The 72,089-nt window shown below is 39.8% G+C and overlaps 1 protein-coding gene and 1 pseudogene across 2 annotated transcripts; both read right to left on the reverse strand.

Moving 5' to 3' along the window:
- Window positions 1-251: 251 nt before the first annotated feature.
- Window positions 252-52,565, reverse strand: FAM81B (family with sequence similarity 81 member B; the record flags this gene model as incomplete). Its single annotated transcript, XM_080804488.1, has 10 exons — window positions 52,526-52,565; window positions 51,983-52,080; window positions 49,081-49,145; window positions 37,429-37,672; window positions 32,444-32,562; window positions 22,646-22,775; window positions 12,598-12,704; window positions 3,898-4,033; window positions 2,095-2,290; window positions 252-385 (listed from the first exon to the last, which is right to left on the reverse strand). Exons 1-10 carry the CDS (start codon window positions 52,533-52,535, stop codon window positions 252-254), a joined length of 1,239 nt encoding a protein of 412 aa, XP_080660614.1. The 5' UTR covers window positions 52,536-52,565.
- Window positions 52,566-66,040: 13,475 nt separating this feature from the next.
- LOC308343288 lies at window positions 66,041-69,263 on the reverse strand (annotated as a pseudogene). The gene is made up of 2 exons: window positions 69,073-69,263; window positions 66,041-66,398 (listed from the first exon to the last, which is right to left on the reverse strand). The product of its transcript is annotated as an uncharacterized misc_RNA (transcript).
- Window positions 69,264-72,089: the final 2,826 nt, after the last annotated feature.

Raw genomic sequence — 72,089 nt, forward strand, 5'->3', positions numbered from 1 at the left:
TTTTATTTGTAGACAAATAAAAATACAAGAAGCCATGTAAAAAAAATTCCTTAACTTTTTCATGAACAAATTAATGGAGACATCATAAATTTCTTTGTTTTATTGGATTTTTCTGGCACATTAACCTCCTTAAAAAGGTGGTAAGAAATACAGAGATATAAGAAGCAGTAAATACCCCGAGATACTAACTTCTTTCCAACTTTTACCAGCAAGCCACTATATTAGCTGGTGAAAAAGATGACTGAAAAGTTTTATACCTCCTGGAGTTCCACTATCTTGCGCTGTAATTTCTTTAGGTCTTTCTGTACTTTATATTTCTCTAAATCCATCTTTGTTTTTTGTATTTGTTGGAGGGAGCTGAGAGAGTCATGAATTGATTGAAATCCTGGAAGAGGATATGAGAATAGGTATACTTAAACAGTGCATTGGAACTTTTTTTTTTTTAAAACAAAAGTTGCTGATCAGCAGTTCTGCCATAACTGATCATTTAATTAAAACCACATTAATTTCCATAAAGACCAGTCTAAAAATGTACAATGATCCATTTCTTATATGTCATGAAGATGCATTATTGGTAGTGTTTCAGCTCGTGTCTGGCTTCATTGTGAAAATTCAGTTCAGTTCTTCTCCTCTTTGCCCAAATATATTGCATAACAAAATAGTTCTATATTTCAAGAAAGAAATTTAAAATATTTTCTTCTCTCTGTGTATTTTGATAAGAAATTTTGATGCTCTTTTTTTTTTTTAAATTCTTGTTACCAAATTGAAGATAACACAGGTGAGATTTTTAAACTTCTCAGAAAGTATCCTGTTGAGGGACCTAAGTAGTGGCCACCAGCTGTTCCTCCTGGACCTCCACTCTCAGGGCTTTGTCCCTCTCTTATGCAAGTCTAGTCACTCATGACTCAAGCTACCTACCAGAGCCCCCCAGACCTACCAGACCTCGGGCTTCTTAGGGTACAGCCCATTTCTTACTCATTGGACCTTTCACATAGTCATTTCTCAACACATTTTTATTAAAGGCATAAAGGAGCACACCATTCATTTGGAATTCCCCTTTGCTAGAACTCCAGGTTAGTAAAATTAAGAAACAGATATTGCAAGTTCCTCTTTAGCTCATTTTGGGGATGTACTAATGGAATGAATATAATTAAATCTCTGGTGCTATGGTAGAAAACAGTGCCCTAAAAGAAGGGTCACTTAAGTTTGAGATACGATTCCTGGCCAGATAATTCATTCTATTGATTTGGTGGTGGGAGATGGGGGCTAAGGGCAGTGTGGGTCAGATTTCCAGGCAGTAAATTTTACTTATATGCTAGGAACAGCTGGCAGAATGAGACCATAATATCTTCCCAAGACACCTTCAAGGCATCTCTGTACCAAAATTTGGGAGCATTTGCATGAATTTTTGGATTGGCTAACTAGAACACAGAAAATGAGATAGGTCTTTCTTTCATAAAGGAACCTCTGGTTCCTGGTAATTCCCTCAGGACTGTGACTCGAGGCAGATGGTGGCTCCACAGCACCTATCCCGTGTCCTTCCCTTTGACAAATTAGATGAGCCTTTCAAATTAATCCTCTTTGATGTTAGCTCAGCTTGACACTGCTGCCATTAGCCTCCTTAAGAAGAAAAGCAGTCATTATACTGGACTCTGTTAATTCATCTCTCTCTGTCACTTCTAAAGGTCAGGTCTCCAGTCTGACATCTGTCCAGGCTCATTACCTGCAGTTCAATGAGGGACATTTGATTTCAAGTCCTAATTTCATGATCTACCACAAATCAGACCTTGATCTCAAGGACTTTGCAAGTCTAACAATTCTATGATTCTATGATCTTCGTTTAAAAAAAAACAAAAACAAACTCACAGTCTTGGCAAGTTCGTGACGCTGCCAAGTCTGAATGAAGGAAGTGAGCTTGTTTACCTACCTTCCAATGGTATGCTGACATTCTGTAGGATATTTAGAAAAATCCAATTAAATACAAAAGGATATCCATAATGACAAGACTGATCCATGGCCATGAGCTCAAAGTAGACAGCTCTGAGGAATTGGATAAGCAAGGACTAGTGTTTTTAACCAAAGGTGTCTGCTCACCTGATTGATATTCACTCTGCATTTTCTCTAATTCACCCCAGATGTGCTTTTCCAGTTGGTTCATCTTTTTGGACAGTTTATTTTCTATATGCTTTACTTTGCTTAGTCCTCCTTCCTGTTTCTCTGTGTTAATGAGGTTCTCTAATTTGCTTGAAAGCTTCAGTAATTTTTCTTCCATTTTATTTTCAGACTTTTCCTATAAAAGATATGCGATAAAACACTGCAGAAAAGAAAACTTACATGGATTTGTATTTCCACTTAGAGAGGTTTTTAACAAGTTCACTTTTCCACGTTAAACATGAAAAATCTCACCAAGTTCCCTCTTATCTAGAACGGTGTTCACAGTTGTGAGTTCATCCCTTTGTTTGGCCTTGTTTGTAGTTTCTAGAATTCTGCATGTGATGGGAGAAAGAAAAGAAAGGGCTGTGTGGTCTTGCTAAAACGCCCTGAGCACTTGGAATTATAGTCTAGTATTTAAAGAAGTGTGGCCAAGGAAGGCATTGCAGACGCTGCTTGACCTAAGGTCCTTGGACACGTTCCTGTTAGGTGTCCATATTCTCTCAAGCTTAGTATCTCCACGTGGACAGAGTTCAGCTAGAATAGTGATTCTTGACCCCTGTTGTCCATTCATATCACCTGGACCATCACACCACCCCCCGAAACTCTGATTTAATTGGTCCACAGTGGAGCTCAGGAACGTATCTAGTTTAAAAACTCTCCAAGTGATTCTAATTGCAGCGAGATGAGGACTCCTGGGCAGCCCAAGCTTCATTAGCTGCTCTGCTCCTTCTCACCCCGCACAGGGAATTTGCAAGCAGCTGCCGGGAAAGACTGACTTGGAGCCCCTTTGGTTCTCCTGTCTTTGGCCCTGCCTGCTTGAGGGAGGCGGACTTCAGCCTGTCTCTTACTTGTGGTGGGAAGCTTCTGCCTGCAGGTGACCCTGTGGTCACCTAGTGCTGCCTAGAACTGGTGGATGAGTCTGTCTAACTCCAGGAGAACTAGCAGGCCCTCTTGGCTGCACATCACATCACACAGACTTCAGTAGCCTTATCAGTGATAAAGCTGTCACGGTTATTTCCATCCCCTGCACTCCTGCCTCTGTCAGCTGCCCAAAGACCCTCTACCGAAGTTCCAGAAACATCTTATCTGAATCATCAGCAAGGCTGGCAGTCCCTGGGGACACAGCTGGCCCTGTGCTGCTTTTCTACGGGGGTTAGCAGCTGGCTGGCTGAGTGGGCTGGAGTGGAAAGGAACCTGCAATGAACAGATTTCCCCTCCATCTTCGTAGTCTTGCCTCAGAGCTGGGGATTCTCTACAAGGTTGGATCTGGAAAAGGAGTTTTGAAAACCTTTGGTCTACTAATGGATCTTCGGAGAGGTAAACTGACTTGTCTATGGCAGAAATTTTTAGGCTTTATTGTGTCCAAGCATCAGCCAGGGAGCTTGCCTGGAAGCACAGATCCCCAGAGGAGGACCCTGGGGGTCTGATGCTACTCTGGGTTGGGACCAGGAATCTGTATTAAAAAAACAAAAAACAAAAAACAAAAAAGCCCAGCACCTCTCCTTAGGTTATTCTGTCATAGGTAGAGCAGACTCAGAAGTATAGGTTCATGGAGCTGGAGAGTAGCACACAGGACCAAGAGGCAGGGCCCTCGATTCTTATCCCGGTGCAGGAAAGGTAAGTTACTGACACAGTGGCTGTGACTGTGAATGTCACAATGAAACTTTCCAGACCTTGGCTCACTGCTAACATCCAGACCATGACTCTACAGCTGTTTACTTCAGGAATAACAGAACTCCTTACCAGTTTCTCCTGTAGGAGCTTCAGACATTGATTTATATGCCCAAGGTGGTCTTTTTCATAGGCGATGAACCGGCTTTCTGTCCATTTTTGATGGTTCTCCACTTCCTCATATAGATTATTTGAAAGTGAATTAAATCTAAGGGGGAAAATATTTCTATTTTAATAGGTAAATTTAAACATAAAACCAAAATTTAATATTGAAAAACACAGTTTTTTTTTTTTTCAGATGTTAAGGCTCAGGATGTCTAGTGGGTGCTTACAGTTTGATGTGGCAGGTGGGGGGAGAGGGAGCACAATCCAGGTCCCTGCCCCGAGCTTGCATTCAACCCAGCTGCTGACAACACCCCTCCTCATACCTTGAATTACACATATGCACAGTGACAGACACACAGACACACGGAACACACGCATCATCCATGCAGATTTCCTCTTAGGGCCCGGGGTGCATTGTATGTGTGGAAGAAACACTGATTAGTCACTTGGGATGGGGACAGCACTCTGTGGCAGGGATCAGCAAACTTTCTATAAAGGCTCGGGTAGTAAATATTTTGGACTTTGTGGGCCACTTGGTCTCCACGGCAACCACTCAGTTCTAGAAGGACTCGGTGCTGCCGTTGCCGTGAGAAAGCAGCCACATACGACATAAATAAGCATGGCTTACTTATAAACAAAGAATGAACATGTTTGTGGTCTGATCTAACTTGACAGACGCTGAAATCTAGATAGCCTATCATCACATGTCTTCAAATACATATTTTTGTTAAAATTAGCAGAAAGTGTGCAAATCATCCTTAGTAGTGAGCAGATTTGGCTAAGGGTGGTAGTTTGGGGAATCCCTGTTCTACAAGTGTCACTGCCCGGCTGGGGGAGGAGCCCTCCCCCCCACCCCTCAGAAGAGTCACAGATGAGGAGTGGGAAAGGGAGCTCAAGAGGACTTGGGGGGAGCAGAATGTCCATGGGAGAGGGTCCTGGCTTATCTTTTCTGTCTCCATTGCTTCCTGTGGGTCTTTGTGGATTCTTTGAGGGGTGGGGGGCAGGAAGGGCCGAAAGAGGTACTGAGTTATTCATGTGGAACAGAAACAGTCCTCATAGGCTAAGGGGCTGGAAGCGACTGCTGCCAGCGAGATGATACACCGCGGGAACATGAAATGGAGAATGAAGGGTTTTTAAAAATGGGAGTGGCTGTTATTACAGAGAGTAAAGGTTTGAAATCATACATCATCAATTTGAAAAGTCGCTGTAGAGTGGTTGAGGGTGTGAGTGGCAAGGAGAATCCACAGCTGGCACCGCTGAGAGCTACGGGTCTGAGAATCGCCTTTTGGAATAGGCAGTATGTTAGAAAGGCGCAGTGCCTGGTGTTTGTTCCTGAAAATATTCAGACTGCCCGACAAGCGGGTGGCTTGAAATAATCATTGCTGGGATGTTTTTAGGGCCTATTATATGCAGATAATTTTGTTTGTTTGTGGTGTTTCTCACTGGAAACTGCTTAAGACGTGCTGGACATCCATTGCATGTCTGTGCCTCTTTAACTTCCCTGAAAAACGGTTCGAACTGGTATTTGGAAAAGACTGGTTACATTTTTATTTAGACCAGTGGGCTTCTAACAATGTACAGAGATGTTTTTGGTTGTCACAACTTGGAGGTGTTACTGATATGCAGAGGGTAGAGGCCAGAAATACTGCTAAGCATTCTACAGAGCACGGGACAGCCTCACAATAAAGAATTATCCAGCCCGATTGCCAATAGTGCCCACGTTGGGAAACCAGGATTTAGATGATGAAGTCGGGGAATGGGAAAAGTTAATTTTCCAATAGTTATATTAGTTGTAGTATAATAGCCGAATTCTGATCTTCATCTCTGTGAATTATCACATTTTTTGATACGGAGAGAGAGATTTTTCACATAGAAAGCATACCTTGATTCAGGGGAGTACTTCAACAATGAGGAAGATAGCTTTGGCCATGCTTCCTGTTCTTAATCCAATCATGATTTCCAAACACCTATGCTGCAGGCTAACAGCTGAAGCAGCTCAGACAAATACGTTCCCAACTGATATATGGACAACCTCATTTTAGTCAACTGTTTCCTATGTCTAGAACAGTCTTTCTTAGAACGTACAGTGGCTCTTGCCCTCATTTTATTCAGATTTCTATTCAGGCACCACTTACTACCTTAGCATAGGACTTTTTTTTTAAATTTTTAAATTTCTTTATAAACATATAATGTATTATTAGCCCCAGGCGTACAGGTCTGTGAATCACCAGGTTTACACACTTCACAGCACTCACCATAGCACATACCCTCCCCAGTGTCCATAACCCAACCATCTTCTCCCTACCCACCTCCCCCTGCAACCCTCAGTTTGTTTTGTGAGAAGAAGAGTCTCTTATGGTTTGTCTCCCTCCCGATCCCATATTGTTTCATTTATTCCTTTCCTACCCCCCAAACCCCCCATGTTGCATCTCCACTTCCTCATATCAGGGAGATCATAGGATAGTTGTCTTTCTCTGATTGACTTATTTCGCTAAGTCAATCTAGTTCCATCCATGTCGAGCATAGGACATTTTTTAAACCGCACTTAAAAAAAAACAAAAGCTTTCATTTTCCCCATCTGACTCTCCCTATTCCTTTACCATACTTCAGTTTTCTCCAAAATGCTTATCACCACGTGTGATATGTATATGTATGTGTGTGTGTGTGTGTATATGTGTGTGTGTGTGTATATATATATATATATATATGTAATTTTTGTGCTGTCTGCTTCACTAGAACCTAAGCTCCACGAAAGCATTTTGCTTTGTTCACGGCCGTGAACAATGGCTGGAATGTAGGTGCTCGATGAATAGTTGAATAAATGGGTAAATGATTCATTCCTTCTCATTTGATACCTTTTACTAGGGCTGTTCACAAATAATAATTCATACACCTGCCAAGGTATTTCGAGATCTGATCTTCAGTTTTCATCTTCCCTTTCCTATCTCTGGTGGAAATACTAATTAATGGTGATGGTTAGAAGGACAGTAAATCCCCAGAAAATCAAGAGGTAGCTTTGCAGTTGGGAATCCAGGCTTCATCCTTCAGCTGTACTGTGTATATGGATGTGAGCATTTACTCTCATTACTGATACAGTATTAACATCCCTCTGAACACCAGGGAACCATTAAACGTGCCCAAGTAATATCTTTAGAAGTGCATATCAGTAATTAGAATTCTGAAATTAAAGTCATAAAGAATGATTTACTACTTATGTTCATTTTACTCCAAGGTTTTGCCTATAGTTAGAGACTCACTTTCCTGGTAAGCATCAAAAGTCAGACTCTGGGTAGTTTATGAAAATGTGAAAGAATTTTTTAAAAAGCATTCTCTTTGAAAGAGAAAAAGGATTAACTAAAATAAAGGTTTATATAAATCTCTTTCTTTCCTTAGTCTTTCCCCTAACACAATGGACATAATTTTCCAGGAAAGAATTACTTTTCTATGAATTACAGAATTTACAGTTAAAATTTCAACGGGACAAATTTATCTTGGATGACATTCGCATTTTAGTTCCCAGATCCTGTACTCCAATAGTTATGGTTGTATTTCTATCAGATACAGGTAGGCAAAGATAGGAAGATAGGGAGGGAGGAAAGTAGATGCATGGATGGATAGATAGCTTTTTTTTCCTTTTTCAAAAAACACAAAAGTCAGACTTAAATTATGGCCTGAGACCTGGCTAGGATAATGTGAGATACAGGTTTTACAAGATTTTTATATTGGTGGAATCAAGTTAATATACATACTAAGGACAATAGTAAGGGAGAAAGTTACAAAAGGGTAAAATAAAATTTAATAGGGATCTATAGACATAGCAGATAGCTGTGCTGGATATGAATGGTGAGGGAGAGTGTAGGTCTTGCAACAATCATCCTAGTGATCACTGTGGTTATGGTAGACATACGTGAATGAGGACATAGCCCTATTCTGGGCCTTTTTTTTTTTTTTTTAAACCATTTCACTTATGTCTCAAATTCATTGTCTTGCATTCAATAAGTGATTGAACTTTTCTGGAAGACATGAAAAGTTTAAATTCTTGGACGCTCTTGCCATGAACAGACTCTCAAGAATTCAGATAATGGCTTTAACAAAGTCAGTCTTTGGAGACTGAATCTAAGATTTTGAGTTTCACGTTTAGAAGAAAGAAATTAATTCCAAGAAACTTTTTTTTCCTTGCTAAATTTTTACGTATCTACTTAAACTGATTTCTTCTTTAGGTCCTGTGGTTCCTAATTAGGGACACTAATAAAGAGCAACTCGAACTCCATGCTGATAGGAAGACTTCTGATTATCATTCCATGTTGTACTAGAGCTTAAATCCCAATACTTTCCTAGCCTCATACCTTCATAGTTTCAAGCAGATGTGATCTTTCCATTCCCTAAATTTCTGTAGCACAATTAGTTTAATACTGGTTGAAATTGGGAGATGGAGGAGTCACAGATCGGCAAAATGACCTGAGATTTGGAGTCAGACACTTTCTAAGTATGTGACTTTGGGTAAATTTTTTAATTTCTGTGATTGTGTTTCCCCATCACTAAAACGGGAATAAGAGCTGGATGTACCTGGCTGTGTTGATAACTTAGTGATTGTTAGATATTTATAAATAACATTAGTGTATTTATTATTTCTGCCTACTAATACACCTCATTTAACATTGTCTTAACTTTTACTTTACCTATGTTAAGATTTTCACCTATTTATGGACTTCCCCCCAACTATATGTGGCTATGATTTTTGTCCTTGAGTATTCCAAAACACAACTCACATGTTACCGGTCCTCAAAATATTCATTCATTCATTCACTGGCTTCCATTTGTGTCTGAATGTGCTGTGTGCTGAGAATACAGAGATGGAGGAGACATACCCTGGACTTTTGAATAGTTTGTAATTTAATACTGTGGTAGCATTTTTCAAAGCTGTGTGGGAAGATTTGAGTCCATGCATTTGCTTCATTGATCGAATAATTTTTCTTTTCTTATAAATCACTGTCAATTAAACATTGTCAGCACCAAGAACTATCTAGGGAGTGAATGGCATGTACTTTCCCTGCCAAACCCTTGCTAAAAAACAGCTGTGTTTTATGATGACTCAGACTCTCTCTCTATAAGCACTAAATTGTTGACTGAGGACATGACTTAACTGACCATCTGACTAAGACTCTTCTGGAAAAAGGAGGCTCAGTGCAGGGGTTCAGATGAAAGAGCCAGTACGTCTCCTTTGTCAGTTCTAGTGATCATTGCCAAAGGGCCAGGAAATCATTAAAAAACCACAGACAGTATTGGGGCTTTAATATTCTGTATAAGGTATATGTTTAATTGACCGTTAAACTTGTTAAAGTTTCTAACTGGTAAAGTTGTTCAATTAAACATACTTTTGAATGTCATTAAAATGCTTTTAATTCCTTTATTCAGAGACAGTTGTTTCTTAAAAAAAAAAAAAAAAAAGCAAATACTCTACCTCATTCACTTTAATTTGAGATATTCTCTGAGTGGAAAAGAAAAAAAAAGAAAGCCCTACCCACCTTACTTTCCCTTTGAGGAAAATATATTTGCAATACATATCTCAGTCAAAGGGTTAATACCCCTAACTTGACGGAATCCTACAAATGATAAGAAAATGATGAAAATCACAATACAAACTGACAAATGATAAAATGGACAATTCACAGAAAAGGAAATTCAAATGATGCAAGGAATGCAAAGGAAAACAAGAGATGCAATCTTCATCCTTTAATTGGCAAGTATTAACAAAAAAATCCAGTATTGGTAAGAATGTAGAGAAAGGTTTTTTAATATATTGCTGGTAGAAGTGTGAATGATACATTAAAAAAAGAAATTTATAAACATTAATAAATAAGCTCTTTGACCTAAGAATCTTGCTTGAAGAAATAAAAACATCTACACTTAAGAATATTTAAGGATATATATATATTATTACATATTTTATAGATATATATATTTAAAGATATATATATGTAAATTTGGTATAGACATATATATGTATATCTATACAAAAAATTTTTGGTTTGTGGTATCTGGAAACTGGAAAGAATCTATTCATCAATAGGATAAATGATTGAATTAATTATAGGATATCTATAAGTTTAAATATTATTCAACTATTAAAAATAGTTTTAAAATAATATTCACTGATCTGGAGAGATAACCAAGATCTACTGTAAAAAGCAAATTATTGAGGAATGTGACTAGGATGTATTTTTAAAAGCCATTTTCTATGTATACATATATGATGTGTATAATATATATAAACATCCTTTTTCTGTTATATCTATATATCAACAAGGAGGAAAGTAAGGAAGGACACTCCTTGGTGTTAGCATTGGTTACGTTAGGAAGCTGAGATAAAAACCTTTTTTTCCCATCTTTGTTTAATTTTGTTACTTTTAGTTTTAAAAAATTGATGAAGATTTAACTAGAATTGAGTCAGTTGTGTATTTAAATGAGTTATTAGAGCTCACAGGTATTTGTGGAAAATTTTGGTTTATAAATTCAGCATTACCTACTGTAATACTAACAAAATTTTTAGACTTCATTATTTCAAGTGAGAAAATGATTCAAGTTTTTATTATTACAAAAATGTCCAGATTCATATTTAATCGTTTAGATGACTCATCTATAAGCCAATTTTTCACAGGACTGAAGACGGAAAAGCACACCACACCATCAATAAGGCATTAACCCTGATTCTCAAGACTTTCCTTTTCCTTGATTTGCTGTTTGTTAATACATTTCATTCCTTTAAGCCAGTATTCCATTCCAGATTACAAATCCCCTTTCTCTCCAAGTAAAATCAGTTCTTAAGGTGTACTCCTAGAAACAGTTTACTTTTCTACTTCTCCTTTGGACACTTTATTTAATTTTATTTAATTGTAAGCTAACGGGATTAGATCAAGCACCACACAGATTTTAACTGAGCATCTTCACTGCACTGGAATTTAAGCACTTAGACATGCTTTTTTAGACTGGTATTTTCTTTTTACCCAAGACATTGACTTCTTTGAATTTTAGGGATAACTGGTTTTTTTTTTTATATTTTATTTATTTATTAGAGAGAGAGAGAGAGAGCGAGCACAGGCAGACAGAGTGGCAGGCAGAGGCAGAGGGCGAAGCAGGCTCCCTGCCAAGCAAGAAGCCCGATGTGGGACTCGATCCCAGGATTCTGGGATCATGACCTGAGCCGAAGGCAGCTGCTCAACCAATTGAGCCACCCAGGCGTCCCTAGGGATAACTAGTTTTTCATCAATTTCTAGGACACACCTATTTCCCAATTTAACATCTCTGAAATCGGAAGGTGTCTTGAAAATGATGGTGTGCTATGGTTTAATTGTTAGCATCACATTTTAGAGGAAAAAAAATAATCATATGTCTTATAATTTGTGGCACTTAGATTTAATAAAGTACTATAAAGACGGGTGAAAATGGAGCAAGCAGAGTATATTCAGAGTCCTGCATTTGACCAAGTCATTAAACCCAGGGGCTGTGGGACAGAGAGGGAAAAGAAAGCGGCGAGAAGGAGCAGTAAGATGGTATTGTCCAAGTGACTAGAATTTTCCTCTGCCTGCACCAGGACTACAGGAAATGGTGGTCACTTAAACAAGAAAGGAGGGTTTGGGAATACGGAGGCCGGTAATTGGAATGTTTGTGGAGTCTTGCCTTCTTTACCGTCTTCTCTATTGTGTAGGGGAAAAACTCAGTGAAGAAGGGACAGAGACCAGTCTTAAAAGAGGGAGAACGTGGGGCGCCTGGGTGGCTCAGAGGGTTAAAGCCTCTGCCTTCGGCTCAGGTCATGATCCCAGTGTCCTACGATCGAGCCCCACATCGGGCTCTCTGCTCTGCGGGGAGCCTGCTTCCTCCTCTCTTTCTGCCTGCCTCTCTGCCTAGTTGTGATTTCTGTCTGTCAAATAAATAAAATATTAAAAAAAAAAAGAGGGAGAACGTAAAGGAGCGAGTAGAGAATCTCAGAAGAAATTTTAGAAGGGAAGCTTGTAAATCAGTTATTTTATAAGTTATTGGGTAGTTTGTGGAATAGATATATATTCAGTGAAGTGTATTACATTGAGGCATTTTAATATATAACTGATGATAAGTTAAAATTCTATAGGAAAGGTCATGCTGTATATCAATTCAGTTGTAATATACAAAGAGAATGACAAAATTAATATTCATATTTCCTTTCGTTAGCTTTTTATTTAAATTCCAGTTAGTTAATATACAGTGTAATATTAGTTTCGGGTGTACGACATAGACACAGTGATTCCACTCTTCCTTACAATACCTGGTGTTCACCCAGTGCCCCCCTTGATCCCTATCACCTGTTTCATCCATGCCCCACCCACCTCCCTTCATATCTCCTTTATTATGAATACTGTATAAGTTGCTTTAGTGTAGCGTATTCTTGCTATCAGTTTGTTGCTTTATGTCTTGGCTAGTTTCAAATTCCTGGGATGGGTTCTCATTTTTTTTTATAATTTTTTAATAAACATATAATGTATTTTTAGCCCCAGGGGTACAGGTCTGTGAATCGCCAGGTTTACACACTTCATAGCACTCACCATAGTGGGTTCTCATTTAATGCCAATACTTTCATTAGGCAAAACATTTTGGAATGTACTGAACAGAATTAAAAATCTCCTATTCACTTACTTGAACTCCAGAAGGTTCATTTCATGGCGATGATCTCCTTGGACCATCTTTAAATTTGAGATTTGCTCAGAACTGGAAGCCTCGATCTTTCCTAACAGCTGCATTACCTAATGAAAGTACAAAAAGGAGTTTTTGTGTGTGTGTGTGAACAAAATCACTAGCACTTATATTAATTATATTTTATTCCTAAAAGAGCCAAGAAATGGACTTGAGCCTAAAGCATATTTGCATCTGAAAATGATTTTTTCTAAAGGAATGATTCAATAGTTATAGAACTATCATCAGGGGAAGAATTATAGGGAAGCATTACATTTTGTTGTCTCTAATATTCTTCTTAATAGGCTACCTAATGATATAACAAAAACATAGAATTGATATTAGTTTATCATTTTGTTAATTTTAATTATTTCTTTTCTTTTTCCCCAATTATAGTGTAAGTCAGTATATATCCTCTATCACCATTTTAGCCTTAGTGCCCATTAGGTGGACAATGGTAAATATTCACCAAAGGCTTATTGAATAAGTATTTAAACGCACCATTAATTAGACTCTGAGGGAAATGCACAAGTGGCCAAAGACTAGGCTTCAGGAATTCCCAGGGAGCAGTCTGACATGACGGCAAGCGAATTCCATGAAAAATGACTTTAGGGCATATAAAGAGAGGAGAAAACAAGTTCCATTTCTGGAAGTTAAGACAAGAGTGCCTTCCACACAGCAGAAACATTGAGGAAGTTCCTTTAGGTGAAAGGACTGGATTGGAAAATAGAACAGAATTGCCGCACGTAATCACTCCTACAGTAATCACTGTCCAGGGGAATGAAACGATACAATGGGCTTTGGCCAAACAGAATTCAACTCTGACACAGACAGTCACGTGGAGGAGAGTGGGCAGTTAACAAAATCTATGTTCCCAAAGAGGTGAATAACAGAAGAGTTTGAACAGATAAATGTGGGGTGGGCATCCAGTGCCCATGAATGGCTATTTATAGGAGATACACTTAAAACGGGCTATTTAGAGGAGGTATACTTCAAGGCCAAATTGTTAACAATAAAATATTAGGCAAATATATCCCCGGCAAAAGCAAAGGAAAAGAAAGCTGGCAGAACAATATTGTTAGACAAAGTATTATTCAAGGCAAAATGTGTTAAATGGGACAAAGGTGGGCATTTTTGCAGATGAAGACTAGAATCCCCAGTGAAAAGAGTTTTGAACCTTTATTTATGTTATATTTTGAATTACAAAGATAAACTGAGATGATATATTAATGATTTTAAATGACTTCTCTTTGACCCATAGAAGTCAAGTAAGTAAAATAGAAAGAGAGATATGGGAAGACATGAAAAATATGGTTTATTTAGTAGATTTATATACCAAGCAATCTAACTTGCAAAGACCAAGAAACGCTCATTCTTTCCCAGTGCCCAGTGAGCATTTGTAACAACTAAGCACACATGTGACTATAAAGAACTCAAAGTAGGGGCATCTGGGTGGCTCCGTCAGTTAAGCGTCAGACTCTTGATTTCAGCTCAGGTCATGATCTCAGGGTCATGAGATCAGGCCTCAAGAGCTCTCTTTCTCTCTCTGCCTCCCACCCCCAAAAAACAAACAAAAAAACCCCTCAAATTATTCCACAAAGCAGGAAAAGCACTTCACGAAAACTAGAAATTAACCGGAAAAGTGTAAAGAAACAAAAACCCAACCATTTGAATGAAGTAACCTCTTTTAATTCTGTTGTTTAATTCCAGTGTTTTACATGGAAATGTGCCTCTCGGATCTACTCAGAGGAATATAACTGGCCAAGGGCCCTGACGGCTGTGTTTAAAATGCATAACCATGTGTGGATACTGTGCTTCCCATTGGCTGCTCCCAGCCAATGTCTTAATAGTTTTACTTTGATGAGTGACTTTGGTTCAAAGAACTGGATGAAACTAATAGAATGTCTGTCTCAGACCTTCCTTTTCTTTTTCACAGGAGTCAGACCTATTTGTAACCTGACAGCTCTCTGTATCTTTTCTAGGAACCTCCTCATTTTCCTTCAAAAATTTTCCCCCTCAATTAATCTCTTCTCTCTCTCTCTCTTTTTTAAGATTTTTAAAAATTTATTTTAGAGAGAGAGAGTGTGCACAAGTTGCGGGGGGGTGGGGTGGGCAGAAAGAGACTCTTCATGCAGCCTCCCCACTGAGTGCAGAGCCCACTGTGGGGCTCTATCTCATGACTCATGAGATCATGACCTAAGCAGAAACCAAGAGTTGAACACTTAACTGTCTGTGCCACCCAGGCACCCCCCTCCCTCCCAGTTAATCTCTTGCATATCAGTTCCTTTACGGAATTTGCTTCTCAAAGGCCTAACCCTAGTGTCGAAGAATAACTCTACTCAGCAATTACAATTTACTTAGGAAAGGATAATAACATTGTATATCGACAGGACACAGCCACATCTATGATCAGAGGTAAATTTGTGGCATTAAATGTTTCCATAATTATATAAGACAGAATAAAGCTATATAAACTAATCATTCATTTCACAAGGTTAAAAAGAATAACAAAACTAACCAAGGGAAAGCAGAATGAAGAAACTGACAAATTGTAATAGATGGGATGGCTCCTTTAAGATGTCCACGCCCTAATCCCGGGAACCTGTGAATATGATATGTTAGATGGCCAAAGGGATTTGCAACTATAATTAAGGTTACAGACCTTGAAATAGGGAGATTATTCTGTTTTATCCAAGTGGGCCCAATTCAATCACATGAGCCTCTAAAAGCAGAGAACTTTCTCTAGCTAGAGTCAGAGAGACTTGAAGCCTGACATGGACTTAGCCTGTTCCTGGAGAAAGGCCACATGGAAAACATGAGAAAGAAGGCTGGCAACTGGGGGAATGTGAGTCTCAAAATGACAGCAGCAAGAACCCCTGTAGCACGACTGCAAGAAACTGAATTTGGCCAAAAGCTTGAATGAGTCTGGAAGAGGACTAATTCCCAGCATCACCTCAAAGGAACACAGCTGTCCTAATATCCTGATTTCTGTCTTGTGGAACCTTAAGTAGGGAGTCTACTCCAGCCTTGACCTGCAGAAACTATGAGATATTTTATATATATATATATATATATATATATATATATATATATATACACATATATATATATAATGAGATCTCTCTCTCTCTCTCTCTCTCTCTCTATATATATATATATGTAGCTATAAACCACTAAGTGTGTGGTAATTTGTTACGAAGGCAATAGAGAACTAATACACAGATATTAAAAATCCATGAGCAAGAAAAAATATAGGTTTGATATGTGAATCCAAGAGTTGCTTCTTTGAAAAGGTAAGAGGCAAAGTTTTTCTCAGTCTAAATGTAAAGAAAACACATAGACACTCAAATTAGGAATAAGAAAAGATAGAGTAGTTATAAGTATGAACCCAATAATGTAGTGAATATATTCTCAAAGCTGAAATTATAGATAAAGTGGAAGGCAAATAATTATAGACTTTAATTCATCGCTCACAATCCAAGACAGAAGAAAAGACCAAGAAAATAAGTAGGAATACAAAGACGAATCAAAAGGTTTGAGTTTGTTGATTTAAGCAATTTTTTAGATACTGACTGTATGTTTTCCTTAAAAATGCAGGACATATTCTTTTTAGAACATGTGCAAAATTTTACTATCCAGCCACCAAATAAAGCCCGTAAGATATTCCAAAAATAGAGGTGCCTGGGCCGCTCAGTGGGTTAAGCCTCTGCCTTCGGCTCGGGTCATGATCTCAGGGTCCTGGGATCCAGCCTGGCGTGGGGCTCTCTGCTCAGCGGGGACCCTGCTTCTCTCTGTGTCTCTGCCTGCCTCTCTCTCTCTCTCTCTGTCAAATAGATAAAATTCTAAACAATACTATAAAAAAAGATATTCCAAAAATAGAAACTGGTATATACACTAAAAATTTCAATTACGATGAGATAAAACTTAAAATGAATACCAGGACAACAGAAAATCCTTAACTCAGTGATGCCAACAACCCCTCTTAAGCTGTTCAGTCAAAGGAAGAATTCAATATACAACTGCAGAATTTCTAGGAAACAATAATGAGAACACAATATCAACCCTACAGAATACAGGGGAGTAGACGAATGCTCAGCGAAAATTCATAGTCAAAGTGCTTACGTCAGTAAAACAAAGACTACAAATATATGTGGTTCAAAAAGTTAGAAAATGAGCAGCAAAAGAAATCACAAGAAAGGGAAAAAGATAAAGTCAAAAGCTTAAATTATTGAGAATATATGAAAAACAAAAGAGAAGCAGAACTTAAAAATACATAAAAATACTGGCTCGTTGGAGAGCAATCAATAGCGTTAAGACACCACTAACCTAACTAATCAAAGTGGGGGAGAAAAAGCACAAATAAAATGGCAAAGAGGAAAAAAATACAAAAGTAGGAAGAATTAAAACAATCCTACAAGTATTTTGCATAATTTTATGGAAATTAATTTCAAAATCTGAATGAAAAGCATACTTTTCCCCAAGATCCTTGAAGAGAGGGCACCTTTAAACAGACCACTTTCCGCAGAAAAAACTGAGCAAAGCTATCAAAGGTCTTTCCTTCCCACTAAATCAGTAGACCCATATGAATTCAGAGGCAAAACTACCAAATCTTTAAAGAATAGATCATTGCAATGCTCTTTAAACTATTTCAGAGCATAGAAAAAGAACGGAAACTTCCAAATTATTTGTATGAAGTAAGCGAAACATCGATTCTAAAATCTGAAAGCGTTTGCACAAAAAGACTAATCTTGTTTATAAACATTGATGAGAACTTCTCAAATAAAATATCAGCAAATGGTATCCAGCAGCACAACTTAACAAAAAAACAACATAATCAAGTGCAATTTATTTTTTAGAACAAGAATTGTTTAATAAGAAATAGGTTAATCCAAATAATTATGCTAGTATAGTTTAAGAGAAAACTCACATGATTATCTCCACAAATGCTGAAAAGGCGTTTGCCAAATTCATAATCACTCTTAATTAAAAACAAAAACTCAATAAAATAGGAATAGTTGTGCATCAAACATGTTTATTGAGGAAACATATCTCTCACCATGAGGGAAGCGGGGGATATTTCTGTTAACGTCAGGAACAAGAGCAGGATGACCATTGTCCCCATGCTACTATTTAATATCACACTGGAGTTATTAAAACAGTTAGAACATGGAGAGAAATTATGTGTGTGAAAAATGGGAAAAGACGGGTAAACTTATTACTGAAAAATCATACGACTGTGTGCCTGGAAAACAGCAACAGCAACAAACCGAAAAATTTCTACAGTCAAGACAAGAATTCGCTAAATTAGTAAAATTTAAAATAATATCACCTTCGTTATGTACAACTAACAACTAGTCAGAAGATATAATGAAACTTCATTACAATAAAGTAAGAAGAAAAAAGATAACAAAATCCCCAAATACACTGAAGATGATGCATGCTTGAGGAAAATCTGAAACCACTCCTGAAGGATGTAAAAGCAAACTTGCACAAATAGGAAGCACGCTGTGTTCTTGGATAAAACACTAAGCATTATCACTCTTTCAATTCTAAAGATTTTATTTATTTAAGAGAGAGAAAGGGCACAAGCCACAGGAGTGGCAGAGGCAGAGGGAGAAGCAGGCTCCCTGGAGAGCAGGGAGTCCGAGGTGGGGCTCAATCCCAGGACCCTGGGATCATGACCTGAGCCCAAAGCAGATGCTTAACTGGCTGAGCCACCCAGATGCCCCTACTTTGTCAATTCTAAACTGATAAATTTAACATGATTTTAATAAAAATTAAAATTGAGTTTGTTGATTTATTTGCTGGGACTAGACAGACTGATTTTAAATTCCTATGTGAAAAGAAACAATTATCACCAGGACAAAGGAGAAAAGAAAGCAATGAAAGGGACTCACTGTACCAGGTACTGGGGCACCTGGGTGGTTCTGTTGGGTTAACATCAGATTTTTGGTTTCTACTCAGATCATGATCTCATGAGTCCTGAGACAGAGCCCTGCATCAGACTCTGTTCTCAGCGCAGAGACTGCTCCAGATTGTCTCCTTCTGCCCTCCCCACCCCCCTCACACAAACCCTCTCTCTCTCCCCTTCTCTCTCTGAAATGAAGAAATAAATTTTAAAAAATTAAAGTACTACAAGGCCTCAATGATTAAAATAATAATTAAGACACATTATTAGAAAAAAACTCCAAATGGATCAAGAATTTAAATATAAATAGTAAAGCCATGAAAGTGCCAGAAGAAAGTATGAGTAATTCAGGCCTTTGTATGGGGATTTTCTTTCTACATGTTACTTAAAAGGAGCCACAAAAGAAAAGACTGATACATTTAGCTACAAATAGAGAACATAAGCGTGCCAAAACTCAAAAGACAGATGACAACCTGGGAAGATATATTCGCAGATCGTATCATAGAGAAGGGCTCATCTCCTTAATATATAAAGAACTCCTAGAAATTGAGAAGAAAAAGAAAAACAGACCAATAAGGAAATGGATAAAAGAAATGAATGGATAGCTCACCGAATAAGAGATACAAATAACTCTTCAAGATATGAGCCTCATTCACAATAAGAAAGACTAAATGAAACACAGAGACCATGGCAATCTTTTTCCTATAAGAACAGTCAATTTCAAAAGTCAACACCACTGGGGAGGCAATGGGGACCTTTTACATATTTTTACATATTTTTGGCGGCTGTGCAGTATGGTCAAAGTGCCACAGAGAGCAAGATCTTTCAAAATAGCAACCATGTACTTTGACCCAGCAATCACACTTTTGGGTGTTGATCCTACAAACATATGTACACACACACAATGACATTAAGTGCAAGGTTATACATTGCAGCATTGATTTGAAAGAGAGAAATATTAAAAATAGCCCAAATGTCCATCTGTGAGAGATTGGTTAAATGAGCCACTATAAAGCCACTATAAAGACAGGAAGAGTACAAGGTTGTAAAAAGGAATTAGGAAGCTCTCCATGTACTAATATGGCTGATCTCCAGGATGTATTTGCTTAGTTAGAAAAAGTAGGATGAAAGGCTTAAACATGAGACAGAATCCATCTAAATCCTCAGGGAGAAAATAGGCAGAAACCTCTTCAACCTCGACTGTAGCAACTTCTTACTAGACATGTTGCCAGAAGCAAGAAACAAAAGGCAAAAATGAACTACTGGGACTTCATCAAAATAAGAAACTTCTGCACAGTGAAGAAAACAACCAATAAAACTACAAGGCAGCCTACAGAATAGAAGAAGATATTTGTAAACGACATATCGGACAAAGGGTTAGTATCCAAAATCTGTAAAGAACTTATCAAATCAGTGCCCCCCAAACCAAATAATCCAGTTAAGAAATGGGCAGAAGACATGAATAGATGCTTTTCCAAAGAAGACATCAGATGGCCAACAGACACATGAGAAGATGCTCCACATCACTCATCATCAGGGAAATATAAATCAAAACCATGATGAGATGCCACTTCACACCTATCAGAATGGCTAACATAAACAACTCAAGAAACAACAGGTGTTGGCAAGGATGCAGGGTAAGGGAACCCTCTTGCACTGTTGGTGGGAATGCAAACTGGTGCGGCCACTCTGGAGAACAATATGGAGGTTTCTCAGAAAGTTTAAAATAGAACTACCTACCCTATGACCCAGCAATTGCACTATCAGGCACTTACCCAAAAGATACAAAAATACAGATTCAAAGGGGTGCATGCACCCTGGTGTTTATAGCAGCATTACCAACAATAGCTAAACTGTGGAGAGAGCCCAAATGTCCATCAATTGATGAGTAGATAAAGAAGATGTGGGACACACACACACACACACACACACACACACACACACAATGGAATATTACTCGGCCATAAAAAGAATGATATCTTGCCATTTGCAATGATGTGGCTGCAGCTAGAGTGTGTTATGCTAAGTGAAATAAGTCAGTCAGAGAAAGTCAAATACCATATGATCTCACTCATATGTGGCATTTAAGAAAGAAAACAGAAGAACATATGGGAATGGAGGGGAGGGAGAGAGGGAAGTGAACCATAAGAGAGTCATAACGATAGAGAACAAATTGAGGGTTGATGGAGGGAGGTGGTGGGGGGAGTGGGATAGATGACTGAAGGGTATTAAGGAGGGTACTTTTTGTGATGATCCCTTGGTGTTGTATGTAAGTGATGAATCACTGAACTCTATTCCAGAAACCAATATTGCACTGTATGTTAACTGAGTAAAATTTTGCATTTAAAAAAAAAGATAAAATAGGTGCATAGTAATACATATAATATGCTATTTTGTAAAGAGGGGGAAATAAGAATATATTTGCATTTGCTTCTATCTGCATAAAGGCATACTGAAAGTCTCCCCGACAGCATAATAAAAATGGTTTCAGTGAGGAAATGAAGAATGTGAGAATTGGTGACAGAAGTGGCATGAAAATTCTCAGTGTATACTTTTTCTTTTTAAAGATTTATTTATCTATTTGAGAGAGAGAGTGCCCCAGGGTGGGCGGAGGGGTTGTTGCAAAGGGAGAGGGAGCAGAAGAGAGAGAATCTCAAGCAGACTCATCTCAAGCAGACTCCTTGCGGAGCGTGGAGCTCAATGCAGGGCTCATTCTCATGACCCTGAGATCATGACCTGAGCTGAAATCAAAACTTGGATGCCTAACTGACTGAGTCACCCAGGCGCCCCTGTATTTTCTTATATAGTTTTGATCTGTGAATGATACATATCGTATGTATCACCCTAAAAAAACAAAGGATGAACTATAGTCAATGTCACTTTTGAACTTAGATGCAAAGTCAGATGCTGAGTGATTATACAAGACTGTATAGCGGAAAATGCTACAATGTTTCAGTTTGGGGAAATGTATTGACAAAGCACATTAGAAGTCCAAAGAGGTAAACAAGTGAACAAATAAAAACCCAAACCAGAAAACAACCAATATGATGATTTAGGCATTTGTTCATGTCTACAAGGCAACTTGTACAGTTAAATATTCAGTCCTAATAAAAACTAATGCAAGTAAGTAGGAATTGATGGATACTACCTTAATGTGCTTTAACATGTATCAAACCAACAGCCAACAGCAAACAGCAAAGACATCTCCAGTATAAACAGAAACCAGAGAAGCTGCCTTCTTAATTTTGGCTCAGGTCATGATCTCAGAGTCCTAAGATTGAGCCCCATATTGGGGTCCACACTGAGCGTGAAGCTTGCTTAAGATTCTCTCTCTCCCTCTCCCTCTGCCCCTACCCTTGTCCTCTGCTTGCAGGCTCTCTCTTGAAGGAAGGAAGGAAGGAAGGAAGAGGGGTGGGAGGGGGAAGGAATGGGACAAAGTAGGACACAGAAGATTTTGCATTAGCTCCTTTAGTTAAGCCATTGACTGGGAAGATGAGAAAGGAGAGGCATTTCAGGCAGAAAAGAACACAGATCATATGGGCCATACAATATCTTGGAATGAGTGGGGACCTACCTGCTCGTTGTTCAGTATCACTGGGTGTGAGGGGTGATCCAGGAAACATGGGGGGAGCTGCAGAGCTAAGCAGGGGCCAGTGTGGAGGTGGCCTTTAAAACCAGGTCAATGAGGGATTTGTATATTACTTTGTGAGAGACATAGCCTACTGTAGAGATGTAACATAATCAACTCATGTTTAGCTCCTATCTTTAATAATGATAGCTTCCATGAGAAATTGCTTTGCTTATAATCTTTGGTTCTACAATCTTTGAGGAAAACCCAGAGAGTAAGGCAATAAGAGCAACAGGAGAATCAAGTACCATGGGCTTGCAGTGGGCAGCTGTGTTGGAACAAAGGCAGTGCTCATTAAATATTTCTTAATTCAATGGACAGTGCTCATGGGGTCTATGCACGAGCTGTCATATTTAAACTCTTTGGAAGAAAAGGGTTCTTTTGAAATATTACCACTTGACTAGGCATTTTGATAAGCTATAATGATCTTCTGGCAGTAACACGTAACGTAAGAGTTCCAAATATTTTCAGTTTACCTTCACATCCAAGTTCTTAGAAACAGTTTCTAGGGCAGACATAAAATCTTGAATTGTTTTTTCAGTTTTCCGGTGCTCGTGTCTGATGAAGTGAATGTCTCCAGAAAGCTTCACAATGCTGGAGTCACATCTAGCAGCAAGATGAAAATGGGTTGTGAGATCAATGGGCTCAAACATTTTTTTAATACTACAGTAGGGTGTGTGCATTGACCTGATGGCAGAAATTCTAAAGTTCTTTGAATAATGAGTTAGTAGATAGAGGAGCAAATGCAGAAATCTTCCTTTTTCTCTTTTTTCCCTGATGGGAGAAGAACCACTTTGGATAATGATAACATTGATTGAAATCAAAGAACTGCGTGGAAGTAGATGAAGACGTTGGGAGAAAATGGTGAGAATTTTAGATTTTCAGTCTGATATATTAATTTGGTCATAGGAGTTCCAACAGATTTTAATGTTTTGGGAGTACTCCCTGCTGCCTATGGTGAGGCAAAATTGGAAATTTTTCCTGTTCTGTGTTGCCTTCTGAGTCACACTTTCCTCCATTTAGTCTCTTTTGTTGACTCCAAGATTGTTAATTCTTTTCCGGCTACAGAGTCCCAGGTCGCCATCATCTTCCAACCCATCTTTAGAAAGCAGTTTCCAGGGGTGCCTGGGTGGTTCAGTGGGTTAAAGCCTCTGCCTTTGGCTCGGGTCATGATCTCAGGGTTCTGGGATCGAGCCTGGCATCAGGCTCTCTGTTCTGCGGGGAGCCTGCTTCCTCCTCTCTCTCTGCCTGCCTCTCTGCCTACTTGTGATCTCTGTCTGTCAAACAAATAAATAAAATCTTTTAAAAAAAATTAAAACTGGTGGCATCATGTTACCTGATTTCAAGCTTTACTACAAAGCTGTGATCACCAAGACAGCATGGTACTGGCATAAAAACAGACACATAGACCAGTGGAACAGAGTAGAGAGCCCAGATATGAACCCTCAACTCTATGGCCAAATAATCTTTGACAAAGCAGGAAAAAATATACAGTGGAAAAAAGACAGTCTTTTCAATAAATGGTGCTGGGAAAATTGGACAGCTATATGTAGAAGAATGAAACTCGACCATTCTCTTACACCGTACACAAAGATAAACTTGAAATGGATAAAAGACCTCAACATGAGACAGGAATCCACCAGAATCCTAGAGGAGAACAGAGGCAGTAACCTCTTCGATATCAGCCACAGCAGCTTCTTTCAAGATATGTCTCCAAAGGCAAAGGAAACAAAAGCGAAAATGAACTTTTGGGACTTCATCAAGATCAAAAGCTTCTGCACAGCAAAGGAAACAGTAACAAAACAAAGAGGCAACCCACAGAATGGGAGAAGATATTTGCAAATGACAGTACTGACAAAAGGTTGATATTCAGGATCCATAAAGAACTTCTCAAACTCAACACACACAAAACAGATAATCATATCAAAAAATGGGCAGAAGATATGAACAGACACTTCTCCAAAGAAGACATACAAATGGCTATCAGACACATGAAAAAATGTTCATCGTCACTAGCCATCAGGGAGATTCAAATTAAAACCACATTGAGATACCACCTTACACCAGTTAGAATGGCCAAAATTAGCAAGACAGGAAACAACATGTGTTGGAGAGGATGCATTCCACTGTTGGTGGAATGCAAACTGGTGCAGCCACTTTGGAGAACAGTGTGCAGATTCCTCAAGAAATTAAAAGTAGAGCTTCCCAACGACCCTGCAATTGCACTACTGGGTATTTACCCCAAAGATACAGATGTAGTGAAAAGAAGGGCCATCTGTGCCCCAATGTTTATAGCAGCAATGGCCACGGTCGTCAAACTGTGGAAAGAACCAAGATGCCCTTCAACGGACGAATGGATAAGGAAGATGTGGTTCATATACACTATGTAGTGTTATGCCTCCATCAGAAAGGATGAATGAATACCCAACTTTTGTAGCAACATGGACGGGACTGGAAGAGATTACGCTGAGTGAAATAAGTCAAGCAGAGAGAATCAATTATCATATAGTTTCACTTATTTGTGGAGCATAACAAATAACATGGAGGACATGGGGAGATGGAGAGGAGAAGGGAGTTGAGGGAAATTGGAAGGGGAGGTGAACCATGAGAGACTATGGACTCTGAAAAACAACCTGAGTGTTTTGAAGGGGCGGGGGGCGGGGGGTGGGAGGTTGGGGGAGCCAGGTGGTGGGTATTAGGGAGGGCACGTATTGCATGGAGCACTGGGTGTGGTGCAAAAACAATGACTTCTGTTATGCTGAAAAGAAATTAAAAAAAAAAAAGGAGGAGCTCTAAGGAAAATAAAAAAAATAAATAAATAAAAAATAAAAATAAAAAACCATTTGCCTTCTCTCAGTGCCAATCAAAACTCTTGTCCCTCGAGGGGTCTCAGTCAATTGTTGTCTTACATTAGGACAAAAACAGTTCACACTAACATGGGAATAAAGTTTTAGTCCCCCCAATTGCACTGGTATCTTGAGGAAGGAACTCCAGGGAAGTGGGGTTGGAGTTGAAGACGAACCATCTTCCCAGCGTGTCAGGGAACCCCACTGCATTATCAGCACTCAAGGCTTCTCCTGGGAGAGGACGGGTTACATATTGTATTATCCTTTCAATCCACACATATATGCACGAAAGATAGGATTTAGAACGCTGAGAGACAGTGCCTTTTATACGAAGTTATCAGAGATCACTTTGAGGTTTGTGATTTTATAAAATAACTCTCCCGACTGTCCTCAAATAATATTTATTAGGAAGCACATTTTCATGTTGTCATGCTAAGTGCTATAAATACTGTTTGTTTTATAGCTGTCAATATTTTTTAGGATCTGGAGATGGTTTTGTTTTTCTTAAGATTTTTGGTGCCAAAGCTGAGACAGAAGTGAGTAAGATGATAATTTTGCCTGAGAAATCCCTTCAAGAGATACCAGGGGACTGTCGTGGTGGGGGCGGGAGGGGGTGGCGGGGAGAGAATGCTGGGAACAAAAATTAGGAATTAAATCTGATCAAAAATTGGAACTTGGCTCGTAACACACCAGTCATAGGCAAAAGCCGTTTGGTAAGTAGAAACCATTGTTGTCAAAACAAGTTCTCTGGGCGGCTAGTTAGGATAATCTTATGTGAATCCACATTAAGATCCCCAAAGATTACACAGAAACAGTGGCTGCTGTCACGGCTCCCTGCCACTCCTCACCCAATGCCCTCCTTGTCCGCCATCAGAGACAGCTGGTCTGTGCCTTGTAGCCTAATGGTTAAGAAGTGGTCTCTGGTGTCACAATGAATGACCTGGCATTGAATCTGCTACTTTCTAGCTTGATACGTTATTCAAGGATGAAAGGAGGAACAAATAGACAGGATTTAGCCAGAACCTGGCACTGAGGAAGCTCCTCTACCCGATCAACAGCTTTATTTATTCTTTCCTGCCTTCCCACGCAGACACACACACCGCCAACCTGATGCCACACGCTGATTTGTTTTGTCTACCTGGTTGTCTAATGATTCTTTATTCCTGATGTCCAGTCACTTCGACCAGGATATCTTGACTGAATTGTTCTTATAGCAATGTTTCTGGGATTACAGTCTTGATCTACAGGTTCAAATCTCTGTTTTACTTTCTCTCTTACACCCATGAACAGTTTTTTCCTGAGGGATCCATTCTTTCTTCTTGAGGAAGTTCCTGTAGGGTCTACGTTGAATGAGTTTTACCTGTCTGCTGCATATATCAATTTTTGACAGCCATTTTTATATTGACAAACTCTTTTCTTTTCCTTTTTTATGGTTTGCTCGTGTTTGCTTTTTAAAAAATAAATTAGTATTACTTTTAGTTGTACTTATTCTATTTGGAGGGCTTCCAAAGCATATTTAATCTCTGTGATATTTCAGGGTTATAATTTTTTTTTTTCTCCACCTTAATCCTGAGCAATTCTAGTTCATCTTCTATCTCGTTCTTCTATGTGATCATCTCTTTTTGGGGGAAGCACTTTTATTTCTTTTTTTTTTTAATTATTTTTACTTAATGAAACTAAAACATGCCTATAGTTTAGAAGTCAGTAAAGACTAAAAGGCTAATAACAAACCATAGTGGCTTCTTGCTCTGCTCCTTCCTGCTGCTCTCAGGTCTCCTCAGACACAGGGGCCTGTCTTTGCCCCCAGTTTCAAAGGGTCCTGGTGCAGCCAACTCCTATGCCTTTTGAGAATTCTGTGCTATAAAACCACATCATTCTCAGCTTGTCACACAGGTTTAGAATTGGTTTTATTATGTCTTCTAAGTCAGTTTCTACATGTCTGTCTGTCTAGGTTCAAGATTGCTATGCTGATATCCTGTCTTTGTGGGTATGTTTAAAGAGAAACATTATTATTTTTTTTTTAAAGATTTTATTTATTTATTTGTCAGAGAGAGAGAGAGCGAGGAGCGATAGAGCGAGCACAGGCAGACAGAGTGGCAGGCAGAGTGGCAGGCAGAGGCAGAGGGAGAAGCAGGCTCCCTGCTGAGCAAGGAGCCCGATGCGGGACTCGATCCCAGGATCGCTGGGATCATGACCCGAGCCGAAGGCAGCCGCTTAACCAACTGAGCCACCCAGGCGCCCCAGAGAAACATTATTTTTGCTGTGGGTTTAGTGGGACTTGGGGAAGGAGCAAGAGTACACGTGACTGTTCAATCAGCAATCTTTTATCTCTTTCTTTTGTTCTTAACTTCTTTGAAACCAGGAGAACCTTTGGTTTGAAGTCGTCCTGTGTTTTTCTGATTAATTCCTCTCACTGGGGTATGTTTAGCAATCTTACGTTTTTGTCTGTCTGTCTATTGATGGTGGTGGTGGCAATTTTTATGCAGAGCCTAGATTCCTCCTAACTATCACTCTTATATCTTTGAATGATTCTGACCATATGCAGGTCACCAAGTCGATTTGTGATATGAAAACTGTTATTTCTCTAGGTCTGGTGGGGGGTGGGGTGGGGGAAAGGGTACATCTTCCCATTTTGTCCTCAAACACTAGACGTATATTTCACAGCCCATCATTGAGTCCTAGGATTCTCTGTTGTGACACTATAGGCCTTCTCCAATTCTTCTGCCTGTAGCAAGTTCAGTATGTCTCTCAGGTGTGAATTTGCAAACACAGAGGTAGGTCCCCGATGATTGTATCCTCAGCTACACTCCCCAGCCACTCTGTGTTACTGACCCGAATCTCTAAAAGGCCATTTCCTCTCTCTCCTATTTCCCATCTGAGCTCCTAGGTAATATTGCTCTGTTCAAATTATTTGGCCGATTAGGACTTTGACTCTTGATTTGGAGCAAACATTATGTTTAAGGTTGGGGGAGGACTCCACTGGTCCAGACATCACAGTATCTGGTAAGTGGACTTTGTGGTCAGCTGTTGTGGCAACCTCTAAGTTATATTAAAGATGGAGTTTTTGTTTCCTTTCTTATGTTTTTCACTGGGTTTAAGTTGTCTCGAGTGAGAGAAGTGATGTGAAAATATTTTTTTTTCAACTATCTTTAATCAGAAGTTCCTACTCACACAGGTTTAAAAAGTTGACAATACCCATGATATGGTTAGTGTTCTCCAAAGAATATGACTTTTGCTTTTAGTCACCTACCAACACAATTTACTATTTTTTCATAAGCAAATCCGTCTTCGAGTCCCAAATCACCAAGTGTGGCTGGAAGTTTGGCATCCCTCTGGCTTCAGCTACAGACTGTAAATCATAGCCATCCCTATGGGAATTCTTTACATATTTGCTTTTCCTCATTTGCCCTTGAGACTCTCATCTACCACAGAGAGGAGAGCGTATCAAAAGCAGGCCAGACAACTTTGAGAACCTCATCTCATCGCAAGCACTTGCTTTTAAACTGCCACTTCTTTTAGAATAGGAAATAAGTTGCAAAATTCAAAGCACATTGCCATTATTAAATACTGAGTTTGAATTATTCAGCAGGAGACAGTTTGCTAGGAATTATGTTAAATTAACCAACTTAATCTCAGTTAAGCCAAAATATAATTGGAATGAAGGTCAATATATGTGGAAAGACAGTCACTAATTCGGTCTCAGCTTGTCCATTTGTCACTTGCCTGGCAAAAATACACAAAACGGGAGAGGATGGGTGAGTTTAACTCTCACGGCTTTTAGCCAGGTTCTGTCTCAGATTAACAAATAGATTTAAGAAATTTTCCTAAAAAGAAAGACGTTCCAAGGAGAAATAAGACCTTGTCCTAAAATCACTACTTAAGATTCATGGGGAAGATAATTAAGCTATTGAAGAGTCAGATGGAGGACTGGGAGGCCCTTGGTCTCCCCCTCTCTTCTGGATGCACCAAATAAACAGCTACACACAGATGAGGTACCTCTGAGAAAAATCCGGAAACTAATATAAAGACTCCTACGTATCAGGCAGCTAAGAAAATACTGAAATGGGTGGGAAAAGCTGAGACACACTCATGCTGTAAACACCTTTCTTGGTACAGGGCCTTCCTTACAACTGGGGGGGGACCCCTGCAATCCCAGCTTCTCCCTGAGGAGTGACGGGTTTGAACCACACAGCGGCTCGAGAGACTGGCTTCCAAATCACCCAATTCTAAGAGCCGATGGGGCTCATTTGCTAGTCCCTTAGGACCATAGAAAACAAAGAGTTAGTTTTAAACAACCACCAAAATTAAAAAATCGACAAAGGATCTAAGTAGACATTCATCCAAAGATGACATACAAAGGACCAACAGGTACAATGAGAGGTACTTGACATCACTGATCATCACGAAGCTGCAGATCAAAACCACAATGAGATATCATCTTATACCTGTTACGATGGTTATTATCAAAATAATAAAAAGATAACAAATGGTGACTAGTATGTGGAGAAAAAAGAACTCTTGTATAGTGTTGGTAAGAATGTAAATTGGTACAGCCATTGTAGAAAACAGGATGAAAGTTCTTCAGGAAACTTAAAATAGAACTATTACATCATCCTGCAACCCCTCGTCTGGATATATATCCAAAGGAAATGAAATCAATACTTGGAAGAAATATCTGAACTCCCACATTCATTGCAGCAATACGCATAATAGCCAAGAAATGGAAACGACCTAAGTGTCTGTTGACAGATGAATTGATAAAGAAATTGTGAGATACACACACACACACACACACACACACACACATTCACACACACGCATTCTGATTATTACTTAGACTCCAGAAAGGAGACATTGTCATTCGCAAATACGTGGATAAAACCAGAGGACATTATGCTAAGGTAACGAAGGAAGACGCAGGAAGAAAAAAAAAATACATCATCTCATATAGAATCTGAAAATGTAAAATACATTGAAGCAGAGGGTAGAATGGTGCTTATCCAGGGTGAGGAGGTGGGGGAAATGCGGAAATACTGGTCAAAGAGTACAAAGTTGTAATTAGGTAGGAAGAATATGCCTAGAGACCTAATATACACTGTGATGACTATCGTTAATAATGTTGTATTGAGGAATAGAAATATAGTAAGAAAGTAGATTTCAGATGCTCTAGCCACACACATAAAATGGTAATTTCGTGAGGAGAAGATATATTAATGAGCTTGACTGTAGTAATCATTTGAGTATGCATATATATATATCAAATCATCATGTTGTAGACTTTAAATATAAATAGATTTTATTTTTAAGAAAGGAGACAAAAAAAATTAGAGCAGAGCAGAATGAGTTGCATATCTTGTTCTTGATATTATTCCATTCATGTCATAGTTTCATTTAAATCTGTTATTTTGTCTTATATGTAAAGCAGGATTTACAGAAATTGAAGAGTAGGTTTGTGAGCAGTTTGCAGAAAGAATAAATAGTTGAGGCATCATCAGCACACCACCAAAGGAAACCAAATTCCAAGTTTTTTCAAAACAGATGTTTGGTGTTTATCTTTGCAAAATCATGGCACGTCTAAATCCGATGGTGGGTTTGCTCATGTTTGTTTTATCATCTTGCTTCATGACTTACCCAAATATTATAAAATTTCCTTCATGTATATCAAATATGATATAATGAAATAGAGAAGTTTGTATATTTTATTTTTTTAAAAGATTTTATTTATTTATTTGACACAGAGAGAGAGATCACAAGTAGGCAGAGCAGCAGGCAGAGATAGAGGGGGAAGCAGGCTCCCCACTGAGCAGAGAGCCCGATGCGGGGCTCGATCCCAGGACCCTGAGATCATGACCTGAGCCGAAGGCAGAGGCTTAACCCACTGAGCCACCCAGGTGCCCCGAGAAGTTTGTATATTTTAGATGTATAAACGTATATTTATAAATAATATAATTACATCTCTGTGTGTGTGTGTACACACATAGGTACTATTCCTGTAGGTTCTGTTTTCCTAATGTCTGGTACCTGTTCTGCACTTTAATGGCTAGTGCTTTAGTTTCAGCCCTTGACATTTGGCACCTTGATTGCAATAGGCTTCCTTTCATTTTCATGCTTCCTTTCTGTACCCCAGCAATTCAGCTAATACTAGAATGTCACTAAATATCTCATCTCCTTACTCACGATCTTCCCATGGTTCCTTATAACCTTCTACATGAAATTCATATCTCTTACCTTGGCCCACAAGATCCCTCAGCATCCAATCTGGACCACCTGTGAGCTTCATCTCCCCATCTCCCATCTCTCCCTAAATGCAAGCCCCAGATACCAAAACTAAAACACACTTCTCACAGGTATCCCCTTGAACCTGTCACAGTAATTCATCTCTCAGTTCTTTTGCATGTATTATTCCTCCTATACGAAGTGCATTTCCCGTCCTTTCTTGTCTAGCAAACTGCTATGGATCCTTCAAAACTCATCTCAAGTGTCACCTCCTTCAGGAAGACTTCCTTGTGCCTCAATCTGATTTGGCTATTCCCATGGCACCACAGCCTCTCATTGTAGCGTTCATCTCATTCCTTACATTTGGAGCTTGTTTCCCCAGGTAGACCATAAACCTGGGGCCATGGGGAATTGGAAGTGGACCATGTTGCTGAATCCCTGAATCCCAACATGGTGCCTGGCATACGACATAGAGCTTAATGCATTTTTTGTTGTTGTTAAGTCGAATGGATACTCTAAGAGAAGTTTGTCCTAGGTATTGATCAACTAATCCTTATTTGGTCATTAACATCTCAGAGCAGATTAACAAGATGGAGGCTGGGTATTCCAAGAGAGAGGAAAGAGGTGCTGGCAGAAGATGTAGAGTTGCAAAGGTGTCTATAGTCAGCCATTCACAAGTGATCTTTAATATGCCTATTAGAGTGGTCCTGCCATTGTCAAGATCCACAGATTTTTGCTAACCTGTATAGCATTAATTCTTTTGATTCAGAAATAGCATTTGAAAGATGTTCCTCAAAATTTTATTCCATTAGGAAGTAAATCCCTTTTGTTAGATTTTTATACGTCATTCTTATATATTTTAAATGTTTGAAGAATTAGAATTTGACACATCTGGGAATTTTGTTTGTGGCTATGAGGGCTGTGTCTTTGTATAAGATGTTGGTATTTGGACAGTCAAGGGATATAAAAACAATACCATCCTTGTCACTTTCAGATGGAACCAAACCGGATGTTGTGTAGAAGGGGTCTCTTATAAAACCCTTGAGTCTCACAGGTGGTGTGAGGCTTTCAAATTCTAGCATACACTTTCTCAATTACCACCTTGTCAGTTTAGCTTCATGTAAAGATATTATCTACTTTTCTACTACATGGAACTTATTTGGGAATGAGAATTCTGTGAGCAAGAACTATCTGCTACATGTTTCTTCTCACCTGGCTACTCTTCCTCGAAGATCTCCAACTCCTTGAACGTGTTTGGTGTTTAGCTCCTGTACTGCAAAATTAGTTCCTGTGGCCACCTGGTCTCGAGCTCTTATTTGGTCTTCCAAAACCTGTACATTTGAGTGAAAATTCCCATTAATTTCCCATCACACATGATAAGAAACTATAGTTTAAAGCAGAGGCTATCAAATCGAATGCCTTTCCTAACGAGGCTGGTAGTGTAAATGAGTGAGAGAGTCCTATGTCAGAGAGAGGCAGTCCCTGCCTTACCTAAGGGGGCAGGGATGGCCTGATCCCAACAGACTGTTGCCAGGTAGGAATAATAGCTCCGTAGTATTTCAACACTAGCCAGAAATCTAGATTTTATGTTAAACATTTCAATTTCTTAAAAAAGATTTATTTCAGAGAGAGAGAGTGAGCACAAGCATGAATGAGGGGAGGGGCAGAGGGAGAGAGAGAATCCCAGCAGACTCCCTGCTGAATGTGGAGCCTGATACGGGGCCCATCCCCTGACCCTGAGACTATAACCAGGGCCAAAACTGAGTCAGAAGCTTAACCGACTGAGCCACCCAGGCACCCCTAAATCTTTCAATTTTGAAAGATTGACATCTTAGTCAAAATCCTTTATAAACACGATATGGGCCAGATAAAACATATTTCTTGTGCTGTAAATACCCTGAGTGCCATTTGGCCATGACTGATATAAAAGTTTTTCTACAAAAACCTCTTTCAGAATTGGTGGTAGGTTTGGAAAAGGGATCTTTATATGGCATCAGGCAATACCCTTTACAGATTGACTCAGAAGCAAAGTGAAGCTAATACAACTAACACAAGCAAAATCAGTGAAAAAGTGAAAAAGATGTATTTTCTCGGTTTTTTAGAGAGCACTAGAGATGGGTGGCTTAAAGTGTGTTCAGATTTTGCCCTTGAGTATCCTTAGTCATGTCCTCAGTAGTTCTGACATAGAGCTAAGTGTCTTACACTACCAGGTTGGTGGTTCCAAGCATAGTAGTTTGAAATTTTTTCACACTCATATGTAAGTATTAAGTTAAAAATTAAAAAAAGATTCTACTTGTCCATTGACAAAATTTCTATCTTACTTGACATTCAAACAAATTCTAATGTGAAGCAAAGATATATAAAATAATTTGTATTTATCCATAAAAAGTGAGAGTATAAGACAAGTTCATGATTTGGGGAAATGTTTGAGTTGCCCTATTTGACCAGGGCCTGAACTATTTAAATTTACGTTTATGAATTTTTTTGAGGAAAAGGAGGATTTTTGTAACAAATGAATGATAAAAATTTTAAAGACCATATACAGGATCTTTCTCATTCATAAACTCAGCAGACTGAGAAGACCCAAGGGCAAATAAAATTTTAATTGAAAACAAAGAAGTGTCCAGAACACTAGCTAGAGTTTTTTTTTTTTTAATTTTATTTATTTATTTGACAGAGGAAAGATCACAAGTAGGCAGAGAGGCAGGCAGAGAGAGAGGAGGAAGCAGGCTCCCCGCTGAGCAGAGAACCCGATGTGGGGCCCGATCCCAGGACCCTGAGATCATGACCCGAGCCGAAGGCAGAGGCTTTAACCCACTGAGCCACCCAGGCGCCCCTGTTTTTATTTGTTTTTGCATGTGTGTGGGTGTCTTAGTCCATTCAGGCTGCTCTAACAAAGTATCACAGACTGGGAAGCTACTAAAGAACGGGAAGTTATTTCTCACAGTTCTGGAGGCTGAAGTACCAAGGTCAGGGTGCCGGCATGGCCCCCTTCTGGTGAGGGCCCTCTTCTGGGTTGCAGACTGGCTGCCTACTTCTTACCATGTCTTCACATGGTAGAAGAGGCTGGGGAGATCTATGGGTGGTTTTTTTTGTTTTTGTTTTTGTTTATTAGGAGGGCACTAGTCCTGTTCGTGAGACCCGCACCTCCTAATACCATCACATTGGGCATGAGATTTCAAAATGTGAATTTTGGGGGACAGGGGAGAGACACAGACATTCAGACCGAGGAATAGGTATTATTTGGTTTTGTTTTGATAAAGAATTGTGATGAAAGGGAAGTTGCCCTACTGAACACTGAAACATGTGAGACAAGGATAAATGCATCAGTGTAGCTAAGTAGATATGCATACCTAAATAATCAATGTAATGTAATGAAGGCCTTGGTAAAGATAAGAAAGAAAGGTGCTATCCTTGAGGCTCACAAATCAGTGGGGAGGGGGTAGAATTTTACAGATGTTGTTGGGATCTCTGGTTATTTATTCAGAAAACAATCAATTTAGATCCTTACCAACAGACATCAATACAGATTTTAGAAAAGTTGACTGAAAATATAAATAAAAGGTTACTCCATAAAAATAACAGATAGTACAGGTGATTGTTTCAGTTCTAAATGAAGATATTTTGATTCTTAAAAATTAGAGAGAAATCTCAGAGCAAAATATTGGAGTGTTGAACCTTGTGTAAAAGTTGATAGAAACATTGTAAATACAACTAAGGTGTAAACAACAAACTGGAAAAGCATTTATAGTAAATGTATGGCCAAGGATTTCAGTTCTGTTCTTCAATCAACACGGACTTGGTGGTGAAAGCCAATTAGGCCCATCTTTTTGTGTTTGGTGTTTGGGTGTTTGAAATCAATCACAGTGAGAGTATTAACACCATGGAAACAGGTAAACATGACAAACCAAGTTTTTATCTGCCAGAAAATATTTCACTGCTGGTTTTAAACATTTGCCAAGGTACCACCAACTATTATCCTTAACTAGTGAAAAAAATCTCAACAAAGCAATAAGAATTAAAAAGCACTAAAACTCCAAAAATTAAACTGGCAAAAGGCATTAGTAGATGACTGACAGAGAGGATGCAAATGGTTATAGGCACTTTTAGAAAGTGGGGAAAAAAAAAAAAAAAGAAAGATCTCATTTCTTTCCCATCAGTTTAGCAAAGTTAAAACAGCAAATCTCAATGCTGGCATGGGCACACTGAAAAAGCATTCTCATATAATGCTAACGGAAGTGTAAGTAAGTATCAACTTTCCGGAAACATATTTGGCAGCATGCATCAAGAGCTTTTCTAGTGTTCACACCCTGGAGTTCCACTTCTAAAAATATACACTATGGAAATAAGCGAAATACAGACATACATTTATGCACAAAGTTACTTTAATATTAAGATAATAAGTTAGGAAATCATGGTGCATGCACCACACAAAGAACCTTTAATGACACGTGAGAGTTTATGATGTAATTTGATATTAAAACAGTGCTTATCAATGTAGTCTCAGCCTGAATGGAAAATGTGGAAGGACTTGAGGGACATGACTTGGGCTGTTTGTAGAGATTGCCATTTGCTGGTGGAATTATGAGAATTTTTTGCCCCCAGGTTTTAACATTTTTTTCTAAGTTTTCACAATAATTATAGTGAACAAGTATTGCTTTCATAAGTTGTTGGGGAAAAAAAACACAAGAAAGCAATGGTATACATAAAATTCTTTTCTTGAGTTTCAATTAATTTTAAAATTTGTAATTAGCTGCCAGCTTGAAAAACAGATAATTTGATTATCGAAAGGAATAGCAACTTAAGTGTTACCATTATGGTTGTTTAAAAACAATTTTTTTTCATCCCTTTCAAAGGCCCAAGTCAAGCTTCAGCTCACACTCAAACCTATCTTGCTGGTCAGTCTGCAAGGGCTGACCAAGCTAATGACTTTACATTTTTTAAAAGAACACTGAATAAAATCTATTTCTCTGTAAAGTGATTGGCACTTTATAGACTTAATTATTTACTAAAGGTAGCCTAATGGTTTCTTCTTGATAATTTTTAAAAAGATTTTATATATTTATTTGACAGAGAGACACTAGACACACAGTGAGAGAGGGAACACAAGCAGGAGGAGTGGGAGAGGGAGAAGCCCGAGCCCCCTCAGTGTGGGGCTCAATCCCAGGACCCTGAGCTCATGACCTGAGCCGAAGCCAGACACTTAACGACTGAGCCACCCGGGGGGTCCCAGTCTTCTTGATAATGTTTTAACTATGTTATCTACAGACTTTAAAATATTTTCTAATTCAGTTTACTACACAGACCAGTTCTCCTCATTTCCCCTATAAGTGCCAACCCCTTAAAAGGATTGCAAATATTTTGGGATTTTATAGTTTTTAGAAAATGTTTTGTCTTTTTTCACAGCTAATCTATGACAGTCAATTATTCTGGGAAAAGAAACTCTTAGCAAGATTTCTATTGATCTGGAAACTTTTCCCTCCTTAATGTTAAGACCATTTTATTGAGGTATAATTAATATGTATTAAAAGGTACAAGTCAAAGTGTATGTCTGGATGGATTTTGACAAATATAATCAACCATGTAACAACCACCCAGATAAAAATATAGACCATTCTAGAAGCATTTTGGTATTTCTGAGAATGCTATTTTCTTCTTAATTACCAACAAGTTTTGACTTTTAAATTGGTATCTTATTTTAGCACTAGTGCTGTACTTGATTTTGTCATTATCTCAAAGGCAATGAGCCACTAACCTCTTGTCACTTTCTTAACACTGTTATGCCTAGAAACATCTTTGACCACTTTGAGAAGTACATTGACTTTTGGGATCAATTCATTATGTGCTAAATACTAATAAAATACCTTTTAAAAGTTCACTAAGATTTTTTTATAATTACATGAAAAGAATCTTGGAGATTTAGATTCAAATGAGCACTTAAAAACATTATCTGACATATTGTTAAATAATTCTCTCTTCTGTCGTAGAATCACACTAAATGCTTTTTGAACAGAATTTCCTTCTACTTTTTGGCGTAAATGAGCAGTTGAAAAGTTGAACTGTTATCCTCTGGGGCCACTTGTTGTAATCATTTAAACTTAAGCTATAGTGACCCATTTCTATAATTGAAAGATGATATTGGTGGTTGGTAATTGTTGTCAAGCAATGATGCCAACATATGGAAAATAAAGAACTACCTCAATATTTTGGCTGAGTTTTTTGACAATGCTGGTGATGGTCTGAATATGGTTCTCCAGTAGCTTCCTGGCAAGCAACTCCTCTTTTTGAAAGCCGTGGGTCCCCTGAAGACAAGCAGAGATGTCCTCCTTGATGCGGAAGGCTTGCTCAAGGAGGAACGCGATGGTGCGCTCCTGGTTGTTCAGTCTGTCTTCTAGCTGACTTCTCTGAGTGTTTGGAATCACAGGAAGAAAAGAATGACCCCTGGTCAGGGAAAGGAAACAACACCAGTGGCGTTACAAGAATGAGTTGGAGGAACCGGAAGCAGAACTTGGATCTTCACTTCTACTCCAGTCTTGTCTCCCCTGTGGGGAAGTTTGGAACTTTGGGAGGACTCTAAGCATCTGCCTGGTTAGATCCTGGTTTGCATCTCATCTAAGAAGATCTGACTTTGGCCTTGGTCTTACGTTATGCGTTTTTCATGTTCCCTAAGAAGGAATCATTTCATACTTTACCCACCTATTCTAACAAGCCGAAGTTAGATCCATAAAAATTCAATGCCTGAAAATTCCACATTGAAGGGAGTGTTGCCTTCTAAGCTGGAAGAAATGATAGCTCAGAGGCAGAGATTCACAAAGGACTCAGAAGTTCAGTGGAAGAGTAAACACAGTGAATTAAAGGAAGAGAGCGAAAGGCTAGGGCTCTTTAGTATTAGGGTAAAGAAACATGCAAGATCCTGGTAGCCCCTACTGGCATGAATATATTCCTCTTTCCTTTCACAGATAAACTCTTGAAGGACAGGCTACTTTTGATCTGTCTTTTTTAAAATTTTCTTTATTGAATTTACTTTGAAAGGAAATGAGTTACCTAGTTGCTCAGGGGTTTCCGGGCGTACTATGGTCTTGACTCAAATGCTGACCTAGCATGACTGTGGGCTTCCTATCTTCTCTCCCTCCTAAAACCTTGGAGGATCTAGAAAGGAAACTTAGAAAACTGTGAAAAACCCTTGTGCCGTGGGGGTTATTTTAAACTGGTGAATGTGTAGGGTATCTTCTCCTCACTCGTTTTCTTTCTTTTTTTTTAAAATTATTTTTATTATTTATTTGTCAGAGAGAGAGCACAGTAAGGGGGAGCAGCAGGCAGGGGGAGAAGCAGGCTCCCCACTGAGCAAGGAACCTGATGTGGGGCTCAATCCCAGGACCCTGGGATCATGACCTGAGCCCAAGGCAGGTGCTTAACCAACTAAGCCACCCAGGCGTCCCCTCCTCAGTCATTTTCTATCTTAAGACCCCATTTCATCTTCTCCCCAACATTTGTCATTATCTAAAGTTATCTTACTTCTTTGTGTTTATTTTCTGCCCTCTATCACTAGAATGAAAGCTTCCTGTGGGCAGGGACTTTATCTAACTTGTTTTCCACATTGTCTCCAACACTGAGAAGAATGCCTGATATGTAGTAGGTACTCAATAAATATTTTTTGATTGTTTTTGTTTCTAGCTAGACTGTTTGTTCCCTTAAGGCTCAGTTGTTGGAAATTGGGGCGGTGGGGGGATGGGAACGGTGCCGTAAATCTACAGGTTGGAAGAGCGTCAAGGTTTACAAGTTTCTCCTCTTGAGCAGTATAAAGTAGCCTCAGCCTGGGTGAGGCTCTTCTTTCCTTTCACCTGCACATCTGAGGCACAAAGAAGGCTTTGCTAAGGGTTCCATTAAATTCTCTCTACCACTCATTTGACTCAAGTATGTTCTTCTGGAAAATACCAAATGGAAATATATATATATATATATATATATATATATATATATATATATATATATAATCATACACACACATATTCCATTATTCCATTCCTTTAAAACCCCAGCATGCTGACGGTGCTCTCCTGGATTGGCTGTGTGAGTCACAGGCAGAAGGGAAGAGGATGTCAGGCCCTGCCGATGGCGACACATAGCCTAGTGGCAGACTGCAGATTTACTTGTGATCTTCCTTGAGCGAGCGCTTCTTTCTGGCCCCTCAACATTCTGCAGCCTAAATGTGCCAGTGAAAGAGTGTTTGGTTCCTAGTCTTCCATCCCACATAGACACTTGTGAATGATGTTGCATTCCTCTCGAAATTGAGTATTTGTGTACTCTTAGGTGTTCCCAGTGTGGCAGACATTGTCAGTGAACTCACAGCCACCCCTCCCCCACCCCCACTGCTTCCACCTAATTTGGTTGATCCTCCCATCCCCCATGTCCTTCAGCCGGGCATGTTAATCATGGTGGTCTCCTTCTTCTGGGTTGAGATGTAATTGGTTTAAGTAGGAGCATGTGGAACAATTCTGGCCAGTCTGGTGAAAGGAGAAACCTCCTGTGGGGTTTCTAGGCAAGGTTTCTTTGCTTTCAAGAAGAGATACATAAGAAGAAACTTCCCACTTCTTTGCTGGATGTTGTCATGTCTGTGTGCAATGTCTGGAGCTGCTGAAGCCATCTTGTGATCATGAGGGAGAATAGGATGGCAGGGAGGAAGGATAGAAAACACCTGCTTAATGACATTAAGTCTCTAAATCAAACTCTGGATTGTTAAAAATGTGAGCTAATCAACCATTTTGGCTGGAGTTTGTGTTATGTGTAGCTGAAGGCACTGTATCTATACCTAATAATCTACCAATAAAAATAACAGTTGAAATAAAAATGCTAGTCAGTATTTACTAAATGTCTACTCTAGTCCATGCTTAATATATAATGGCCTATCCCACAAGGAACTTAGTCTAATTCAGTGTTTCTCATAAAGAAACTTGAATTAGTACCATGGGGGTGGAGAAGGGAGGGAAGTTGTTACAACACAGATTCCTTGGCTCTACCATAGATGCATTCGACCATCACCTTAAGGGTTGGGAGGGTCACCGCAAGAATATATATTTTAAATGAGCACTTAGGTGTTTCTAAATGTCTTCTAAATGTTGAACATCATTGATTGAAGACTAGGTCAAAGGAATTAGTGAACGATATAAGGCAGAATATAATGAAGTGTTGATGTGTAAAATAGAGACTATGAGCTCTCAAGTCATGTGGATAGTCAGAAGCAGTCGGCAAAGTGGTAGACAAGATAGACCGAGGGTAGAATATGGGTCCCGCCATTTACCAACCAAGGGTTCCAATTAATTCATCCTTGCATGGGGCCCCCAGGCCTGCTAGGCTGTATGGTTGTGAAGTTCTGGATGGTTCTTGTGAGAGGCACAGGGTTGGGGTGGTGAAACCAGAGAGCTGCAGGGTTATGAAGAGCCCATGTTCTCTCATGCTTCGGGGGTGCTATTGGCCGGTGTCAAGACTGTATCCAGAGAGAAGCATGAGGAATCAGACCGAAGCCAGCAGAGGGCCAGGGGAACAGGACTGCCGCCTCTGCTCAGATGCCAGTCTGTGGTCCTGCCTGTCATGATGGGCCTTGAGGATGTTGCCATTTGACCCACTGAAGGAAGCTTCTGGGGAGGGCAACACCTCGTGCTATGCAAGTATATTTTCCTGCAACCCCAGGGACAGTAACTGACTTATATGAATGATGGACTTTATGATTTCTTCTACTTTTTAAAGTTTTTTTTAAGAAGTTCTTTTATACCTAAATGGAGAGCATTCCTTTTTGTGATTTCTTTCTTTCTTTCTTTCTTTCTTTCTTTCTTTCTTTCTTTCTTTCTTTCCTTCTTTCTTTCTTTTAAAGATTTATTTATTTATTTATTTGACAGACAGAGATCACAAGGAGGTGGAGAGGCAGGCGGGGGTTGGGGGGGAGCAGGCTCCCTGCTGAGCAGAGAGCCTGATGCTCAATCCCAGGACCCTGGGATCATGACTTGAGCCGAAGGCAGAGGCTTTAACCCACTGAGCCACCCAGGCGCCCCTCCTTTTTGTGATTTCTTTTCCTGCTTAAGGTTTACTATAGATTGGGGATTTTATTATTATTTATTAATGATGCCTAATAAAGCTCTAGATAATGCTCTGTTTAGTTCTATTTACATGTTTCCTGCAAGATAAACATAGGGCTTATATATTTTCCCACTTTCATTACCGTAATAAAAGAGAAGACTGTTCTGCAAGTGAGCTTTCTAAATCAACCACCAGAAAAACGCACATAGGAACATTCTCAGTCTTCGAAGAGAGATTCCAGATACCATGGTTCAAAGCGTCAGACCATCCAAATGGTTAAAACCTGAATAACAAGATGTGGTCACTCGGATTCTTTCAGTAAGTTAAAAACAAGAACAAGCCCGCTGTTTTTATTAGTGTGTTCTATCAGTGGGACTTATACCTAAATTTAACTGTGAAAACAAAGAAATGACTGAATATTCCAGACTAGTCCAGATGGAGTTACTAACCACAGGAGAAAGAATGCCCGGGGAGGGGGGGTGGGCTTTTCAGAGAGATATTTGGGCTTTACATAAATCATTGATTATGGAGCTGACAACGGAATCAGAACAGATTTTCCACAAACTCCGAGTTCTATTTCTCTGCAATTCCGTGTGACTTGGACCAGCTGTGCTGTTGCTGGCAGATGCCTCAGCACAGAACCTCTCACTTCTCTGCCTGTTCTGTTCTTGTGAATAGAGCACTAAATTTACTCAGGAGATTCTGATAAACATTTTGGCAACCTGTAATACTCAAGACACAAAAATGGGAGAGTTGAAGGCCTTTTCTAGAACAATGAGGAGCAGAACTGAAGAAAGTTTTTGCTTGTGTGTGATCTATTAGGACCAGTTCCATTCTTGGTGCCTAGAGTCCTGCAAACAATGTACATGTAAAGTAACATTTTAGGGAACATTTTGGATGCCTCACAAAAATAACCTGTAAGTGACTGTGGCACAATGAAACTAAAAAGATGTTTTCTGTAGTTTCTCTTGTTGCTTGTTTCTAACCAGATGGATTTTGGCAGCTAGAGAAGCCTCCATTGCTGAGTTTTACAAAATACCAAATGCTCCAAGGCCGTAAGGGAGGCAACTCCGGTTTCATGGGTACAGTCTGGGAAGGTGTAGACCAAAGCCAGTGGGAGGCACCAGCTCGAGGTCTGCACGGAAGAGCCTGGAAAAGACAGGACTCTAAACAGGGACATATCTGAGAAGAGACTGGAGAAGGAGACTGGTTGTGGCTAGTTTCTAGTGAAAAGTTATATACATATGAATGAAGAAATATATATATATATATATATAATATATATATAATATATATATAATATACTGAATACTAACACCTCCTGTTAGTAAAATTTTCAATAAAATCCAGAATGAATGATGTCCTTGCAGTGATTGGCTTTCTTGTGGGAGGCGTTCAGGTGTTCCAGGGTCTCTGTGTGAATGGAGATGGGATAGGTTACACTTACAGGCAAAGCGTGTGCGAACTGTGGCAGCAAATTGTTTGAGATATGTGGAGCTCTTACTGAGTTTTGTAGTGCTTTTGTGATGCTTTTCCATACTGCCTGCTATTTTGGGGGTATACGTTTTATTTATGGGAGTCTCCAGGGTAAAGAACACTGTATTTGGAACCTGAAGACAGGGGTTCCAGTGCTATCTTTGACACTGACTGTCTTTAACCTTTCTTAGGTTGTCTAGGAGAGAGCTCTTTGTGTCCTTGGAGATCATGACTCGTGCCTGATCCAGTTCATTGAAGGATAGCAATTTACTTAATGTACTTGAAATGCTTTGTAATGTCAATAAGTATCATATACTTATGTTCTTATGATGATTATTAGATGGAATTATTAGATAGTCATTATTAGATGGAATTATGGACTGAATTGTATCCCTACAAAAAGATATGTTGAGGGGCTCCTGGGTGGCTCAGTTGGTTAAGCGTTTGCCTTCGGCTTGGGTCATGATCTCAGGGTCAGGAGATCGAACCCCAGATTGGGCTGTCTGCTCAGCAGGGAGCCTACTCCCCCCCCCACCACGCCCGCCTCTCTGTCTACTTGTGACCCCACCCCCCCTCAAATAAATAAATAAAATCTTAAAAAAAAAAAAGATGTTGAAGACTTAACTCTTAGTACCTTAAAATGTAACTATTTGGAAATAAGGTCACTGCAGATGTAATTAGTTGGGAAGATAGGGTAAGGTGGGCCCATAATCCAGCATGACTGATACCCCTATAAGAAAATGGCCATGTAAAGATGGAGACACAAGAACACCATGTAAAGACAGTAGTAGAGATTGAAGCAGTGCATCTAGAAGCCGAGGAACACCAGAGATTGCCAGCTGTCACCAGAAGCGGAGAGAGAGAAATGAAACAGGTTCTCCTCAGAGCCCTCAGATGAAACCAACCCTCCCGACACCTTGATTTCAGACTGCTGACCTCCAATCGTTAGGCAATAAATACCCGTGGTTTTAAGCTCCCCAGTTTATGAGACTGTGCTCTGGCAGCCCTAGGAAACTAAAAGAGATGGTAAATTACTTAAGAGAAATTCCTAACCCAGGACAAATGTAAGGAACTTATTACTATACAAACTTCTCTCCATATAATGCTTATAGTCAAGACACATCATTTCCATAAAAATGATTTCATTTCATCTCCACCACGACAAAGGTAAAATTTTCCTCAATTCTCAGTTGGAGGTTGGCAGTAACTCTGGCTGGGAAACGTCTTAAGCTGCTTCTTTGACTCTTTTTCCTACATCACAGCAACTTTACTCAGGCCAGTTGGAAGCTCTTCCTGTTACATTGTGTTTTCTCAGGATAATTATGTAACTCCTAGTTCCCTTTCCCGACTTGGCTGGTTTCTCTCTCAGTTCTAAGGGTCCTCTCTGAGGCTCAGAGGCTGGAGGGGCTCCCTCTCTGCTCTAAGTTCTCTCACTTGAGCAGAAGCTCCTACATGTGGCAAGAACCCAGAGGGCCTCTTGGAGGTGGCGGGGAAGCGCTGAGCTTCATCAGGGCAGCCACTGCTCTGACCAGTTTGGGAGGTGGGGAGGTGCTGCGGATCATGCCCGATTCCTGCAGCTGTGCGCATCCACAGCCAGAGTCTCGTCCATCACAGCCAGAGGGCTAGAGATAGAATCTAGAAAATTCTAGAGAAGAACAAGAGACTGTACTGAGGCTGATGGGGGTGTCTCCCAGGCACAGCTAAGATGCTAGGAGTCCAGACCTGCTACACCTCGCAGAGGGACCCGCATGGAGGAAGATCAGAAATCTAAGGTTGTATCACATCTTTCCTGCTCCAGGGATGGACTGTGGGTGAAATGTCCCTGGTTGTTGTGGTTGACCCACACGTATTGAGATCACTGGCAGGGCATGTGGATAGAGGAATGGTCAAGAAAACAGGCATCGGAGTAACCGGAACATAGATTTCAGAGTTAGAATCTTGGTTCTGTCACAGTATTGTGTGTGGACAAATACTTGACTCCTTTGAACCCCAGGGTCTTTGTCTTTAAAATAGCGACGCTGCCTCTGTCTGGGTTATTGAGAGGATAAAATGAGAAGAGGATGAAATGAGAAGATTGCCAAGGGCTGAGAGCTGGAAGCTTTAACCATGAATATGGTCAGTGGGACCAGGCAGCTGTGCTGGGTGCGAGAAGGTTTGCCAGGTCCTAAGATCCTTGCTAACAAACACGGTTTAGAACTTTCTCTCCTGGGAGCTGGTTGCCCTCATGGATGGAAATGATATTGCAAAATAAAACCCAAAAGTTGTCCAAGGTAGCATGACCTACCCCACAGAAAGCTCAACCAACAGTCTTCCTTTCTCGTGTCCTGTACTGTGCAATATCTGTCTTCATCATGGAGCAAAAGTGATGCATCAGGTCTAATAAAATGTCCACCATGGCACTGAGAGAAAAACTTGAAAATAAATACTTCCTAGACCCCGAATGCCATATTCTACTCACAAGGAGAAATCATCAATCATGTCTTATTTTGCCCATTTCACTTACTGATAGTTTTATGGATCCAAGTTTTAAAAACCCTTCTTTGGCTGTCAGCCAGACCCTTCATCCTCCCAGAGGGTACTCCTGAGAGAATTCCCGAGATATATACTGGCTAGAGCCCAGGCTGGACAATTTCTCAGTACCAAACAACTTCATTTCCCTGGCCCAGGGACATGAGACTTGAAGTTTATACTTTTCTCTTCTCCATTCCTGCCATCTTTGCCCCCATGTCTTTTCAGCCACCTCAGGAACGTCCTGCTTAGAAACTTTGCTGTTTGCACACACGAACAGAGGGCCAGCTCCCTCATCTCCCGGGTTTTGCTCATATCCGACTTCTCAGTGAGGCCTGCCCTGACAGGCTATCCAACAATGAGTGTCTCTTCCTCCTGCTCAAATGGAAAGTCCATGAGGGCAGGGGGCTTAATCTGTCCTGTTCCCTGATGACTCTCTAAGTGCCTGGCATTGTGCCTAGCACATAGTAAATGCTCAGTAAGTGTTTGTAAAGTGAATAAAAGGCAAATAACCAGTTTTAGAAGACCAAAGAATTTTAGGGATGGAAGAGACCTCAGAAATTATTTGATCCAGAGATAAGAATTTTTCTTTTTCAATAGGGTCAAGTGAAGAAAAATAAAAAAAAAGATGTATTGCCAGAATTTTTTTTATATTCAAAATTAAATCCCATGGAAGAATAATCTATGTTCTTAAATCCTAGCCACTTACTCTATGACATAAAAGAATGTTCATGAGAAATTGTGAACAGAGTTGGGAAATAGCAAACCGAGGCAGGTTTCTCATCTGCCTTCCGGAAACAAAATCTGGATCTGATCGTGAGCACGGGCAGCCCTCGGGACTCCGCTGCTCATCATCACTGAAAACGCCACCCCATTTTATAGAAGAGGCAGAGACTGCCCATAAAGAAGAGACATCTTTTTTCTCAGGGTCCCAAAGATGATTAGGGGCGGATTCAAGAGTGGACCAGAGAGGTCTTGGACTCCACACAGTGCTCCTTCCACCAGCAGGGGGGAAAAAAAAAAAGAAGGAAAAGGAAAAAGACTTTGATGCTTTCTATCAATTCAAGCTTCAACGAGCACCGACTTACACCATCATTGTGAATCAACAAACACATGGGGCAATCAGAATTATTTACTGCTTTTAATATAATGTCACCATAATTGTCCTATAAATGATTGCAAGCATTCCGCCTCCCCCTGCTCCATGGATTAATAATATGACCTAACATTTAACAAGCACTAATAACGTGTGGGTGTCGTTCCAACTGCCTGAGGCTGAGCGGAGCCCTGTAAGCACTGGGTCCTGCCAGTCATTAATTGTGCGTGTCTCTAGACAAAACTTCTTCATCCCTGTGGGGTACATATTGCCTCTTTTTTTGTTGGATTTTTACTTTTTTTCAGTTGTGGTTAGTATTTGGTTTTTTTTTTTTTGTATTTCCTATAAATATTCCCATATAGATTTATAAAGCAGAACCTCTGTGAAAATGCAATATATATTCAGGCAGCTTAATGAGTTGATAATGACTTTTGCTTGTGTAAGTACCCTGTTTGCATATCAATAAATGTGTTGCAGCTCAATGAGTAGTATGACTTGAAGGATGAAGCGATTTTTAAAAAATTGTTATTTTTCCACTTATTTTATGGCATTTGACCCGTCAGTTCGAAGTATCTGCGCTGAAGATTGAAATGCCGGAATGCCATTTTGCTTTTCCAGTTAAACAGCCACCTAGGAGTTTGCTGCACTAAGCAGACTTGTAAACATCCAGTGGTTTCCCACGACTCTCCATTAAGTCTATCGGCTATGTTTCCGCAGGAACCGATATTCAGTGCACCATGGTAGGCTACTACTTGTAGGGTTATCAGAAAACATAAGGTTATACAATCCTTGCCTTTTGAGAGTTCGGAGCCTGCTCTGGGACATCACAGGGGAAAGGTCAAAAACAAAACGAAACAAAAATAATTAACTATCTCTGGTGGCAATAGAAATTCTAGATATATGGCTTAGAACATAAGAGAGCGGTTTGGGGGAAGATCGAGGTAGAAATGAATTTTGGGACTAGAAAATCTTCATTATGCTTTTGCTTTGAGTTATAGACTATTTCTCCCCTTTTGTCTTAATTTTAGTTTCTCTGGAATCCAAGAAATGGCAAAAATTTCCCTGGATTTCTTTTCAAGTTTATTACAGTCCTCTAGGAATTTGTTCTGTCATCTCCCAGGATGTAGGTCAGCAGCCCAGACTAAAGAAATCCACTTGGGTTCATACTGGAATTTGACAGATCAGAAGAATGATTTCTATTTTCCATTTATCATGTGTAGGTTCAGGTAGGGAAAAAACTCCCTTTCTTCCTTGGATGGCAAGGTTAGCTGATATATCCATGTAAAATAATTATTTCTATGTATACCACATTCATTTTCCTTCACTTAGAAAAAAGTCACCGATCCAAGTATTGTATTTTTAAACATTAAAAAAATTCTTTTGTCTTGTTTGATTTCATCTTCCCTAAATTATTGGCCTTATTGTCTCATAAATAAATAAAAGTATGGGCAGCATGAAAAGAGGGGCCGAAATGCTGTGGTTGGAGTATTTGTGGTGTGTTAATTCAGTTGGCTAAGGATCAGGGAAACTCTTAATTGTGAACATATTGTAATAAAAATCTGTGAGTTTAAAATTTTTATCATCTTCATTGTTAAAGGTAATATAAAAAATGAAAATCCAGTATTCAGATTTTTCTCTTCTCATTGACTCATTTCATTTGTTTGATAACTCTTCTTCTCTGGTCATAATGTATATTTTAGGATCAGCGTTATTTTTATTTTATTTTTTAAAGATTTTATTTATTTATTTGAGAGAGAGAGAGAGAGAGAACATGAGCAGGGTGAGGGGCAGAAGGAGAAGCAGATTCTCCACTGAGCAGGAAGCCCGATGCTGGGCTCAATCCCAGGGACTCTGGGATTAGGACCTGAGCCAAAGGCAGATGCTTAAGTGACTGAGCCACCCAGATTCCCCAGGATCAGAATTATTTTAAAGCTACAGTGGGTCCAAGAGAGCTTCTAATCTAACCTCTTCATTTGGCAATGGAAGAACCAAAGCCAAGAGACATGGGACTGACTGCCTGAGGTCATACAGAGATGAAATCCCAAGAGTCCTAAAACATTCATTCATTCATTCATTCATTGTTCATGCATTCATTGTTGCTTCGACCAAATCCTCCTTCTGACCAAAATAGAAAACTACTCAATTGAATATGCGTTGCTTCTGTGATCCCACCTTTACCAACTGGAATTCGAGGGTCTTTGGACATTGTATATGTATCAATAATATGTTATTATCAATACATATCAATAATATGTTATATCTCCAAGACCTTCTCTGGATGAGTTCCAGGTATGGCACTATAAGCAGCAGAAACAAAATTTTCTGATGATTCATTTAATATACTTAAAAATTTCTGAGTTTTTATAATGAAATGTTAATAGATTTATTTGGTGTATTTTGAAAGTCATCATTAACTCTATCTAATCTGTCCATGTCATTCATTGCCTGCATCGTATGATTCATAATCTATAAGAACCTATAGAAGTTACCTAAAGAGAAGGCTATAAAACTGGCTTGTTTTGTCAAAAAGAAAGGAATAGCATAGAGAAGGTCATCTTCTGAAGTTGCTTATGCTGTCTCTTCTAAAAGCAGAGAACCAGTTTAGTTGAACTCAAAGATCTTAGTCAGGCACTTTAATCTCTAGCCGAATCATTAAACGTAGTAAATAGTTAAAACTGGTTGTAATTTTCAGACTTACTTGTCGACATACTGAACTAGATCTGTAGAATTCTTGGTTGACATTGTGGCAGGAGAAAATCTTACCTGAAACAAAGGTCATGGGTTTAAAATGTATCATCAGCTACTTTATAGTAAGTCTTATCCATCTTATTTTTATATAAATATTTTAACTTTAAACAAAATATTTACTATAAGCCATCACCCAGTTAGACTTGCACATGCTCCATCTAGTATTTCTAGAGACTAAAACCAAAATCAAGTTCTAGAAAGATACTAGAGAGCCTCATTTTGTATATTGGTATCACAGTCAAGAGAAACCTTTTGGATGAGTCAAAACCATGGATTATTCTTAGAAAAATTTTTAATGAAATATCCAGTGATTATTGAGTGAGTTATTAAAGAAGTTCTCACAGAGTGAATTTACTCCAACATGCTAATTTCTGAGGGGAATCACTAGTTTTCAAAAACAAAGTCCAAAACTAGAAATCTAGGTTATCCAGATAATTTTGTTTTCGAAGAAACCTGGGTGTCAGTTTATTACAGTCAATGAGAAATGAAAGCAGAAGAGAGTTTTGTACAAAACTTACTAGTATTGAACATAGTTGGCCGTATGAACTCTTAAATAATTTGATAACTACTAGAAAGTTCCCCTTGTACCAAAGTTCATAATCTGGCAACATTTCTAGGAGGAATGAGACCACCCAATCACTCACTGTTTGACATTTGCCAAAACTGTTCTAAACGCTAATGTTCTTCATTTTTAAGATCAAAAACAGGACATAGATTTATGCTCATTTTAGTAGCCCGTCACCGAACTGGATTCAATCAGGAGATATGAGTGGTATTGTGCCTCAGTTTAAAACTTAACAAAATCGTTTGCTGGGGTATTTTTCTTAGTTTATGTTATTGTACACCACCATGCTGACAGAGTAGATAAGACCCACAAATAGAAATCATTCCTTTTGCAAAACTACGCCTTCTTAATTTAGCACCTAAGAGACTTAACTGGAGAGCTCTCTCCTCCAATAAAACTTAAAAAAAAAAAAAAAGTAAGTCTATTATCAAGGAAGCTAATAAAAACCCCTGACAATTGTTAGCCTCTCCTGACCCTGCCTTCTAGGCGGTGGACCACTGGCATGGTTCGAGGCTGCTCGACATGGAGCCAGTGACCTCCATAATCATGCTTTAGGCTCTCTCTCCCCATTGCTGAGTGGGCTTTGAGGCTCCGAAGCCAGGTCTTCCCCAAGAGGATGGCTACACTGATCCCCTGGGCACCCAGGGGTCTCATGTGAGGGAAACCATCCTAACTACCTCCAGAACATTGCTGGCCTTCTGCTCTGCTTTGTGTTTGACTCCAGTTTTGAGCCGGAACAGAGCTGGGCCCTGGGCTTGTGGCCTACTCGGTGTCTGTTTTTCCTTCTCACTTCTCCACGGTGACCCTGAACTGGTCTGGCTGTGGTATTCGATCAGCACTGGCTGCTCCCTGGCCTTCGTCTGACACCTAGGAGCCCTTTCATTCCCTTCTGTGGCATGAAAGGCTCTGTGAATACTGAGTCCAAGGACGCCAAATTACCGGGTGATTGTCTCCTCTCCCCTTCTCAAGCGAAACTGTTGGATATATATCTTTTACTTTAACGGTATTTTTAAGCCTTGTTTTGAAGACTGTAAATAGCATCCTCTTAAAAATGCAGCTACAGTTCACCTACTTTTAAAGTAGCACATGTTAAACCTGAAAATGGAGGGAAATTTGGAAAAATACAGAAAAGTAAAAGATGCAGAAAAAAGAAATTCTCATTGTAATTGTACTGTCTATAGAGAGAAAAAGCTGTTAACATTGCAGCCTGTTTGTCTCCTTTTCTATGCAATTTTTGATGTATCTAAGATAGTATGTAAGTTTTTATATCTTTGCTAATTGCTTATGGAGACAGCTCTGTTTCATCTCTGTTCCTACAACCTAGAATGTAATTATCTACCAATTCCCACAAACAACTTGGTGGCTGCTCCTGGACTTTTTACATGTATCAATTTTCACCTGTCTTCCAGCAATACCTTAAAATGCTGTGTTCCTTTATGGCTCGGTTAAGGCCTATAAAATACTTTCACATATAGGATGTCCTATAAGGTGGGAATCATTGTCTTTACTGAAATCCTACCATATTGCAGAAAAAATTTAAGATGATTGTTTTTATAGGTGAGAAAATCTGAGGATTAGAGAAATAGCAGACTTACTCAAGATCATATACATGATGATAATAATAATCATTATAGCAACTGACTTAGTCCCTCTTACTTGCTAAACCCTTTTTTATCTTAGTGGTTCATTCAAACCTCACATCTTTGGATGATAGGCCTAATTAGCCCATTGCATAGAGAGAAAACAGAGAGGTTAAGTAATTGCTGGAGGTCACACAGCCCGTGGGTGCTACAGCCAACAAGATGCAAAAACCAGTGCTAGATACTGGGCTCACTTTCCAGTGCTCTTTCCATCACCAGAGGCTGCATCCCGTGGTGAGATCTAAAAATACTGCTTCTTTGAATGTTCTTTTTCATTAATGACAAGTACCAATAAAAGAAACTTATTTAGCTATTCTCTTTTTCATGGTAGAGATGAAGTCTGTATCTTGAATTTTTCATAGTTTCTTTTCAATCTTTATAAATAATAATTATCAAAAATTTTCTCCTATTTAGCTCTGCATATTAAAAGTCAGTCCAATGAATGCATTCACATATTGAGACCCTTTTTCCTTTCAGCTTGTGTGGTCACCAGCGACTTTGTCAAAGCAAAACAAACAAGAAATGTAGGTAGAGTGAAAAGAAAAACAACTCTTCTAGGACTCCTTAGAACTCTCTGAACAACACTAAACTTTAAAGAAGCTGAACAAAATATTCTATTTTTACTATGAATGTCTAAAAGTACTTGCTTTCTTTTCTTGGTCATTGACTGAGCCACGAAGGGGGCCATCAGTTTCCTTCGGCTGTTCCTCTGCAGTCGGGGAGACACTTTTGTTTACATCTGTATCTAGGCAACCAGAATGCTGAATCAGATCAGGAACTAAAGCAAGTGAATTTTTGCCCTGGTGGTTAATTTTTTTTCATTTTTTAAATTAAGGGCAGTTTCTGTACATAGAGTGAAGGTTAAGGGAGGCTTCTCATTTATCTTACACTCCCCTCTTCTGTCCTCCCCTACTTCAATGCTTCACCAAACCCCCATCACACCCATCATCAGCTAGAAGAGTTTATCGTCCCAGATACTTCCATTAGATGCTTAGGAAATTTTGCTGAGATGCAGCCACTTAGATCAAACTGTTATAAAATAACAGGAAATGATTTTTCACTCTATTGTGCCCAAACCATCCAAGGATCTCCTTTGGGATTTATTACCTTGTTTATATGTAGTAAGAAATGTAAGTAAGGTTGTCAAGGATGAGAATTTAGAGACTTTGAAAAATCCATGCGATAAATACCTGAGCTCATGATGCTCGATTTCCTGGCTTTATTTTTTGTTGATTTGACTTTTTTTTTAAAGGGAGCAGAGAGTTTTTTAATTTTCTTTTTCAGAGAGCCAAAGCTCTAAGGAAACCTGGTTGCAATCTGACTAGAGTCTTTATGTTTCTGGGACATCTTCCCAGGGTGGCTCAGGAGGATTGTGACTGCAGGAAAGATCTGTGACGTCAGTGAGGTTGGCCTTCACACTTGTCAAGTCCCTGGGATTTCAGAACTTCAAAGGTTTTTCTTAGTACTCACTGTTGTAAAATCATTAGGTCCTTCGTCTCCTGGTCCCGTTGGGTGGAGGTGGGGGTGGTTAGGCTGACATTTCACACCCTTCCCCTGATCACACCTTCACATTTGATAGGAGACCAGTTTCCTTCAAATTAGACCAAGAGAATGAACTTTGAGGGAACTCTTCTATCTTCCTCCCAAGTGTGCTCAGTCAGGAAGCTAACTCTGTGGGCCACTAGGGGGAGTCTCACAGAGAATGTGGCAATAATTACTGGTGTGGTGGGCCTGGGCTTTAAATGAATTCAAATATTGAACTTTGGCTTTGTAGAGAAAATTTTGTTCGGTTATTCAGCCAAAGAGATGTTGATTGTTTCAGCTCTGAAATATTTTCCTGAGTTCTAAAACTGGAATCTGCAGATTTTGGTAATACTACCTGGCCCTCTTGTACAGAAATTGTATTATTGGTTGAGTTATTTTTCAAAGTACGGTGCCAGGTTTGCCTTGCTCTGGGGACACGTAACATTCAGGATGCCAAATGACAAACTTAGATCCCACAGATAAAAACCTCCATGATTTTTGGCTTCAACAGTATGTCTTCTAGTCCTAAGCTGAGCTCTTAAAACTTAGAAATACAGTATTTCATGGTTTGTAAGCTGTCCAAAAGGCTCATTACACCATCCTGGTCATCATTTTATCAAGCACCAAGGGGGACTGGCACACTATGGGTGACAGGAAGTGGCCATGGATACTGAACCCTGACTCCTCAACCAACTGGCTCTTTGCTTTGGGCAAAATCACCTCACTTCTTCAAGACTCTATTTTCTCATCTGTAAAGTGAGCTAATAATATTGATTTCCTAAGGTGGTTGAGAGGATTAAATGCAATGATACACTTAAAGTGTCAGCTGAGTGGGTGGGAGTCCACTAAAAGGTAGCTATTATTAGTGATTATTTCACAAGGTGGCAATTATCCAAGAAGTAGATACAGGGTCTGTGTGAGAAAGGGAAACTGGCTTTGACCTTGCTAGGAAACTCTTTTTTTTTTTCTCTCTCTCTCTCTCCTTGGTTCTCTCTTTCCTTAAATTCAGCTGCTGGCCCATAGCATTTGGCTAGAAAAATGGACGTCGGTGAAATGAGAATCTAACTTGTTTGTTCTCTAAATGATTGCTTGAACAGCGCACACAATATATTTGTACCATTGGATTCCCATCTGCTGAATGCATGTGTCAAATCCTTCCTGGAAGTCAAAAATCTACCAAGACTTCTTCTAATCCAGGCCCACCAAGAATAGAGACTAAAGCACAAAGGCCTATAATGTTTATTTTTTATCTTGAAAATTTACAAATGACATTATATTCTGATATTACTTTAAATATAGGCATAAGGAAATAATCTTGTGGCGGTGGTCAGTGAAGGGTTTGGTGAGTGTTGAGGGTCAGCTGAGACAACTGTTGTGTTGTGCACTCCACAACCCTAGGGGACACCTTTTACACAAAAACATTGTAGATTTTCATGTTTGCTATAAGTTTTCAAGTGTATGTCAAGAAAATATTCTAACAAGCCAAGTATATCGGGACAGTTTTCTGGTATGTGGAAGTAAAGGGTCTTGAGGAAGGGGCACCTATTTCTTTTTCTTTTTTTTTTTTTTTAAGATTTTATTTATTTATTTGAGAGAAAGAAAGAAATCACACACAAGAGAGAAGAGGGTTTGGAGGGGAGTAGAGGGAGAGGGACAAGCAGACTCCGAGCTCAGCTCAGCGTGAAGCCCAAATTGGGGCTTAGTCTCATGACCCTGAGATCATGACCTAAGCCAAAATCCAGAGTTGGCCACCTAACTGACTGACCCACACAGGCAAGGGGGCACCCATTTCTAACTCACCACAAGAAGTGTGCATGGACCAGAGGCAGACCTGGGTGTCTGTGGAGTGCCATGTCCTCAGCTAACTAGCTTCAACCAGCCCTAGGCCACGGCAACCAGTAGTCATTGGCAGAGTGTATCCTGTTCAACTTCCTTTTTCTGGGCCACCTGGGTAGCTCAGTGGGTTAAGCCTCTGCCTTTGGCTCAGGTCATGATCTCGGGGTCCTGGGATCGAGCCCCGCATCGGGTTCTCTGCTGAGTGGGAAGCCTGCTTCCCCCTCTCTCTGCCTGCCTTTCTGCCTTCTTGTGATCTCTCTCTGTCTGTCAAATAAATAAATAAAATCTTTAAAAAAAAAAAAAAAGAAAGAAAAAGTATTCAACTTCCTTTTCCTGTATGTCACCTCCGACCTGTTCTCCAGAGTGCCCTTAGGCCATCCTTCCTGGAAAGACCTCTTTTGGACCTGAGGAGCTTTCCTCGTGCTATTCCAGTTTTACCTGCTTTGGTCTTCTAGCAATCTCTGATGTGTTTAACACTTTACATTTTAGAAGATGTTCCTCAAGTTCCATCTCATGATTCTTCTAAGGAAGACAGTGCAGACACAACATCCCAGTTTTACAGATTAAAAACACAAGAAGGTTTAGAGAGATGAAGTGATGCACATGAGTGAATGGTTAATGGTGAAACCCTGACTGACTAGTTCCCAGGTCCGCTAACCCTTAGCCTTGTGTACCAGCCCTCCTGGCATAACCATTCTGGATTCTGTTGAGGTGTCGGGGTTTGTCTTCCATTCTGAAGGTGCGCTCGACTCTCTCTGGCAATGACATTACATTTTCTTACCATAGGACTCTCCTACTCTCCTAGATGACTCTCCTACTCTCCCTCACCCCTCAAAATGCCAGCAGCTACCCCCATCCCCACTTTCAGCTCATGACTTTTCCTTTCCATTTAACCAAGAAAGCAGAAATTATCAGAAGAGAATTTTGATGTGTACACATGCTATGTCTGTAAACCTACATGCATCTCTGTCCCTAAATTTTGTCTCTGGTCCTGTTTCAGTGAATGAACTATCTGTGCTCCTTGTTTAGGCCCAACACCTAGTTGGCCATAGGTCCCACTCCCTCTCAACTATTCAAGGACTTCTCTTTCTTCCTATCTAGATCATTCTCATCAGCACACAAACATGGTTTTTTTTTTACCTTCTACCCATTTTAAAACAAGCAACCTTCTTTTTTTTTTTAATGACTTGATGAGCTTTTTGTCTTTTTCTATGCCCTCATTCTCATCAGCACACAAACATATTTTTTTTTCCTTCTACCCATTTTAAAACAACCAACCGTCTTTTGATCCTATATATCCCTTTAACTGCTACTCCTCCCCAACCCCCCTTTTCTACAAAGAAAAACTCCCTCAAAGTGTGATTTTTATTTTTATTTTTCTCTTTCTAATTACTCTGTTTGCTGTGGTCTAAATTGTACACCCCCACCCCCACCATATGTTGATGCCCTAACCCTGAATGTGACTATATTTGGAGATAAGGTATTTTAGGAGGTAATTAAGGTTAAATGAAATCAGAGGGTGAGGTCCTAACCTGATAGGATTGATGGCCTCAGAGAAAGGGATCTCAACCTCTCTCTGTCTCTGCACACACACACACACACACACACACACACACTGAGGTACGTGAGGACAATAGGAGAAGCCAGGTGGAGGGTCCTCACCAGAAACCGAATCTGTCAGCACTTTGATCTTAGACTTAGCAGCTTCCAGAACTGTGAGAAATTAATTTCCGTCATTTATACTACACAGACTATGGTATTTTGTTAGGGCAGCCTGGGCAGACTAAGACGCTCTTGAAACACTGGAATCCGGCTTTCTGTCCCAGGCACCTTCCCCTAAAACTGCCCTTGTCAGAGTCTCCTGTGACTTCTCTGTTGTATGTCTGGGGTCAGCTCTCTGTCTCTGTCTCTGTCTTCCTGTCACTTGCCCCATCATGCAGCAGTATTTGACAGAGTTGAGGGCTGTCTTTTCCCTGAAGCTTGTTCTTTACTTGGCTCTCAGGGCAACGCATCTCCCAGGGCTCTGTTCTTCCTTCTCACAGGTTTCTCATTCATCTCCCTCACCTCTGAATAGTGGGTCAATGGTTTCAATATACTCAAGAGTTTTCCTGAAGGTCCCATGTCCTGGGAATCAGCCTGGGGCAAACCAGGAAAGCTGGTCACCCTACTGGTGAGTATTGTGGCCCAGAGCTCAGTCCTTGCACTTGGACACTCATCACCTTGATGAGCTCACCTAATCTCATGCTGTAAGCTGGTGATCCCGCAGGTCCCCTTTCCCCCGGAGCTGCTGCCCATGTAGCCTTCCCTACCACATAAATGGCAACATCTTTTCCAGTTGCTCAGATCCCAGATCTTGGAATTCCACGTTTCTCTTTTTCTTTCAAACCCAATGTTTGCCCCACCTTAAAAAAAAAATCCAGAATGGGTCACTTCTCATTCCTTCTGTGCTGCCCCACGGGTCCAAATAACCACTGTTTTTCCCTAAGCCTATTGCAACAGCTTTCTAAAATCAACCTCCCTTCTGCCAAACTTGCCACTCATAAAGTATTCTCAACAAAATAGCCAGTGATGATGTCAAAGAGTGATCATGAAACTCGTCTGCTCAAAATCCTTCAATAGTTTTCCATCTTGTAAAAGATGAACCCTTTGTAATATCTACAGAATCTTTTTGAGATGTATGTGATAGGGTCCTCCTATAGCCATCTGACCTCATCTCCTACATCTCTTTTCCTTGCTTACTCTCCTCCAGCTACAGAGGTCGCCCTGGTGAACTCCTCCATCACACTGGCAGGCTCTTGTTTCTTCACTTTTCATCTCACTGTTGCCTCTGCTTAAAGGACCTGTGAAAAGTGCTGGTGGTATTTTGATAGAGGTTGAATTAAATGTGTAGATTGCTTGGAGTACTTTAGACAATTAAACAATGTTTGTTCTTCCAATCCATGAACATGGGATGTCCTTCCATTTCTCTATGCCATCTTCAATTTCCTTCATCAGCATTTTCTGATTTTCAGAGCACAGGTCTTTCACCTCTGGTTAGATTTATTCCTCGGTATCTTACGGTTTTTGGTGCACTTGTAAATGGGATTGATTCCTTGACTTCTCTTTGTGCTGCATCATGGGGCTTCCTGCTCAACAGGGTGCCTGCTTCTCTCTCTCTCTCTCCCTCTCTGTCTCTTCCTCTGTCCCTCCCCACCACTTATATTCTCTCTTTCTCTAAATAAATAAAACCTTAAAAAAAAAAAAAAAGGAAGGATCTGATTAATCCATTACAGACTTTACACCGGACAAGTGTTGATGCCTTAGTTCAAACACTGGTGTATACAAAACTCACCTGGAGAGCTTCTTAGGCCTAGATTTCTGTGGCCCACCCCAACTCGTTTCTAAACAGCTCATTTTGATCTAGAGATCCAAGCACCCCACGAAAGGAAAGAATTTCTAACGTTGGCATTCCTCAAGTTCTACAGAGAACATAATTTTGGTCAGTGGACCTCTCTGATGTTCCTAATAATTGCTACTGTATTACCACAAACAATCATCAAACTGTCCATCTTTCTGTTCATCCACCTGCCTGCCTGTCAGCCCATGCATCCGTCCACCCAGTCCACCGTGCCTCCCTCCATCTTTGCCTTAGATCTTGTGTCTGTGTGAATTTTCCTACAGGGTAACAGGGCTGGAGGAGATTTCTCCTTTTGAAACAACTGCCTCAGGTCCTAATTACCATTTGCACCTCCCCCAAGGCCAAGCCACATCCTACCAGGAAGTCTGCTTTCAGGTGCCCACCAGGAATTTGTTATCATTACTACCTTGTGTTTGTGTCTGTCTACTCCTCCTCCTTCCACTTGCCTGTGAGGCACCCTTTTCCCACTCTTTGGTTTCCTGTTACCCCTTCTGTCTCCCCTACTTCTGAACAAACACCTTCTCCCCAGACACCTAATTGTAGCCATGCTGCTATGGTGAATTCCCACCTCCCTTAGCTCTGTTTCCTGCCTATTATTCCCACTGCCCTTCCTCTGGCTTTGGTCCATGGCAGTCAAGTAAGTCGATTAACCAAATTAAGAAGTGCAATACCTTGGAGTGCCTGGGTGGCTCAGTCGTTAAGCAGCTGCCTTTGGCTCAGGTCATGATCCTGGGGTCCTAGGATCGAGCCCTGTGTTGCGCTCCCTGCTTGATGGAAGCCTGCTTCTCCCTCTCCCACTCCCCCTACTTCTGTTCCCTCTCTAGCTGTGTGTCTCTCTGTCAAATAAATAAATAAAATCTTTCAAAAAAAAATAAAAAAGAAGAAGAAGTGCAATACCTTAAAATAAAGGAACTTGGATAATTGCAGTGACATAAAATGCCGGGGGAAAACACACTCAGGACAAATGGATTCCTCTTTGGATCAGCCTATCCCACATAGTCACACTCCCAAACGGAGCCCCCACAAACAGATGCGAAGCACAACCACTGAAGATACTGGCAAAAATCCCATGTGGCTGATGATGCGGTACCTAAGTAGGAAAGCTAATAATTCCAAGACAATGCCAATCTGAGTGACAACTAACTGTGTTGTTACTAGATAGAGGAACCATGAGTTTTTGAGGAAGCGATAAAAGCTTGTGCTCCTTGTTAAATTAAAGAGTCTTTATAATATTGGCAGTGGAATATTTATTCTTGCTGCTCTAATCCTATTCTAATACTGTTTCTCAGCAAAAATCCCTTTTGCTGTGGGACGTTTCTCAGTCTGCCAGGAGGCCCTGAGTGAGTCTTATGGATCTAGCGGTCTGCTCTAGAAAAGTCAGCTCAATATCCCTGATAGTGTCAGCTCACCAGGAATGGGCTGGGGTGGGCAGCCATCCCATTTGCAGTCCTAATGATCGTGAGGAGCTTATTTTTGCTGTATCGTGAGACCAGTGTTCCCAACCATCGAGCTGAACACAAGCACCAGCTCTTCAAGGTGAACAGAAATATCTGTTTGAAAAGTATATTAATAGAGTCTAATTCCCAAATCAATGAATGTATTTTGGGCCCTAGACATCCACACATTTAGCCAAATGGCTCTAGGACAGAATTTAATATTGTATGTGTTTATCTCATCCATAGAAAGGGTAATGAAATCTGTAAGAGAGTTTTCCTGAGCTCTGAGAATACTTCTTTGCCCCATCACTAAAATATATAAGATTCTGTTGTGTATGAAACTCCCCTCTGAGTAACCTCTGGGGCCCCACCCTGCCGTATGGGTCACATCTCCTTATGGTTAGGATGTCTAACATTGTAGGAGTTCGGCAGTCTTCCCTTTTGCCCTTCTTCTAGAATGACTTATCTTTGAAAAAATTACAGTAAAAATAATTCTGTCCAGGAAATTTTTTCTTAGAAATTCGTGATCACTTTTTCATAGACATAGAAATAACTAGACCAAACTCTAATGTTAAGGAGATAGGAGAAAGGCCGAACATTGACTGGAAGCTTACGACACACAAGGCTCTGTGTGTGTGTGTGTTCATATCTATCGTTCAGTTAATTCTCACAACAACCAAATGAGTATAATATCCTGTTTCACAGGTGCAAACTGAGGAAATTTCTCCAAGTCAGATAGCAGTATTTCTGATGAAAGTCTATGTTCTTTCCACCTTGCCACATTCCTTATCTTTGAAGTCTCTCGATATCTTCATCCTTTCCTGCTTCCTTTTTGACATGACTTCTGTCCCTTGGCAGATACCTTGTGTTTTAGATACTCAGATTTTCTGCTGAATCTCTTCAGTCATTCCTTCACTCGTTTATTCTGTCAGTCAGACATATAAACATTTGAACATTGTTTGGGTCCCTGTAAGTACTCTTCTGGACAGCGGGCCTACAGCAATGAGCAAAACAGGAAACAAAATTCTGCCCTCACGGACATTTTAAAAGCGAGTGTGCAATAAGTATCCAGGCGTTCAAGAGGAAGTGTGATGAGTACAATTATCGAGACAAGCAAAGGCACGGTGGCAGCCCAGTGGAAGGACATGCAGCTGCCTGCTGGGAAGGAGGAAACAGAAGACTTCCCAGAAGAAGTGACACCTAAGGGGAGTCTTGTGGCCTTGTGGGAGTTGCCCCCATTGAGTGGATGAAGTATGCTTCTGCTCAGTGAATGCCCATCCCCATGGCCAGGCGGGAGAGTGGTGGGAATGGGGAGGCCTGCTCTCTGATAATCACAGCTGAGGCTTGTATAGGTGAGTAGAAGCCAGATGCTGAGTGGTCTTGCATCTTTGTGGGCATTTGAGGAGTTTGGAATGTACCCTGTAGATGATGGAGAGATGAGTGGTCACATAGGGAGTGTTTACTGAGTCCTGGAGTGCTGTTGATGTGTTTAAATGTTCAAACCCAGCCTGAAAAATTAGTCAATTTTTCTTTTCAAACAAAGTAGACAAAAAATAACCCTTGAAAATTTATTTTTTAAGAATTGGAGGGTCTCTATTTTTATGTTTTAAGTGTTCTACTCAATCTACACTTATGTGTATACACATATACTTTTACATAAATGTAATAGATCATAGAAATACAATAAAGGATTAACATTCTGAATATGTAAAAATATATATACCAAGGTACACAGCGAGAAACACTTATAAACATCCCTTATGAAATCGTCATTGAAAAATACCATTATACACATTTTGATGTGTTTCTTTCTAAACCCTTTTCTATGAACACATACATATGTAATTATAATAATTGTAATTATTATATAATCATAATTATACAATATATTATAATTATATATAATTATAATAATTAGGTATTTAATTGACACCATATTATACATATAATTTTATATTCTAACTTTTTCATTTAATCTTAATTGCATGTATATTTTGATGTTTCACATGTTTTTACATTTTTTTTGAAAATAGGATTTTTAAAACTATATTCCATTAGGTGATATACAGTACATCACTAGTTTTTGATGTCGTGTTCCATGATTCATTAGTTGGATATAACACCCAGCGCTCATCACCACACGTGCCCTCCTTAATATCCATCACCTGGTTACTCCATCCCCCCACACCCCACTCCCTTCTGTAACCCTCAGTTTGTTTCCTAGAGTCCAGAGTCTCTCATGGTTTCTCCCCCTTCAGTTTTCCCTCCCTTCTGCTATGGTCCTCTGCGCTATTCCTTATGTTCCACATATGAATGAAACCATATGATAATTGTGTTTCTCTGCCTGACTTATTTCACTCAGCATAACACCCTCCGGTTCCATCCATGCGATGTACAAGCATATTCTATGGCTACCATAATTTTATTCTACCTACTTTTTTAGTTTTGGACAGTTAGATTGTGACCAACTCTTTTGGAAATGGAAATGATACTGCCATCATATTTTAAACAAAACTATTTTATAGATCTCTGGTTGTTCTCTAAGAAAATAATGGAACAAAGATTTGGAATATTTGTGAGGATCTTGATACACACTGCCAACTTGCCCTAAAAAGAGACTATTAGATTTTTGTAAAGCAAATTGAAAATATGTCACAAGAGAGGTAAAACTTTTATACCCGAATGGAGAGACTGCACTTCTTACAATATATTCTAGGGAAATATCCCAAAATACAGAAAAATACCTACATACAAACATGTTAACCACAGAGTCAACAAAAAATTGGAACCAGCTTAATTGTTCAACACTGGGAAAATGTAAAAGTATTACTTTTTTGGACATATTCATGACAACCGCTAAAAAGTTTATTAATAATTATTTATGATATGTAAAGTGTACACATTAAAATTGTTAAGTGGGAAATTGGGACACAAAATGTTATATATAGTTTGATTTCAACTATGTTAAGAAAAATTCCAAGAGAAATTTTATCTGAGCTTTTTGGGAGGTAGAATTATGGGTAATTTTTTTCTTCTTCCTAGCTTGCTGTATTTTTATTAGCATGAATTTTTTTTATATTTAAAAAAAATGACAAGAGCAAGTCTTCTTTTGTTTTGCAATTGTGGCTTTTTTTCCTCCTGGATTTCCTTACCAATATCAGTTTTTAGGTAAAATTTCAGCCATAATTTCATTTTCTAATGGTGTGCATGAATTTCACCGTTTTCTTAAGAAGTCATGCTAGAAATCACTAGATTCTCCTAGCTGCAGCCTGCTTTGAAGCGAGAAGGCTGAAAGTGCCTTCTCGTTGCAGAATGTTTTCACAGACTGCACTTGACAGAGATGGATATGGGGTTTAGGATCAGGAAATCTCGTTGGGTTCCTGATTTGCCCAATTCTCTGCATCTCTTAGAAAGTAGCAGCAGAGAAAGTTCTTGTCTGATCTATTATTGATTTGTGGAGAAGTCAGGAGGGAAGCACTTTCAGAGCAGAATGTTTAGCTGAGAAAGCACTTTTCACTCCAAATTCGACTCTATTTCCATCAGTCAATAATCTGCTCTAGATTGTAGTTCATTTTTATTTTTGAAGAGGGAAAAGAAAATTATTTGATGTGACATAAAACAGGAAATGTTTTGAGGGGAATTCACTAGGAAGCTTCTAAATTTTTTGCAAGAATTGAGGTATCTCTGAAATTACTTTTTTTGTAATTTAAATTCAATTTTCACATACATACATATGATCTTAAATAAATATGTAAATTATATATATATATATATATTTTAAAGATTTTACTTATTTACTATTTGTCAGAGAGAGAGACAGCGCACCCATAAGCAGGCAGAGTGGCAGGCAGAGGTGGAGAGAGAAGCAGACTCCCTGCGGAGCAAGGAGCCCGATGTGGGACTCAATCCGAGGACTCTGGGATCATGACCTGAGCCGAAGGCAGCAGCTTAACCGACTGAGCCACCCAGGTGTGCCTAAGTGATACTTATGTTAAGTGAAGTCTTTTTTCTTTCCGTTTCTGCTTCCTCCCTCACCCAACTCTCTCACCCATGTGAGTGACCTACCATGTAGCCTTAGTGGGAGACCTTTATAACTTCATAACTTTATAACTTCAGAATACATCAAGTAGCTTAAAACCTTTCCCACTCAGATTTTTGGGTGAATGTTACACCTCAAATGTTACACCTCAAATACTCAAAAGGTATGAAAGGCCTATGGCAATGGCTTCTCATTAGTAGCTAGTCCATGCTAAAACTATACTGAGGGAAGCATTATCTGATTTTACATTAGGAATTTAAGATCTAAATGTTGTTTCTGGCAAGTGAACAGATTCTTTTTTATGATACTCCAGTTTTAAAATGTTCAAATAGATGTTCTATGCCTTAAAAGTTAAAAAATACTTCCTGTGGGCATTTCCAGGGAGGGGCACAAGGAACTTTCTAGAGTGATAGAAATGTTCTATATCTTGACTGTGGTGATGATTATATAGGTGCATAGCATTTGTCAAACCCTATTGAACTATATGCTTAAAATGGGGCCATTTTATTGGAGGTAAACTCTACCTAAATAAAGTTTTTCAGACAAAAGCGTATCTATTCACTTCAACTGTGGTCTTCGAACCTGCTGCGAAGACATTGTCATTTATCACTACAGTCCTCTCCCATCTGTGAGGACATGTAGGTTGGTGATTTATTCTAGGTGGCCGTCTTAGGAGTGGGGCGTGATGGAGAACAGAAGTGGCTTTGCAGGTGACAGAGCACCACTCAAGGAAATGTCATCAGAGCTGTTGGCATCACAGCCTCATTCTGCCACAGAAGCCACTCCGCTCTGGGGTGTGCCAAGAGCATCTCCCAGGTGGTGGTGAAAGATGTAGAAGGAGGCAGGTTTTTTTTGTTTTTGTTTTTTTTGTTGTTGTTGTTTGTTTGTTTTTGTTTTTTAGATTTTATTTATTTATTTCACACAGAGAACGAGAGAGAGAACACAAGCAGGGGGAGTAGGAGAGGGAGAACCAGGCTTCCCGCCGGGCAGGAAGCCTGATGTGGGGCTCGATCTCAGGACCGTGGGATCATGACCTGAGCCAAAGGCAGGTGCCTAACAACTGAGCCACCCACGCGCCCCAAAGGAGGCAGATCTTGATTTGGTGTCATGGAGACAGAGTCCAATTCTCTGTCTCAATATTTCTGTCTCTTCTCTCGCTCTTTCAAGACTGTATCAAACATGGGTCAGGCAGAGGGTTAGGTTACTTGATAGGTACTCGATAGGTACGAGTTAAAACAAACAGCACTATTTCTGGGCCAAGCATCTCTCCAGTTGCTTGTTCAAGTCTCTCTTAAGACAGGTTTGGGCCAAACTTAATTATGCTTTTTTCCCCCTATCGTTTACTTTAATCCTGGTGATGAATAAAATGGCTAAAGTACCCTTGGTTAGAGAGTACAATTTAGACTATGAAATGGACAAAGCAGATTACTTCATTACACACCCTTGCCAACACTTGGCCTTATACTGGACACCGTCGTTGAAGCTGTCTGTTGTCAGGGAGACCCAGCCTTCCATCTGCATCTTGCTTCATGTTAAATGCTGCAAAGCTGGTTGGTCACGTGCACTCTTCACTTGTATTACCAAGTCTCACGGAGGGTCTATTCATTCCAGCCCTGGCCCCAGCAGAGGCCAGAGTAGTGTTCACTGGGGAGGGGACTGTGTGCAGCTAGGAAATGTGCAAGGTCTGACAGAGAGAAGGTCTGATGGGGAGCCAGGCTGGCCTGGTCTGGCAACAGTACAGGAGTGTCTGGGTGAGCCTGCCACCTGCGTGTGAAATCACGCTTTCCACCAAAATGTCTTCAGTCATCTTTGTCTCAAACGTTAAACCATATTTCAAACTTACTTTTTAATATTCGCAAATTCAGTTTAAGAATGCAACTTTTAAGAGACAGTGCAAATGTAACCTCATACTAGGTTTTTAACAATGAATGAGTGAATTTATGTAAATGACACTGAATAAAACTTGACTAATTCAGGGCGCCTGCGTGGCTCAGGAGGTTGGACGTCTGCCTTCAGCTTGGGTCGTGATCCCGGGTCATGGGATCGGGCCCCGCATCGGGCTCCCTGCTCAGTGGAGACTCTGCTTCTCTCTTTCTCTCTGCCACTCTGCCTACTTGTGCACTCGCTCTCTCTCTCTCTGTAAAATAAATAAATAAAATCTTTAAAAAAAAAAAAAAACTTGACTAATTCAAATTCATTATGTGAAATCTGAGATAGCTTATGAGAGTTGGATTGAAGTTTTTTTCCTTTTTTAAAGACAGTTGAAAATTTTATTTTCACATTTCACAATACAAATGAAGATTGCCTTTTTTTTTTGGTCCCACTACTCCCCTGAAAAAACTATTCTCTCTTTGATAGGAAGGGGATACAAGTCTTCCCTATCCTCCTGTTAGAAAACACCCAGTCACAGCACCATGGTTTCCTGGTTAACTAGAACAAATATAAAATGAATATAAAGAGGTTCCTGCCTGTCCTATCTGTCTGGTAAAGTCATTCCTGGCTGAGTGGGCACCATGATGGGACGGGCAGGCTGTCTCATCTTTGGGGGCCCAGGCATCATTGCCTCCCATAGGGGGCCTCATTCCAGGAGCAGGTCCCACTGGGATCATCCAGGAGGGTCCATCACTGGCATCATGGGAGGACCCCCCCATATGGGGCTCTGGCCTCATGCCAGGATGAGGAGGAGCAGGGAGACTGGGGGGAGGTGGGATCATTGCCCTGTAGGAAGAGGAGCAGAGAATAGAGTAGAAGGTATCTTTCCTTGTCGAATTGCAGTGGTTGTTTTGTCCATCAAGTTCTGAGCCTGCTCTTCCACCCTTTTCCTTTCCTTTCTTTTTTTTTTTTTTTAAAGATTTTATTTACTTATTTGACAGACAGAGATCACAAGTAGGCAGAGAGGCAGGCAGAGAGAGAAGAGGAAGCAGGTTCCCCGATGAGCAGAGAGCCTGATGCGGGGCTCGATCCCAGAACCCTGGGATCATGACCTGAGCCGAAGGCAGAGGCTTTAACCCACTGAGCCACCCAGGTGTCCCCAGGGTTGGAGTTTTTTTTTTTTTTTTTTCTTGAAGTATAAAACATTTTATTTTTATCTGTTTTTCTAGTTTTTAGAAATGATAAAAATGTACTAGTTGTAAAATAAATTAAAATTCACCATATGGAAAATAAACATATAGATGTTTATCTTGTGCCAATGATTCTCATTAATTTTTTTTTAATTTTTACTTTTTTAAATTTCTTTTCAGTGTTCCAGAATTCATTGTTTATGCACCACACCCAGAGCTCCATGCCATATGTGCCCTCTATAATACCCACCACCAGGCTCACCCAACTTCCCACCCCCCGCCCCTCCAAAACCCTCAGATTGTTTTTCAGAATCCATATTCTCTCATGGTTCATCTCCCCCTACGATCTCCCCCAACTCCCTTCTTCTCTCCATCTCCCCATGTCCTCCGTGTTATTTCTTATGCTCCACAAATAAGTGAAACCATATGATAATTGACTCTCTCTGCTTGACTTATTTCACTCAGCATAATCTCCTCCAGTCCCATCCATGTTGATACAAAAGTTGGGTATTCATCCTTTCTGAGGGTTGAAGTTTTTGATAATCTTCTTCTAAACTCTTTTTAAAAAGGTTAAGAGCCTAGATAATAATGCCATCTGTATAAATAAAATTGAAAATTGAAGAGGGACATTGATGATACTTCTGAGGAAAAGTCTCACTACTTTGAAGAAAGAAGAATGGATTTATATATGTATAACTGTATGTATGTATTTACTTATTTATTTTAAAGTCTCTTCAAAAAGTCCTTGGGAGTGCCACTGGATAATTCTTTGTTAGCCTGGTTTGTTCAAGTAATAAATGAATAATACATAAATACAACTGCATGCTTAATAGAATAAAACTACATGTTCGATAAGGTAGTATGAATGCATTCGAATTGAGAGAAAGAGAACAAAAGACATTTACATTATAACACTTAAAATGTGTAATAATGGAACTGAGTAAATGTTGAAAACTGCAAAAAGTCATCTAAATATCCAAGAAGAGTTTGTTCTTAACATCTCTCCAGGTGACACACTGCAGTGGAAGGATCTGGATCCCCAGGCCACACTTGGTAGTGGAGTAGGGGATGATATTGCCCCATGATATCCCTTAGTCCCTGCAGGGGCTCTTCTCCTATTGGTTGAGTGTGGTGTGGGAGTATGCCTCAAGGTGGGGTAAATCACCTTTTAAAGGAAAATGCTTCTATTATCCACTGGGGAGCATGCTCACTAGTGCCCTGGCTTTTGACAGGAGGGGAAAAGCCAGTGAGGGCTGGTTTGTTCCTGAAAGGGAGGAAAATTGCTGGGATGTGTGTGGGAGATTGAGAGAGTGTCCAGGTGTGGAGCATTTAAGGCTTGAGGTGACCCTCCTTTACCTACAATTCTTTAGTCCTTGCTAGATTCCTTAAATGCTGGGGGAGAATGATATTTTCGTTTGCTCCTTTGTTTTTGGAAACCAGTGAACAGTCAGGGTTTTGTGAGTGGTTTACACTGGTGGAACAGAGATCCAGGCACAAATATAGGAGCTAGACATAAGAAGTCAGCCCTGTAGATTTCGCTTGATCCAGTTTGTGACAAAAAGCAAACCTTTGTTGGAGGTAATGACTCCTGTCTTGTGACGGAGCAAAATTATGAAAAGTAAGGGAGACAATGAGAATTTTAAATCCTAGGTGACTTCACAGAGCATCAAGCCAAACATCTTTTGAGAACTTCCTTATTTTAGACTTTTCCGTTTTATGAAACAATACAATCCCTTTATTTTATAAATCATTTGTAATAGAGTTGTCTGTTACTTGTGGTAGAAACATCCTAACCGATACAAGCAATAAAAAGAGTGTTGTTACCCTGTGTGTAGACCATGCTCTTTAGATCTTAGGTCAGGAATCTGTGAGTCAGCCAAATGGTTCTGGAAGAAACTGTTTCAGACTGGGGGGAGGGGGGTGTTCACTGCACTGGTCACAAAGCCAGACTCCCCACTGGATCATTATCTTGGTCTGGCTCCAGCTGCTTCCTAGCTCCCTAGAGACAAGAGGGAGTCACTAGAAAGAAGGTTCTGTTACTCTGCCTCTGTGCTCTTACCAGGAAAGACTGCTGTCAAAGGTGCTTTGAGAACAGAGTTCCCAATTCCAGTTCGTTCGGGACTTTCCCAGCTTTTGTCCTGGAAAGTCCTAAGTTTTGGAAAGCTCTTCTTGGATGGTCGGTTGCCCTAGAGTCCTTTGGAACTTGATGTGGGGCTAGTGGTTAGGGACCTTGCAGGAAGTGGTGGTCTCTGGGACTCAGCACTAGTACCAGGGCAGGTCCAAGGAGGCACAATGGAAGCAAGTTTGGATCCTGTGTTTTACATAGGACACTGACTTTTCTCTCATTTCAAACTGGATTCCAGGATCCCTTGATTCAAAGAAAGGACAGAACTGTTACTACTAAGTTTCCTGATCACAGTGAGCTATCAGGAGGCCAACAGACCTCACTTCTTGTTCTGCGGACAGAGATAAAGGGGTTAGAATAAGAGGTGCCGTGGGGTGGCCGCAGAGGCTTGGCAGTGGAGTAGGTGTCTTCCTACCCCCACCTGCCACAGCAAAAAGCTGGCTGTTTAATTTGACTTTCTCCTGGTAGGAAGCAAAGCACATTCCATAGTGCCTGATGCAAGAGGCCATCGCTTTTTGAAAGTAAATAAGGGTGAGGCAATCAAATTATGTTACCAAAAAAATTCCACTGATTACAACTCAAAATGTGTGTACATGAGGGAAAGACCCCCTGTTTAAAGGTATGAAGAGATAAAGTAATGCTGTGGACCACATCAGGAGCCACGACCTGTCCTTTTGCAGGAATTAGAAAATAAAGCAGTGACACTCTTTCATTATAGTAAAGGCCCTCCAAAACATGGGGTGAACACCTGCTGATGTAAATTCGTGAAAAATAGAGCTGAAGAGGTAGAAATATCTACAGAATTGTCAGTAACAGCTGTGGAGGTAATGTTGTAACATCAAAGAATGGACGATTGACCTTTGACCTTGGTGGCTTCAAATCTTCATTGAGACATTTAACAGTGTTTTTGTTGTTCTTGTTGTTTTTTTTAAGAAAGAGTTCATGGTCAGATATCTAGCAGGTACTTTAGCATGTCGAACTGCTCCCTTTTGTCTAACCATTTCCAAATGTTACATATTTAGATTCTGATTTTATTTTAAATTGAGAAACGATTATTATCATCCCAGGGTAATAGTCAACCACTTTCAGAAATACTGCCTCAGAAAGTTTGTTTTTGAGAATAGTCCCAGTGAAAAGCTCAGAAAGGAATTTTCTTGAAATATTTTTAGAGGTAAAGGGCATCTTCATTGGCGGACTTGCCTAAGGCAGTGCCTTCCCCCAACCCAGGGTCAGGGTCAGGGTCAGTACCAACTGGTCAGGAGATGTGTTCTTCCACTAAGACTCAAATTTGACATTGGAATATGTGGCCTTTCAGAAAAGAAGCATCGTATTCTTTCTCTGGAGCTCTGCGTGACTGAATCTCTGTGACTCTTCTTTTCGAACAGACATTTAAAATCCAAATCTTTAGAAATGCTGCCAAGAGTTGAAAAGGCACGTGTGAAAATTAAAGTGACCATTTGACGATCAGAGTATTTCAATTTAAAAAAAAAAAAGTGTCACTTAAAACAGGCATTGAAATTCTTTCTAGAATTTGGATGGAATTCAGAATAAAGATTATCACTTTGAGTAAGGACCTATTGGGAAAAGACTGCTATTTGTTTGGAAAATGGTCAAACTGGTAAGATATAAATGTAGTTGTTCCTACACGAACGCTATACTATGCTTACAATTGAAACCTGTTGAAAGGGCAAAACGTAGGAAAATTACTTCATAAATATTTTATAACTAGAGAACATTTTAGCTGAGCAACCTAAACATAGCCTTTTAGGTTAGAAGCAATATACTCTTTTTCATATGCTATAAATAGGTCATCCATCATTATCGGAGAACCTTGTTTTTATACTGAGTTTAAAAAAAAAAAGGAATTTTATTCAGATGAGAAGAAACAACAAGCGTGGATTAAAAATATTAGAAAAGGGGTGTATTGCATTATCTTTGAAGACTTCTTATGAAGATCGTCGTTGATTGAATTGCCCTAAGTTAAATGAGACACGGAAGAGGTTTGTTATCACTTGACTGAAGTTCTAGAAAAGCAGCTTGTCAGAGTTACAAGAGACAGAGAGGTGAGTGGACGTGTTAGCTTTGGGTGAAGCTATACGCTCTTTCTGAGGTAGCCACATCTGTACATGGTACCATGTCTGGGAAAATGGAGCATGGTCAGTTTTTCTTAGGGATTTCCACATCTCCCAAAGTACTCCTCCTGTCTATCTTAGTATCTCCACAGGGGTTCGGGGGCTTTCGGTTCTCCAACTGGTGAAGGTCCCTTTTTGGGTCCCTCTTTCCTATTTCTAGAGCAAAGGATTGGAAACAATGTAATTGTAAAAAATAAGAAAACATAAAAAATAGATTCTGAGGAAATACAAGTCAATCATTAAAATGGTCATTTTGTTCTTTAAAGAAATGTTAAGTGAAAAAATAAAGAAACGTTGTGTGTTATATATCCCCTATGTATAAATTCTCTCTATATGCACATTTTCTCTGATTTCTCTCTCTCCATATATAATTTGAGTTACTTTTATTTATTAATTTTTAAAAATATTTTATTTATTTATTTGAGAGAGAGAGAGAGAGCATGAGTTGGGGTGGGGGCAGACCAGAGGAAGAAGGAGAAGCAGGCTTCTCACTGAGCAGGGAGCCTGACACTAGTCTCGATCCCAGGACCCTGGGACCATGATCTGAGCGGAAGGCAGACCTTAGCTGACTGAGCCACCCAGGTGCTTTATTTTAATTTAAAACACATTTATTTGAAAACATTCGACCGAACACATTAAACCTGAGTACCAACATGATCTCAGGATGCCTCATGTATGTGCAAAAATGTTGTTACACAAAATAGTCCTTATACACACATATTTCCACATACATGTACACACACTAAAATGTTAATAGCTCTTTTCTCTTGATATAATCATAGTTGATTTTTGTCCTTTTTATGAGTTGTATTAATTCCAAATTCCCTACACAAATGTGGATTAGTTTCCTAACACAAAAAATAAAAAATGCTTGGAAATAATAAAACTATTTTCACTGTGGTCCATTTTTTTTTGAATCCCTGGTTTTTGCTAGAGGAACTGAGTTTACTTGTGCAATTATGTTAGTATCTGTGGCGCAGACCTTGAATTTTTTGTCGAGAAGTCTGAAGACTAGACCTCACCCTCTGCTCATCAACTCTTGGACTGTTGAATGTGTTTCTTGGCCTCTCTGGGCCTCATTGTTCTCATCTACAAAAGAAGAGGAGGCAGAAAGATGCCCCCTGAGGTAACCTCTGGTGAGTATGTGGCGTTGATTTCCCCAAGAAAGATATGGTCACTGTCAGGGGCTTGTAAGCATTAATC

The sequence above is a fragment of the Martes martes genome (assembly GCF_963455335.1).
Source record: "Martes martes genome assembly, chromosome: 5".
Lineage (NCBI taxonomy): Eukaryota > Metazoa > Chordata > Mammalia > Carnivora > Mustelidae > Martes > Martes martes.